Source organism: Lissotriton vulgaris, chromosome 4_1 (assembly GCF_964263255.1).
Source record: "Lissotriton vulgaris chromosome 4_1, aLisVul1.2, whole genome shotgun sequence".
Classification (NCBI taxonomy): Eukaryota; Metazoa; Chordata; class Amphibia; order Caudata; family Salamandridae; genus Lissotriton; species Lissotriton vulgaris.
Window position 1 is genome coordinate 1,484,937,416 of NC_141691.1, and position 72,089 is coordinate 1,485,009,504.

Below are 72,089 nucleotides of genomic sequence, written 5' to 3' on the forward strand. Positions count from 1 at the left end.
TATTGCAGTGGGTTTTCCCACGTAACACTCATGGAATTTGACTCTGCCCTAGATTTCCAAACTGATATAAACCTGGGTAAGAGTCAAATCTGTATGTCTACCGAGGTGAGACATACAGAGGAGAAATATGTTAAGGATTGTTTATATGCAGAAAGGTGCCCCTTCCTGCAAAAAACTATTCTTCCTGCAACCGAGGCACCCTTGGACCACAGTGCAAGGGTGCCTACATTGCCGCTAGGCTGTAAAAATGGAGCGGGCGCATGCAGATAGGACAGTAATTCACAATATTCCTAAAATACAGTGCATTCCGGTCCTTTCACTTTGTCGTAGGGTAGCCCAGCATGGTGCCTTGCTGTGCTGTCCTAAGCCAAATTTGCTATAAATAGAGCCCCAATTTGGGTTGTCTCAGGGACGCAGTATACCAAGGCGCAGAAAGCCGCTGTTGTGTTTTGGTGCTCTCTGTCAGTGAACTAATCTTTTGCCTTTCATGGGGCTTGAAGAATGGACACTGTTGTATCAATTCAATGAACTACTGCCTACCTCTCCTTTGATTGAAGTTTTCAACATGTGCACACAACATTATTCTTTGGCTCCTCACCAATGTTTTGGACAGCTGGGGCTACACTATGCATTAAGTGGCCAGAATGGAAAGCATATTTTTTTAATTACATAAAAAGCGTGGATGTACAAGGCAAGATGTCTACTGCTCAGATGGAATTGTTTTACATTCTGTGGGCCCGGACAGACTTAAAGCATTCTATCAGATGTCTAAGGATGATCGGGAGGGGGAAAGAAATGTGTTTGAGAGGGCCATTTCTGATTTTGAATGTTATTTCTCACCTAAAGTGTGTATAGGGATTACAAAATATACGTTTCGTAAGAGGAAATAGAATAAGGATGAACTGGTAGATAATTAGCTTGCAGCTCCTAGAACCTTATAATCGGAATATAATTTTGAAGCGTTTCAAGAGGATTTGATCAGAGCCCAGGTGGTTATGCATGTGAAAGACCCTTCCATACAAAAAAGGTTGTGGGTGAATGGAAATGTTTATCTTGAATTTATCTTAGCCATTGTGGGGAAAACTGAAATGTCAAGTAGGAGTGCGAAGGAGATACAAGCTGATGTCAAGTTAAAAATTTGATGAAATAGTAAGTAAGAATGGTAACAGGTTTTCTTCCAAGAATGTTGAATTTGAAAACAAATATTCTGGAAGTGTCATAGAAATTTTTTTTGAAGCCAATAAACAGAATTTTAGGTGTTATCATTCTGATAGTAAAACTAATTTTGCTAATGGCAAGTTGTGTGCAGCTATCAATCAAAAATGTGGCACTTGCAGAATGATGAGTAATCGATTTGAAAGTACACAAAAAGAAAAAAAAAACTTCAAGGTCAAGTGTGTTGATGATGACGATGGCAGTGAGGAGGATTGCTCAGGTCATGGGGCACAGGATGATAGTTAATTTGTGTTGAACATTCAGGAGAGTGATTTAGTAATTCTCAATAATGGTAAAGTACAGATTAAGAACAATCCTGCTTGTGATATGATGATTTTGGGGCTTGAGTTACAAATATACACATACTCTGGATCTCCTTATTCTTTAGTCAATGAGAGTGTGTGGATGTCCAAAGTTTCTGACAGTTTAGTGCCCATTTTAGAGAAACCTGATATCAACCCAGAGGGGTATTCTGGTGAGCGAATAGATAGGGTAGGTTTCTGAACCTTGATTCTAAGGTGTAAGATCCAGGAGTAAGTGGCAAAACTATATGTGTCTCAAAAGGTCCTTCAGTTTTGGGCTGGTTTGAACAAGGTAAACTTAACATGATACTTAATCCTAACAGCCCTGAAACTGTTATGGTTGCAGAAGACGATGATGGCATTGGCAAATTTATGTTATAAAAATTTCCCAATGTTTTTAGGGATGAAATTGGCTAATTAGATAATTTCAAACATACGATTGTTTTAAAGATAGATGCATGTTCCAAGATTTACAAGGCAAGGAACATCCCCATCATAGTAAATGGGGAAATGGAAAAAGAACTTAGCAAATTAGTGGAGGGAGATATTATACAAAAAATTGTTTCTACAGAATGTATTTGCCCATTGTGGTCGCTAGACATGCCAATGGTAATATTAGACTTTGCATTGATTTGCTCCACCCTAATAATAACATTTTTGTGGACCTAGCTCTGGTCCCGGTCATGCTGCAGTGCATCACGCATAATCTTTTTGGGGTTTTTCAAAATGTGCATTGTTTCCAAGATGATATCTTAATATTTGGGAAGAACAAGGAAGACCATATTGTACTGTAGAAAATGTGTTGGAGATTTTATGTCAAAAATGTATAACAGTTAAACAATCCAAGTGCAAGTTTTCAGTGACATCTATAACCTATTTAGGACATGTTTATGTGGGGAGGGTCTAGGACCCAAACCTGAGTTAGTTGAGGCCATTCGCTCTGTTCCTAATTCCAAAGATGATGTTAGATCGTTCTTAGGTCTTAGTGAATTTTATTCAAAATATATACAGACTTTTTGGAGCAGAACATATAACATTAGGCAGTTGCTTTAAAACAAACGTAAATGTAGCTGTGTTTTGAGTGTGACAAATAATTTGGTGATGGGAAGTTAGCAATATGTACAACTTTTGCTCTGTGTGGCTTTGATCCCCAACTTACATGCATGGTCACCACTGATGTGGGCCTAAATGGTTAAGGTTCCGTTTTGGCACAGACTTTAGTAGATGGAGGGGAGACTATTATTGCATGTGTGTCTAGAGCACTCTTGCAGGCAGAACAAAGGCACTCTACCATTGAAAGAGAGACTTTGGTCCGCATTTGGCCTGTGGAGCAATTTAGATTTTTTTGTGTGCGGAAAACAATACGAGATTAGAAGTGACCATAAACTATTGGTATGCCGTCTTACCGTGGAAGGGATGATTAAGGCATCAGTGCAGATTGCCAGGATGTCAATGAGACTCCAAGATTTTATATACAAAATAGTATATGTGCCAGTTAAGGATAATGTCCTTGTAGATTTCTTATCCAGAATGCCTTTACCTATCAAAGAGGATGTGTGTGTGGAATGGAACAAGTATGAGATTGCTTTGGTCCATGATGAAGGTACTTTGCCTATAGAAAAAAAAAGTATGGGTAGAAGAATCGGCTTAGGATGAAACTTTGCAGCAGGTTTGGAAATTCATAGCAAAGAATTGGCCTGCAAAAAGTACTATTAATCCTGATTTATGATTTTTTGGGAAGGTTAGAAATGAATTATCACCTGTGAATGGTACAAGTTGGAGAGGAGATAGAGCTGTTTCTCCTTATGGTTTGAGAAAAACTGTAGTTACGCAGAGTCATTGTTAGACATGACACCATTGGCGTGGGTCTCCCCTGCAATTTTTTGCTTTTGCCTCTTGTGTTTTTGCTGTGTGTCAGACTCCGTTTTGCTGATCTAGATGCTCCAGGCACTTTTCCACTGCTGTTCAGTGCCAAAGTGCAAATGCTCCCTCTGTAAATTGTTGTTATGGATTAGTGATTCCATGATTGCCAGATTTGATTTACTTGTCAGACCCTAGAACAGTGCACTGTGTGTGCCCAGGGCCTGTACAGAAAATGCTGCTAGTGGACTGCAGCACTGGTTGTGCCACCCACAGAAGCAGCCAGTAAAATGTAACTCTGACCTGCCATTGCAGAGCCTGTGCGCAGTGTGAGGCTGCCATGTCGACTTGGCAATTGCACACACTTGCCAGTCCCTAAACCTTCCCTTTTCTACATATTAGTCACCCTTAAAGTAGGCCCAATGTACCCCTGTGGGCAGGGTATATTGTATGTGAAAGGAAGGACATGTCCTAATATGTGTGGCATGTCCTGATAGTGAAATACTGCCAATTTTGTTTTTCACTATTGCAAGGCTACCCGTTCCATAGGATAGAATAGGGGTTTTGTTTATAACATCTTATAAACATAACTTGCCCTGGGAACAAGGTAGAAAAATAAAGTTTAGTATGCCTGATCTCAGCATGTTAAAATGCATCTTTCAATGAGGGTAATTTTTACATTCTGTGTTGAAAATACCACTTTTAGAAAGTAGGTATTTTCTTGCCTAACCATCCAGTGTGCCTCTGCTAGGTTTGGGTATTGCATGTCTGGCTTTTGGATGACAGGGGCTGGAGAGGGGCAATGGCTCCAGATGTATGATGAGTCAGGACTGGGCTGAATAGACCAGGGCTGCATTTAGAGTAGAAGGAGGGGGTTTCCTATCATCCGAATAGGCCTGGTCGCCCTTCAACAATACTGTCTCCACCTCCTGCCAGAAAGCTGCTCCAGTGAGGACAGAATTTGTTTTGGCTGGGTACAGACACTCTCTGCATTTAGAGAACAAAGGATTTTTGTGTATAAAAGAGGGGCCCAGACTCCAGACGTTTAGATAATTTCTGGGAAATCAAGAGAAACCTTTGCCAAGGAGAAGAGCAGGAGAAGCTGATGAGGAATACTGCCCCTGTGCTGTTTGCTGTCTGGGGTTGGCCTGCAGTGGCTACTTGCAGCCAAGGAAAGGTGAAAGGAATTTGCTGCTTGCTTTGTCCCTCTGCTTGAAGAGAAGTTCTCCAAGGGCTTGAACTGAGCTTGCCCTCTGTTCTAGATGTCTCAGGAACAGCAAAGAACTCATCATGTTTGTGGACACCGTTTCTGATCTTCTCTACAGAAGAAAAGGGTAATCAACTCTGTCATTAAGTCCGCCACAGGATTCCGTGTCCTGAAAGCACAGCTGAGAGCACCACCTCGCTTTGCAACGCAACCCTGGTCTCACCGACTCCGTCAACAAGCCGCTGCTTGCACCTGGCCAAATGATCACTTATTCCCCGGTAGGACTTAGAGCGCTAGAGCAATTTCAAGCACCCCTAACTCGGGAAGTCCTCAATCGTATTAAATATCACGGGATTCTCCACAATCAAGTGAGTACTCTCAGTCTCACTCCCTTAAAAATGAGGCCTGTTGCTTCCCCCTCTAATCACCTGCCTATAGGCAACTCATCCTCCCTTCGAGTTCTGTATCTTAACACTCGCTCACTGGTGAAGCACCAACTGGATATCATCCTATTGCTATTATCGGACAAGCCGGACGTCATTTTGCTCTCAGAGACCTGGCTCACGCTGGACTCCATGCCAGATATCTTAGCGGCACTCCCCTCTGATTACTACATCTTATCAGCTAACGGGCCTGCAGGGAAGATGGGAGGGGGATTGGCCGCCATCATACATAAAAATCATAGGTTCACCACACTGACATCTCTGACTCTGCCAGTAGTGGAGATTAATGTCATTAATCTCAATGCTAATTCGGGATCTTGGGCCCTGGTACTTATCTACCGGCCTACCCAGTCCATGCAAGCCTTTCCTCTCTCCCTTAGTGAACAGAAGGCGAATCTTAATATGAACCATGCCAGAGTCCTTCTTATTGGGGACTTGAACTACAGGTTCAATGATGTGGGCGGGGGGCCTCAGTCGCCTGAGCTCACTGAACTACTTTCTAACATCAATCTGGTTCAACAACTCACCGCCTCCACCCACATCAAGGGCCACATTCTTGACCAATTTTGGACTTATAATTTGGAACTCTCACCCCCTATCATCTCTCCCTGTATATGGTCTGATCACCATCTGAATGAATTTACAATCACTCTCAGTGGCAGAGCAAAGACCCCTAAGGCGGAGGGAGGCCTGACCAGAAAGTGGAAAGCACTTGATACCCAGGAGTTCATTAACACACTAGCTAGCTCCTCTCCCACTATTAATCCCAACTCCATTGTTGACGCCATGGAGAAAGAGATCACGGACTGGCTAATGGCGGCCAGCGATATCCATGCTCCGCTCATTAAATTCTATCGGGCCAGACAATGTGAAGCCCATAAATGGTTCACTAGTGAACTGAAAATCCAAACATTATTGCTTCGTCAGCTGGAAAGAAAATGGAGGCATGATTATGACAGTATGGATAGACAGCTCTATCTGTCAGCCTGTAGGGACTATAAGAAAATTATATTGGCAACCAGACCTCGTACTTCACCACTAGGATTCTCGCTGCCTCTAATAAACCCAAAGAAATGTTAAGGATCGTGAATAAACTCTGAAGCGATGATAGAATCTCACCCTGTCAGGCTCCCACTCAAAAGCAGTGTAACCTGCTGAAAAACTTCTTTGTGGAAAAAATTGAAACAATCAGGGCCAGTATTCCTATCACTTCTCAGGCGAAGCCTCCGGACAACAATCCTGATAACCCCTTGACTATGAATTATTTTACAGCTCTATGTCCCGACACCTTACTAGAACTAATGTCTCGAGTAAAATGAGGATCTCCTAAGGATTGCTGCCCTCCTTCTGTCCTAAATGATACCTTTGCAGCTCTACCTCATAGTATTCTCCCTTTCCTGTATGAATCTCTAAGAAGGGAGAAGTACCTAGAACCTTAAAAAATGCCACATTAGTTCCGCTCCTTAAGAAACCCGGAGCAGACCCCTCAAACTTTTCTAATTATCGCCCTATTTCCCTTCTCCCATTTTTTGCAAAAATCCTGGAGGCCCACGTGGCTAGTTGCCTTTCAAAGTTTATTGAAGAAACGGACTACCTGGAGCCTAATCAAGCCGGCTTTAGGCCGGGTCATTCCATCGAGCCAGTCATCCTGGCGGTGATGGCTACCTTGAGGGCTAACGCTGACTTAGGAATTCCACAAGCACTTGTGCTCCTGGATTTATCGGCAGCGTTTGACACGGTCAACCATACCATCCTGTTGAACCGCGTCGAATAAGCTGGTATACGGGATGCCACCTTCCAGTGGATAAACTCCTTTCTTACGGATAGAATTCAGGCAGTGTGTCTTGGGAGTTATACTGCTCCGAACCAATCCACGTCCTGTGGGGTTCCACAGGGCTCCTCCCTCTCCCCACTACTGTTCAACCTTTACATTAGGCTCCTGATTCACTCTCTTAAAGCCAAGGGAACCACTGTCTTCAATTATGCTGATGATCTTCAGCTTGTGTTCCCGCTGGAGTCTCCTAGTGCTGCTGCTGAATTCCAATCCACAATGCGTCACATCCAGCATTGGATGGATGTGAATCAGTTGAACCCTGGCAAGACAAAGCTGGTGCTACCTGGGAAGAGCTCCACACACTGGGGATCTCATTTTTGGCCTCCCGTATTAGGCTCACCCCCAGTCTCTTCACTATCTGTGAAAAGCCTTGGGGTAACTATAAACTCCGATCTCACTCTGAGAGGACAGGTGGGTACCGTGGTTTCAACCAGCTTTTTCCAGCTGCGTAAAATTGGGGAAATGTCACACTTGTTATCCTACTCAGCTCTGGTTCAAGTGATCATTGCCCTGGTACTTTCATGCCTAGACTTCTCTAATTCCCTGTACACTGGCCTCCCTCAGGGCCTGCTTAACCGCCTCCAAATGGTCCAGAATCAGGAGGCAAGACTGATCTACAAAAAGCCGAAATGGCAATCGTCCAGGCCTTTACTGCTCAAACTACACTTGCTGCCCATAGTAGATTGTGCCACCTTTAAGACAGGCTGCATAGTCTTCAAAACACTGCACAGTACGAGCCCAAAATTTCTTAATAGCCGGATCACCAAATAAGCCCCCATACATAACCTTCGATCTGCCCACCTTCATCTTCGTACCACCCCCACCATCAAATTAAAAAGGCAGGGTGGTCGTAGGTTTTCCTACTTGGCACCTAGGCTCTTGAATTCATTCCCATTCCCAGTCAGGAACTGCAACAACTTACTGGGCTTCACAAAGGCCTTGAAGACATGGCTCTTCGTGCAACCCTATTAATTCTGGCCCGTGGCATCAACATTCATTCGATTAGCGCCATGAAAACTTTGGTGACCGTGCGCTTATAAATTCTTCCTAACATAACATAACATAACATAACCGTGTCCTGAAGGCACGGCACTCCGCAACGCTTCATTACACGCTGCAAGGATGTCACTGACTCCGTCGCTGCTCGACCCAAACATTGACAGGCTCTGTCGCAACACCGTGACCTGCCAGCACTGCAGTGAGCACCGTCTTACCCTTCAAGCAAGCCCTGGTCTCACCGACTCCATCAACGAGCCGCTGCCTGCATCACATTGTGAGGACACCGCCCGCCGCACTGCTTCGCTTCACAGCACGACCACAACGTTTGCCCCGACCGACCAGCACTGACATGTTGGTCGCAACAAGAAAGATAATGTGTCTGAGTCTGTTGATGCTTTAGCTGACCCATATCAATGCGGTCGGCTGGAATTGTTAGACTCTGTCCTACTCAGTATCGTTGTAGCCCCAGGAGAGCTACTGAGTCGGAAGAACTGTGTTTTATTGATTTCCCTATAATTAAAGGTTATTTTGCACAAGTACTATTTTTCAAGAGTATTGTATGTTGGATTTTTTTAGTATTTGGTCTTGTTGGTTTAGATAAAGATTTACTATTTTTCTATACTGGTGTGGTGTCCATTTGTAATGTTTTCACTGTATCACTGTAGGTGTTCACAAATGCTTAACAAAACTGCCTCTGAGATAAGCCTGCCTGCTCATGCCAAGCTAACAAGGGGGTGAGCAGGGGTTATTTTAGGAGTGTATCTCTCTTACCCTGATTAGAAGCAAGGGTCCCTATTTGGACAAAGGTACCTACCTCTGCCAACTAGAGACCCCCATGTCTAACAGTCATGAAGGACATGGAGGAATAGTAAGAACAAAACAAGCTTGAAAGAAAGGCCTGGGTGCAACATTTTTATTGAGCGGTTAGTTAGGAATTGTATTACATGTGTCAATGCATACAAAGCCTTAAAAAAAGGCATTAAGGCCCAACATGAGTGAACACACTCTACCCAAAAAACATGGGATTCCATTGCTGTAGATATTATGGGTCCCATTGGGTCCAAATCTTAATATATTGTGGCAGCCATTGATGAATTTTCACGATGGCCTATCATAAAATTGGCGGAGAAAGTGGGCACGGACCATGTATTATCCTTTCTTGGTCGTATTTTCATTGAAGAGGTACTTCCTGTACAGATTGTCCCAGGCAATGGGGTACAGTTTCTTTCCAATAAAGCAAATGGAATTTTTCAGAGTGTGGGCATCAGATATCTCAGCACGTCTCTCTATAATCCTGGTAGGAATGGTATTATACAAAGATTTAAAACATAGTCCTCAAAAGTGCTGTACAGATTGCAGGTGCAGACAGTGATGCTTGGAAAGATCAAGAATACATATAGTGTGGATGTATTGGACTACCACTAATGATATGACTGGGTGCTCCCCTTTTGAAATCATGAGGGGTAGGTGACCCAGAACAAAGAGAAACTCATAACGGCTGGTAGCTTCCCCTCCACCAGGGTGGATATGGATGTGGTGAGACATACAATAGAAGAGAAGTATGTAACTAACAGATCTAAGTATGATTTAAAAAGAGGATCCTTTGAGAGACCAATTGGCAAAATTGGAATGTTGGTTACGGTGAAAAAACCTTGAGAATCAAAAAAGGCGAAAGTCAATTCATGGGTCAAACAGAAAGTGTTAAAGAATGCGATTAAACTCAATGGGGCTTATTACAAGTCTGTCAGTCCACAGACTGCCAGACTCATGAAGGCGCAGCAGTGGCAGTCCCCTCCACCACCCTATTATGAGATGGGCAGTGGGACTGCCACAGCTACACCCCAGCCACCAGGGAACCACCATTCCCTATCTTTGCTGTGACAGTCAGGAGGCATCCATATGCTTGGCGGGACCATAGCAGTCCTGCCAAGCATATTAGGAGTTTTCTCTCTGCCATGGTTTAGATTGTGGTTCCTATTCCATGTAAACCCAGGCAGGGTGAAGGGTGCCCTTTGGATGCACATTGGAGGGCACAACATGTGCCCTCCTAAGTGCATGCACACCAGATTCTGCACGGTATGGACTGAAAAGTCCAAGCCATGCAGGAACTGTTTTTGGCATTCCCAATGCGGTGAGTGTTTTTAAAGGCCCCACGATTGGAAAGCCTATAAAAGCCTGCCAGACAAGAAGAAACTCCTAATCTGACAAGTGGATTCACCACGGGTTTGGTGGGGCAGCAGAGAGCAGACCAGTCACTGCCAAACTCGTAGTTGAGCCCAATGATGGAAGAGTATGGAATTTAAGCAGAATTGCAGTTCTCAAAGCGGATAGTTATGTTTGCAACAAGGAGGGGTCTAGGCCTTTTGAGAATCTGGAATTTGAAGAAGATGCAAAATTTCATGTTATACCCCAAGATCAGGAGAAAGATGTAGTAACACAGTGAAGAAGTGGTCAGGGTAATGGGAATATCCAAGAAAAGATAGCTAACAATAGGGGGCCTATTACGATGTCAGCCAGAAAGGCTCCAAACAGGATTTGGATTCTCCAAATCCGATTCGGAACCTATGTTTCCGACCAAATCGAATACGTTTCCAAACAACCGATTACAATGCCGAGAAACCATTCAGCTTGTCCAATTCGGTTCTGATCACCATTTAGACATCCTGAGTCATTCAAAACGGAATAGTATAGCTCTATGAACACGGTTCTGACCGGGCAATTACAATGGCCGACTCTGACAGCTGTTCTGAAATGGCTTGCCCAACATAAAACAGCTGTTGGAAACGAACTTTGGTGGCCCATAATAAGAAGGCCTCTGGTTTTGGCCAGTGGGGGTACCCAAGGGACCCCTCTTTCCAACCATGCACATTTGGCAGGCACCATGAGGTGCCTGCCACAGGGTGCAAGGATTTCCCCAACCAACTCTTTTTCAATAGGAGCCTGTGTTCTCGTTCGGAACACAGGCTTCCATTGAAGTCAATGTTGGGAAAGACTCGCAGAACCCGATTCAGTCAGAAACCATTCTGAAACTGATTTGGTCGGAAGAATTTCTGACTGACATCATAATTGGCCCCTAAGTTGGAGAACAAAAGAGTTTGCAATAAACCTGTGTGCATGTCTGATATTGTTTGCACTCAGAGGGACTGACAGTGTATTCTTAGATTTTCTTAATCAATGCATTTTAGAGTCAAATTTGGTAAGCCTTTTTTGTTGTTTTTGTTTTGTTAATAAAGGAGGAATATGTGTTGTGTGTTTACTTTTACATTTTGCTTTATGTTTGCATTTGCGCAGTGTGCTGAATTTACCACGCAAACAACGACATCTAATCCTTCAAGACCGTATTCATGTTATTTGCGGCACCCGTGTGCGCTGCAATTAACATGAATACTACCTTAAAGGGTTCACAATCAGCCCAGCAGATTGCACTGTTAAGAAAGGAAAAACAGAGTCTCCAACACGACGTGTGCTTTAGCACACACTGTGTTGGAGACTCTGCTTTTCTTTTCTTAATTGTACAGCTATGGGGCCAATTGTGACCCTTTGTGTTAGTATTCAAGTTAATATCGGCGCCCCTGTGTGCTGCAATTAACATGAATACTACCTCAAAGAGTTCAAAATCAGCCCCTCAGCTTGCACTGTTAAGACAAGGCTGCCAAAGTTCTTTCTGCACCTGTTAATGATAACCCGTAAGAACAGTTTCCCCACAGTAGTTCTGAAATTAGTGAAATTGCATACCCTTTGTCTCTGCTGACACTAATCTCAGAAGGCGATCACGAGTCTGAAAGGCGCTCCCATTGTTTGAGGATTTTGTTAAACAAATGCAATGTTAACAGGGTTTCCCCGCTCCACTCATTGCATTCCAGTTGGTTTTACGCACACCAATTATTGTTTTTTTTTGTCTTAAAAGAAAGCAAGATGATTTGTCTTCACTTGCTCGAAGTGGCAGCCATGAGCGCGTAACAATTCTCTTGTACTAAGGATTCTTTCTCTGCTTAAACCTGACATGTGTCTCCTGTTACAGACCCTGCTTGTGGAGGGGCACTGACTCTGTTTATCCCACTTCAGGCGCATGACATTCCTTTCCATTGCCAGAACAGAGGTTCTCTGTACTTCAGTCAGCCTGTTATTAATGCTGGCTATTAATACCTGGCAATGCCTGACTTCTGTTAACAAGCTCGGGTTGGAAGAGAAGAGAATGTACCATTGCAGCACAGACCAAAGCCAGCCAGCATTTCTAAAAGTCAGAAAGTTAGGAAATTCTCAGAGGGCAGATGAGATTCCATAAAGTTATTACTTGGTGAAACCCGCTGAGGACATGCAGATAAGGTCCTCCTTGCCCATCCAGGCTGCGCTTGTCCATGCATCTTGTATGACCAAAACCTGCCATGCACAGTTCTTTTCCGCTCAGTTGCCCACCTGTAGCTGTGTGTTCAGCTCTATCTTGTGTTCTTTCATGCTCCTAGGACCGTCCATATTTGTTTGAAAGCTGCATTTACTGTCTGAAAATATATAAATATACCCTGGATCCTTCACTCCCCCAACCCCCTCCAACAAAACTCCCAATCCCCAGTAGGTGGCATGTTTTATTTTAGAGTTTTAGTACAGACCTAGAACATGTTGCTTTGTAGCTACTTCGGAGCACTGGCTGGAGTGCAGCAGGTGCTGCAGCATCAAAGGGCATAGAAGAGACTAATTGTTAGGGGACACTGACAGCGTTGGGAAAAGCTGAACCTGGGTCTGGCCTGACTCTAAGAGCCAGATCGCGAGCCGAGCCATAAAAGATGTAACTCGGGTAACAAATGTGAGAAAAATGGTGGACCAGAAAATAGAAAAACATGGATATTTCTGCATATTAAAGTGTTTCAATGGCGAGTAAACAATTATTTCATGGAACTGAATGATGTTTATTGAAAGTAATATTTATTTGAACATGAAACATTCATGAATACCGTCGTAGCCGTATGATTTTGTCACAAATTATCCAAAACTTCGGGTGAAGTCCTGCATAAATTGAACCACAGCCTGGCCCAATTGCTTTGTACTAGTCATCTTCAATTGAATTCAGTGATCCCAAGCCCAGCAGCACTAATTTCTAGGGACCGTTACAAATTTTTCCTCAACAAACTTTCATCCAGAGCCACAGACAGAAAACAATGCACATCCTCTGAGCACTTATTGTTTTACAAAGTTAGCACTGTTTGCTGCAGTATTCGGCATTTGTTGAAGTTGCCAAATGAAGATGAACGCTGCAGTCTACAGCAAGAAGACTCCATCTTTTCACAAAAATGAACTTTGAGAGGTTGACACAGCTGCACATGACCAGCTTTCGTGGGTGGCACCCAGTGCAAGATTCTTTTTTTTGGTGCCCTCCTCTCATAGCTCTCTTTTCGACAAGTTCACCCACTGCCACTCTCCAGGAGTGCCCCTCATCTCTCCATAGACCCTTTCTCATATATATTTCATTTATTTTATAGTGCTTCACGTGCCAGTGTAGGATGTCGGATCACTTTACATCACACATATATTACACAGACATGAAGGCTTATACGTGTGTAAATCCGAGTACAGGAAATGTTACATAAAACAACGAGGATTACAAGGTGTAGGAATACCATGTCATTCATGCTAGCAGAATGTATGTTTTTAGAGAGTTTTGTCCAGAGAAGCACAAACTCAGGATTCTCAGTCAGTCATATTCACTTTATTTGGTTAATAAAAACCATAAAAGTACACTCCAAACATCTCCTACAACAATATTAAAACATATACAAGGGTCATATTAGAGTAATATTAGGCACCATAAAAATTCAGCAAGAAAAAGGTCGTCAGCCTTTTGGTTGTTTGAAAACTCAGGATTTTGAAAGCACACCTGGTGTTTGAGACTCTGCATTTCTTTTGTTAATAGCACGCAGCTGCAGGGCTGATTGTGTGCCTTAGGAAAGTATTCATGTGCAGCACCTTGTAGATGCATAACTGCTGCAGCGAATAGCATAAATACTTTCAAAAAGGCTCACAATCTGCCCCGCAGCCATGCTCCTATTAACAGTGATGGCACTTGACTTGTGTGAAGGGCCCTCTTCCACACTACATGTTTTCCTGGATGTCACACATTTCACAAACTATCTCTGACTGGATATCCACACATTACTCGATAGCTTGCACATCAAATTATAAATGTGTTATGTTAATGTGTATATATGCAATCTTGTATAGGCTCCTAACATTTCCCCACCCTATGAACAGTGCTCGAGTTGAGGATCTTTAGTAAAATCATATCACGGTACCACCATTGGAGTCCTGTACTTTTCTGAACCCGAAGTGTACTTGCCTGTGTAACTATTTCATGTCTTGACATGTGTATCTAAATTGATAACCTGCTTTAAGACCATTCATGTTGTGCTGCATGTGTGGAAATGCACTGTCTTTTCACTTTTTTAAGGAAACGTTTGCAGTAATATTTGGCGCTGCACCCCCACGCATGGTCTGGTTCCTGGCGCACATAGTCTTGGTTGCAGCGCTCAGAGACCTTACACTGCCGCTCACAGGGGAAAAGAATTAGAGGGAACATTGGCTGTAATTATCTTCAATAGGGTCCTTGGGGGCTTATTTACAAGCCCCTTAGGCCACTGGTGCGTCACCTTTAACATGGGAAAAAATGACGCACTGGCAGAGCAAGAGGGTTATAAATAAGCCCCCATAAATCAGGAAATGCGTCTGAATGCTATGCCTCCCCAAGGGAGGGGTAGGGAGGTGCAACGAGGAGAACTGTATTCATTTATCATCATTTGTTTCTTCTTTCTATGGGGACTGCATACTGCAGCACACGTAGAACAAGGAATTAACCCTTTCCGTGCTGATGACGGAACCGCTCCGTCATCAGCCGCAGTGGCGCTATGCTGATGACGGAGCGGTTCCGTCATGGCCCGCCCGACGCGCCTGCACGGCGCTGATTTTGCGCCTGCGCCGCACGTTCTAGTAAGCGGGCGGGCCATCATGGAACCTCTCCGTCATGAGCACAGCTCGACCGCGGCTGGTGACGGAGCGGTTCCGTCACTAGCATGGGCGCGCTGCGCGGCCCCCCGCCCCCTTAGCACGGATTACCCGCCGCAGCGATGCGGTTACCCTATGATGATTGTTAATGTGCTAATGCAGCCCACATAGAAGTTGTAAAAAGCCATTTCTGATTGTTTATATGCAGGAAGGGAAGCCTACCTGCATATAAACAATCATCCCCGTTACACAGGCATCATTGCACCATGGTGCAAGGGTGCCTGCGTTGGTGCATGGCAGCAGTTTGTGCGCCAACACAGGGAGAAGCACAGAGATGTGACTAATTGTTGTAAATACGTTGCATCCCTGTGCTCCTGAACGAATGCAGCGCAGTGCAGCAAAATGACTTGCCGCACCACGCTGTGTTAGTTTGTTGTAAATCTGCCACTAAGTGTCTAAATGTATTCATAGTTCAAACGCCATGTTTTTGTTTGGAATGGTTTTTCTGCAAGCTCTTTTGTTTCTTCTACTATTTTTGTGTTCCGTTCACCTCATGTCAATCAGAGGCATATTTAAGGAAAAAATGTGCCTAGAGTAGCACAACCTTAATGGCATATGGTATTTGTATCCAAAACTTACTTGGGATGACTGAGATTTGCAATGGCTGATGAAAGGTGAACAAAAATAATCAATTTTCACTGGCTTGTTTACATTTCAATTTTCCCTATGAAGTCCAATCATTGTAGTTTCCTGAAGGTGATGCAATACAACTCAGCCTCTGCTGATTTGAGAGCAAGCCTCTGGAAATGCATATTTAATGTTCCCTATTTACAGTACTGATACCACATGCCTATGGTATAGAAAGCAAATCGTAAAATCTGTTTCATCCACAGTGCTTCAAATATTCTGGTAAATTTTCACTTTTGGTTGCAAATCAATATATTACAAGGCAGCGTTAAGCCACCTAACGTGGCTTAACACTGCCTTGTGTATAAGGCCCCATTTCACGCTGTTTAGCGTGAAAGGGACATGCAGGGGTGTTCTGGTGGGCCTTCCACCGCAACACCCATTGATATTGACGCTGCCCCCTATTCACAAGGGCAACATAAATAGGAGCTAATGCCAAACTTAAGACCAGGAAAACCCTGGTCTTAAGTTGGCGATATGAGGAGAAATGCTTTATTTCTCTTCGTTTTTGCATTTTCCATGTGTGCTGACTTGTGCAACAAACATGGGAAATGCAAAATGCCATGGTTTGTTTATGTGCAGGAAGGTGCCCCTTCCTGCACATAAACAAATCTTTTTTTTTTAAATGCTGTTTTGCTACTTACATGTGTGCAGCATGGAGCTACAAACTGGCATTGCAGGTTTGTTCATGTGCAGGAAGGGACACCTTCCTGTACATAAACAATCCTCCCTGCTTGCAATTTCTTCTTTAACTGATTGATTGATAGGCTTTATTTCAATATAAAAATATCATAAAAGCTTGTACAACAAGTATAAAACTCAACATTAAGACCAATCAATTCCTAAATATACAAAGGGAGTAACGGGGAAGAAATTGTTAAAAACAATTTAAGACAAAAAATTAAATCGACAAAGAAAGCCTTCTTGCACGAATCAACCATGACCATTTTAAAAATTTTGAAACAGCACAAACAATCAAAGTGGATGTGTCCGACATTAAAATACGTAATGCCAATTTGTGCTGGCGGGTACCTAAGAGTCTGCATAAGGGTTTAAGCCAGCGCCTCCTCGGTGCACAACAGTCTGGACATTCGAAGAGAATGTGGGCTACCGACTCTACTCGAGTAGGACAACTTGCACAGAAGAGGGAACACTGGAAAGAAGATTTTCCAGCGGACAGCGGACAACTAGTTTGCCTACTGGTAGGGTCCCCACTCTGAATTTGAAATACAAGGCTCGGTGGAAAGGGATAGAAATCATATCTAGGTAAGGTTCATATGCCACCACATCCTTAATCCTTACAAAGGCTACAGTGGAGTTACAATTATGTAGATCTAAATTTAATCTAGAAGAGACTCAATTCCAATACAATTTCTTAATCGTGGCTTTAGGTGGGGCAGTTCTCTGGACCCACGCATCACCCAGCCCTAACTCCACTAATAACCATTTTACATCCCTCAGCCATTTAATCCTGGACCAGCCTTCCATGGCCATGACCTCTGATAGTGCCTCTGCATAGGAGGCTAGTTCGGGCACCCGCCACAACTGCGCCCACAGGAGCAAGGGGCGGAGTAGCGCTCGCTCCTTAATCGATCTGCAGCCTAGATCTATAAATACGGGTACTGTAGGAGTACTTAACGGGAGAGCCATCAGGTCTTTCAAAAATTTGCTCTCTGATTTTACTAATGGATCCAGGTTGCAAGTACCCCACAACGCCGCCCCGTAGAGGGCAGCGCTAACCCCTCTAGCTTTATATACCTCAATGAATGGGTCAATGGGTTTACTTGTGGACAAGCATTGTTCCTTTAGTAATACTCCCCCCACCCTTTTATGACACAAAAGCATTTTTTGGATATGTGGGTTCCAATTAAATGTGTTCATTAAGGCGGATACCCAAATAATCGAACTCGGATACCCTCTCTAGTGGGACAGAACTCAATACCGGAGGTCGCCCAGGTTTCTTAGGAGGATTCATAATCAAATACTTGGTTTTCTCTGTATTGATTACCAATCCTCTCAGTAAACACAACTCCTGAAAACTATTCAAAAGGCTTTGGAGACCCATAGGGGACTTTGAAATAAGAAGGGTATCGTCTGCAAAAAGCAGTGTTGGAATCCGTTTGCCCGCCAGGGAAGGAGCATCCGAGGGATTCCTTGACAAATGCTCAACCACTCCGTTCACATACAGAGAGAACAGAGTGGGAGCTAGCACACATCTCTGACGGACACCCCATCCCACAGGGATCCTATCAGTCTTTAACATGTTTGAAGACTTCCCCACACTCCCTAGACCAGTCAAAGCACACACCTTTCTTGAGTTGGAGGCTTCTAGGTTGGTTCGCATTGGCAAAGCTTGGGATAATCTTGGAGTAGTACCCTGCCAGGGCCAAAAATGATAGAAACTGATCCTTATGGATAAGAAGAGGTGCCGCAATGATGGAATTGGTCAAATCTAACTTGGGACCTATTGCATCACCTGATATCATATGCTCCAAGTACAAAACTGAACCTATTGCCAACTTGCATTTTTCTTTTTTAAGCGTAAGCGCTTTCTCCCTAAGTCTTGCCAAAACTTGTCTCAAGGTAATGCCATGACTTTACTTACACTAATATGTAACCCTGAAAGAACATTACTGGATTAATCCCCTTCAGCACACCCTTTATAAGCCATTGGAAGCACTCTGCCACCAAGGCCAAACCAAATGGTAATCTCAAGAATCAAAATGCACTCAGAGGAGTGACAAATGATGTGAAGGCCCTTGAATCTTCACACAACAACATCAGATGAAACACAGCTGAAGGATCCATCACACTGAACAAACAAGCATCCTAAAGCATAGACAAGGCTTCAGAGATATTATGGAGGGGTTGGTGATTGACCCAAATGAATTGATTTAGGTCCCTGAGATCAACAAACATCATCAGTTTATTGCCACTGTTCTCAGGAGGTAGAAATCCCAAAGCCAGGGCACATAGAGGATTCTGTTCCCTTGAAGACTCCACTGTGTTTCAATTTGCCTAATGCAACCTGGAGCAGTTTTAACGTGAAGTTGGGTACTCTCCTCACTTTATGTGCAACTTTTTTTGGATTCTTCCTCAAAATATTCATGTGTTTGAAATCCATTACTTTCTGAATAAATCATGAGACTCTCCCACATCTCCAGATCTTTACTTGCATTTGATATCAATTTGAGCTGATCGAAAGAATAAGGTTTTAGGGTAAACCCTTGGTCACTCAGGTGCCGTCACCCAAGTAAGCTGTCACCCCTCTTTGCTTTATGGAATTTTCCTAAGGGCTTTCTCCCCTTGAAGTCAATACTCATGACAGTGTAACCAATTAAATCAGTCTTCAAACCACCATCACTCATTATTTCAGACAGTTACAATGCAATGCTTTCTTTTTCATATGTCCTTTCCCAATTCTTATCACCCACCAGTGTGAAGGGGGAACTAAAATCTGCCAAAACTATGAGTTGTTTTCCACCAATCTCAATTTCACATTCAAGCATTTTGATCCAACCACCATCAACTATTCCTCCCACCTGATAACCCCCTCAGAGGAAGGCCATTCTTGTGAAATGGGTTTTGGACTTATTTCAGGCATCTCCAGCATCTTGACATTTTTGCACATATGAACACAATTTCCTCTTTTACCACAAGTCTGACAGACAGCATTACAAGTATAACAATTTGGGACATTCAACAAATTATCAAAACTGCCAAAATTGAAACTTTTGAATTTATGGTCCTTTCCCACATTAAAATTACCCCTGGCTGGCCCGTCATACATTGTTTTCTGAATGGCTCCTTTGTTGCTATCAGCCACGTCCTTTTTCACTGCAGAGCTAGCGACCCTCTTCACATAGTGCAGCCTAGTGCCTCACATCTCTCTAACTAACCTAGAGGTGTGTTCCATACTTTAAACAATATCCACAGCTTCCTTCAACATGGGATTTTTAGCCAAAAGCTTCTCCTGCACTCTGTATTGCTAGTGCATCATACTCACTGATCCCTAATGAAAGAATCAGTCAATTCACCAAATTCACATGTTCAGCCCAGACTTCTTAGAGAATCAACATATTTTCCCATGCTTCCCTCTAAGACTAGGCTCTTGTGATGAACTATCATCTCTCCATAACAATATTTATCCGTGGGCCAAAACATTTCTCCACCATTAATACCGCCATCTCGTATAAGTCTCTAGGCTCACCCTAACCATTGTCAATAGTCATTTCATCCAGACTTTCATATATATTCCGCACTTCTATTCCTAAATTGTGAAGCAAAGCTCCTTGTTTCCTTGCTGGAGAACACCTCTCCCCCCAAAGTAGCCATGAGGTAGGAATCAAAAAGGCTTTTCAATTTTTTCTATGGCAAATAGAGGATCACAGAACATAGATCTCAAATAAAATAAGTTAAAATAATACCTTATATTAGTAAACTAACATAATTGGTTAAAACAACAGCAATAAGGTATAGTTCAAATAAACACATTTTGAATAATACCAACAGCTAGCAGGTTCTATCTGTGCTACTGAATCCAAGTTTCTTTCATGAAGCAAACAGTCTTTACAAATGCAGCCAAGGAACCAGACCTGCATGGGAAAAATATTATGTAATGTACATCCTGAAGGCATGGCACATCTAAGTCCCAAATGGAGCATGATCTTATTATTGAGGCTGTGATGAAATTATCTGACCTTGCATTATAAATTTCCAGTCTAGACGTTGGAAAACATGAGTGCGTGACGTGACACATGAATTTGTGAGCCACTATAAAATCCTCTGACACTCCAGAATAGCATCACTATTCAGTCGCATGCCGTTATGAAGGATTCCATGGCCTACACACCTCAGTACAAAGTAATGCACTGGGAGCCCATAATCTTACAGAATACGCAGGCTCACCGTACCAGACATAGCGCAACCAACAACTATGGGGTGCAAAGTCTGCTAATGACCGTTACGTGTTAGAATTAATTTGTGTTACAAAAGTCAACATCAGCCGAGGTGGTAAGGCAAAACCAGTGAAAAGTAAGAGCTACTCACAGTTTCAGTTGTCCCATGCAGAAGTCCAGGTAGGTCCTCCGAAAAAATGTAGTATCACAGACAAAGATCCAATAAAACAAAACTCACTGTTAGGATCAGTCAAGCTGGGTTATTACCGGATTCCATAGTGGTGTTTGTAAATAACCGGCCCCGTATGGATAACTTGTCGCTAATGTTAAGACCAAAGATAACAAGCCTTGTGGTATTACACGTCTTTATTTCCATCAACAAATATCACACAACCACCTTCAATGGTTGGCTGCCTTCACATCCTCTCTGTATTCTCTCCTCAGAATGGTACCTTTACCATGAGTACTTGTCAGAATAAAAGACAACAGAGACAAATGGTGTGCAGGTTACAACAGATTCCTCACTGTCTCATAAATGACTGCACACTGTTTCTCCATCAATGTACTGCTGCTTCTGATTAGATTATGTGAGGACAGAGGCACAGTTTTATGTTCGATAAATATAACAAACAATAACAATCAACACTTGTAGGAGTTTGGCTTAGTATATGGTGCACACTTATTGAAGTGAAGCACCTTGCACTAATCCAGAAGATCTAATCCAGAACAACCCAGATGGTGATTTTAGTGGCCTTAGACAACCTTACAAAGCTCTCTAAATGGTAGCTGTGGAGAGCAGCCTTGAGGCTTATCCAGGAGGAGTGTTAAGCAGCTTGTTTTACAAGATCTAATCATGTAGTGTAGGGCAAACAAAAAAGTACCACACAGTGTAGTTATAAAAATATGTCTATTTATTACTAAGGGCTGGCGTAGATTTGCTCACTCCCCCTGCTAAATAGGAACACTGCCTCCACCCTCTAATACAAAATATTTAATGATTAATTAAAAAGAAATAAATGCACTTGCCTGTACTGCCCTGTCCCCGGGCGGCCCTCCTCATCCTCGCCGCTTCTCTCCTGCATCTTGCGAGAACTGCGCATGTGCATTTCTAAGACAAAATGCACACGCTCTTAAGATGCAGGAGAGAGACGGCAAAGAGCAGGAGGGCAGCCCGGGGACGACACAGTACAGGTAAGTTTATTGATTCATTTTTTTAATTAATCGTTAAATATTTTTATTAGGGGGGTGGAGGCAGGTGGCGGAGTGGAGTTTTTTCCCAACTCCGTGGATCTCCGCATAGTGTTACTACACCAGCTCCGCACTGGGTTATTTATTACACAACACTCACTAACACATTGGTGTATCTCTTACGGGAAGATATAAACACAAATGCACACACTACTTCAATTGCAAACTGGTATGTAAGCACAATACATAGTCATCTCCAGGAAAAGACCAAACCATATACTAAAAAAGTGGAAGGCGAACTGCAACTAAAGTCAGGACTTGGGCAAGGAGAATCCGAAGAGCTGGGGACCCAAAAAACCACACAAGGTAAGTACCCAGGAACCCCACGGAGGCTGTGTGCAAATTGGAAACATAGCAGCGTACTCAGTAGAAGTCAACGGGGAAAGTCATGATTGCAGTTATAAAGAAGAAGGACCCTTCCCAGGGGACCCTGAAAAAAACTTTTTGGAAGACAGAAGGTTGGAGTGCCACATCACCCCTGGATACTTCAGGAACCAGAATACCTGCACCAGGGAAGCCGGTTGCATAGGTGCGACGTGACTTCAGAAACCGTCGCGGATCACAATGGAGTACTTCAGTACAGATGCTGCTGGTGAAAACTGAGCTAGAGTCCAGTGGAATCTAAGGGTTGATTCTTGAAGAGAAGAACACAGGAGTCTATGCCACTGGTAGATGAACAGGAGGCACGAAAGAGCAATGCTCACCAATGTCAGATGATGCAGGTGTGATGACGGTGACCTTATCGCTGCAGCTTGAGAACCAGGTGATGCTGAGGAAAACCTGGAGCTGTGCTCGAGCTGTCCCACATCGGAATTCAGTAATCACGGGTCGGTGTCCGGTAGTCACACTGCTATGTACAAAATGAGATAACATCTGCAAAATCTATAATTCGGGTATGTGTAGTAATTGGACGGGCTACTCATAATGGCAGCCATGATCCTATAAAACATCTCTGTTCTGCTGTCATTCATGGTTCTAATATATGCTATTTCACAATTTCTTGTACCCTCGTATTGATTTTTTTATGTATACATAAAAGCAGGCAGGAGAAATGACAGGGTTAAGGTGCAAAAAAAAATATTTTAAAGCTTATAAGCTGTTTCTATGGTGATTACATATTGAAAGAAACTCTCTGGCCAGGGACTGGTTATTAATATCTTTATCTACTGGCAACCAAAAGGGAGAGTTTATTTCAGGGAATCTTTTGCAGCTGCAACAAAAGGAAGCAGGTAATTGTAGAGAAATAACATTTCTAACAACTTCAGTTACTAGGACATTCCTTTGATGAAGGAGAGGAAAGTAAGACTATATGAATATATGTGCGCTTGTCAATTTGAATTTAGGTTTGCAAGATGGATGTAATACTTTTACTTTCCATGTGACTATTGTACAATATAGTACATGATTTAACAAACGTATCTGCATTTGGTTATGTATAATGTCGAAGTGAAAATAACATGCCCAACTAAGTTCAAGTTCAAGTTTAAAATTTGTATATTGCACTACTCACCCAGAGGGTCTCAAGGCGCTTGAGGAAGGGGGGTACTTTACTTATCGAATATCCAAGTTTTTAGTTGTTTTCTGAAGGAGAAGTGGTTCTGTGTAAGGCGGAGGTGGGTGGGGAGAGAGTTCCAGGTCTTGGCCGCTAAGTACGAGAATGATCTTCCGCCCATGGTGGATCTTTGGATGCGTGGGATTGCGGCGAGGGCTTGATTGGATGATCGTAGTTGGCGGGTGGGGGTGTAAAAGGACAGGCGCGTGTTGAGGAATTCGGGTCCTAGGTCATAGAGGGCTTTGTGTGCGTGGGTGAGGAGACAGAACATTATTCTCTTGTTGACGGGGAGCCAGTGGAGGTCTTTCAGGTGACCAGTGCATGAGTGACCGTCTTTCATGTTTCGGTGGGGATCCAACTGAAGATATTTTTCAGCATACGTAGGATGTTGAAGCATGATGATGAGACCGCGTTGACTTGTCTGGTCATCGAGAAGGAGGAGTCCAGGATGAAGCCCAGGTTACGTGCGTGGTCCGTTGGTATGGGTGCGTTTCCCAGGGCCGGTGGCCATCCTGAGTCGTCCCAGGTGGAGGGGGATGATCCTAAGATGAGGACTTCCGTTTTGTCCGAGTTCAGCTTTAAACAGCTGTTCTTCATCCACTCAGCTACTTCTTTCATCCCTTCGTGTAGGTTGGTTTTGGCGGTGTTTGGGTCTTTGGTGAGGGAGAGGATCAACTGGGTGTCGTCTGCGTAGGAGATGATGTTGAGGTTGTGTTGGCGAGCGATGGATGCGAGGGGACTCATGTATACGTTGAAGAGGGTGGGACTGAGTGATGATCCTTGTGGTACGCCGCAGATGACTTCGGTGGCCTCTGATCTAAAAGAGGGGAGGCGGAGTCTCTGGGTTCTTCCGGCGAGGAATGAGACGATCCAGGTCACTGCTTTTCCTTGTATTCTGATGTTGCTGAGGCGTTGTATAAGGGTGCTATGACAGACTGTGTAGAAGGCTGCGGAGAGGTCAAGTAGGATGAGGACGACTGTTTCTCTGTTGTCCAGTAGGGTTCGAATGTCGTCTGTTGCTGCGATGAGGGCGGTCTCGGTGCTGTGTTTGGCTCGGAAGCCGGACTGTGAAGGGTCGAGGGATTTGTTGGATTCGAGGAAGGTGGCAAACTGACTGTTGACGGCTTTCTCAATGACTTTGGCAGGGAATGAAAGGAGCGAAATGGGGCAGTAGTTTTTAAGTTCGGTGGGGTCTGCAGTGGGTTTTTTCAGGAGGGCGCTGAGTTCGGCATGGTTCCAGCTTTCCGGGAAGATAGTCGAGTTGAGGGAGCAGTTGATGACGTCTCGGAGATAGGGTGCGATAGTGGAGTCTGCTTTGTTGAAAATGTGGTGGGGACATGGGTCGGTTGGCGATCCTGAGTGGATGGAGGTCAGGTGGATGGTGTCTTCAGTGGTGATTGAGTTCCAGGCGCAAAGGTTGTTGGAGGGGGGGTTTTAGTTTGGAGGTGGGTGGGGTGGACTGGTCACCAAAGCTATTATGTATATCAGCGATTTTGTTGTGGAAGAACGAGGCAAGAGAGTTGCAGAGGTCTTGGGAGGGAGTGATGTCGTTGGTGCCGGCGGTGGGGCTGGTGAATTCTTTGACGATGTTGAATAGTTCTTTGCTGTTGTGGGCGTTGTTGTCGAGTCGATCCTTGAATGCTGATTTTTTTGTGGAACGGATCAGTTGGTGGTGTTTGCGGGTGGCGTTCTTGAAGGTAGCCATGTTGTCAGTGGTTGGGTTTTTTCGCCAGGCTTTCTCGAGGGTGCGACAGATCTTCTTGGATTTCTTGAGGTCATCATTGAACCAGGGGGCTTTTTTGCTACCTTGCTTGATTTGATGGTTTTTCAAGGGTGCTAATTCATCAGCGCTGTGGGTGATCCATTGTGTGAGGTTGGTGGCTGCTTGGTTTGGGTCCGATAATTTGGCAGGAGGGTTTTGGTGAAGGGATGTGAAGAGCTGGTCGGTGGTAATTTTGTTCCAGTTTCTGCGGGGAATTGGTTGTGGGTGGTTGTGGGTCATAGTCTTTTTGTAGTTGAAGTGAACGCAGCTGTGGTCCGTCCAATGGAGAGCTGTGGTGTGATTGAAGGAGATGTGCTTGCTGGAGGTGAAGATTGGGTCGAGCCTGTGACCGGCGTAGTGGGTAGGGGTGTTTACCAATTGTTTAAGTCCAAAATTGGCGAGGTTGTCCAGAAGGGTGGTGGTGTTTCTGTCATTGTTCTTTTCCAGGTGGAAGTTGAGGTCTCCCAGTAGAATGTAGTCCTCGGAGGGGAGGGCGTGAGGGCTGATGAAGTCAGTGATGTCTTTGCTGAATTGTGTGCGGGGTCCTGGTGGCTTGTAGATGAGGGTGCCTCTGAGTGTGGTCTTGGGGTCGGTGTGGATCTGGAAGTGGAGGTGTTCGGCGGTTGCAAGAGTATCGTCGGAGCTGGTCGTGATGCGGATGGTGTTCCTATTGACGATGGCGATGCCGCCTCCTGTTTGTTTGATGCGGTCCTTTCAGATGATCTTGTAGGCGTCTGGGATGGCTATGGCGATGTCGGGCGCTGATGAGGCGTTCATCCAGGTCTCTGTAAGAAATGCGACGTCCGGCGATGTGGTGTCCAGTAGGTTCCAAAGTTCAATGGCGTGTCTGTGGACCGAGCGGGTGTTGAGAAGGATGCACTTCAGGTGGTTAGGGTCGGAGCTCTGTTTGGAGTTTGTTGATTTGGTGTGGGTTCTAGTGCAGTCGAGCTTGCAGGAATGGCAGGTGAAGGGTCCATGGGTGTGTCCTGGGGCGGCTTGGTAGCAGTTTGGGAGTCGGCCGGGGTTAAGTGCTGAGAGGGTCGCGGCGTCGTACGATATGCGGGTGGAGTGGATTTTGCGGGGGCCAGGGGGTTTGTCGCTGGGCGTGGTCCAGGCGCGAACAGGCATAGACGGGCTTACCTTTGGCGCACCTTCTGCACGCATGGGGCGCGTCCGCTGCGCGTGAACGCTGCGCGCAAGCTGCTCTGACATAATTGGATATTGGGGGGGCAGAGCGAGGGAGGGTCAGCTGGGAGGCGGGAGCGGGGTGGAGAGCCTGGCAGGGAGGCACAACAACAAAATGTCCGCAAAACAAAAACGAAACAGGATGTGGGCAGAGGCACCGGCACAATCGGGTACAGTCTTCCCAATATAGCGCGATAACAGACTTCCAATAAAGCGTTATTATATCACACAGGCAGCAAAGATATAAGCGCAATGTGGGCTATGTGATCAAAGCGCTATGATAAATATTCAGGCAGTCAATGCAGTATTTGGCAATGCGAGCAAGCGCTATAACATACAATCAGGCAAAATGCAATTTAGTCAAAATGCAGCAATGAGCAGTCAGGCGCTACGATACCACAAGAGCAGGAAGCGAGGTGAGCGACCACTCTCTAATTCACACTCGCTCATCCACTTAGTGTGGTTAGGTAACCTCATTACAATCACCACACTTGAAAAGCTGGTGACCTGTGTATGGTGTCATTAGCTGAGGGGGTATATTAGTCAGAGGCAGGAAGGTAAGGAGTTCAGGTCCACGTTACACTCACATTGGATTTTGGCTCTATTAGCTTGTACCTAGACCCAGTTACACCCATTGCATCTTCTATAGTGATTTAATGGGATACAGGGGCCATGCTGAAAACAAAGCAAATTCAATTTCACTGATTGCCAGCAGAAAAAAATCTATTAGTAACTGCCATGTGAAGGTGGGAGGTGGGCACAGCTCCTACCCCTTGCGCAGACAATGATTCAATTCAACTGCCTAAGCAGGTCCAGCATGCTTGCGTCTTACCAACAAATTGCTGGGGTTACACCCAATAGATTTCCTATGACCCAAAACCTGTTCAGAGAAAAGGAAAACTGGCAAGTATCTCTCACTTCTCTCTTTATATGGATTAGAGTGTTAGGAATCACACTAGAGCTCAGCAATGATCCCCCAAATCAGGACGCAAACACACACAATGGCATTTTACAGGATGCAGATATTCAAGGTTCACTATCTATCTACACATTACAGGGATGAGATTAATTGTACATTGTATGACCAGCAAGATTAGATATGCCCCAAACTTATTTGATCACACATACATAATCAGTTATTTTCATCATTGGCACAGTTATTTGTAGCTGAATAACAGCTTGGTTAGATCAGCTTCTATTATTATGACAGGAGGGGAGAGGGAGCTCGCTGCCTATCATACCAGCTCACCATTCGCCCAGATGCACTGTGGCAAGTGCTCCGTAACACTCCTGTGTTTCAGGATATTTGTCCTTCTTCAGTAGGATAACACCTTAAATTTGAGGGAGGTTTTTGTACCACTCTAAGAGCACAGGTACATCCCAGAGCTCGTCACCTCAACAAGTCAACAAGGAATCAATTACAAAAGGGGGCATTCTGCCTGGCAGGCCAGCATTCAATTTGCCCAATGCATTGTGGTGAATGCAGTTTTGGTAACATGCACTTGAGTAGAAAGTGTTTAGTATTCACCATTGTAGCTGCAGTCAGTGCTGGGAATTTCTAAATCACTTGTTTCGGGATATTTGTCCTTCTTCAGTAGAAAGTAACACCTTCAATTTGGAGGTGCTGGCAATGCTGCTCACAGTCTTCTCAGGCTTCTGTACCACTCCCAGAGAGCAGGCGATTCCCACAGCTGATCAGCTCAACAACTCAACAAGGAACCAATCATAGCAGTGGGAGGGAACACATTGCCTGGAATTCCAGTAGACAAATTACCCAGATGCATTGTGCAAAATACATGGCTTGATAACACTCACTGAAATGAAATGAAATGAAATGAAATGAAATGAAAAGGGGTTTTATTAGGCGCAACTGCTGCCCTGAGGAATCCAGGCGCTAGAGAACTAGGTTAGTACCCTCCATTGTGATCGGCCCAGGGGTTAGCCTGATTTATTGAAAAGAAAAGTTTTGAGCTGTTTGCGGAAGGTCATCAAGTTAGGATTAGATCTTAAATGGAGAGGCAGTGAGTTCCATAACTTGGCTGCGTTGTAGGAAAATGACCGACCTCCAGCTCTGGATCTCCGGATCCGGGGAACTGCTGCCAAATATGCGTGGGAGGACGAAGCTGTTTGTTGGGCCGATGAGGGGTAATCAGAGAGTGACTGATTGCTGTGCCAGAATTCCAGTATGCTTGATGGGAGATGCACATGGACTTGAACTCAATTCTCTCCCTGTCACTTGAGCTGAAACTCTTTATTATTCACCACTACAGGTACAGTCAGTGCTGAGGATATCTCGACACATGTTTCAGGAAATTTGTCCTTCAGTAGAGAGTGACACCTTAAGTTTTGGTATGCGGGCATGGGTGCTCAAAATGTTCTCAGGTTTCTGTACCACTCCTAGAGTACAGATGCATTCTAGAGCTCATCAGTTCAAAAAACTCAACATGGAACTAATCACAGAAAGTGGACTGGAGCATTGAGCATTTACATTTACATTTACAAGCCAGGACACACTTTGCTCAAAATTATGCAACTAACAGTGCAGACAGATTGTTGTGTGCAAAGTGTATGTTCAGTCAAACTCACTTTATTTATTGAGTCCAATCAAAGGGTCTGCACATGCATGGTGGACGTACACACACTGAATGGGAAGTCAAAATGACAACGCAGGGCGAGCTCAGACTTTACTTCATCTGGAACATCACTTTTCACCAGCAGTCCCATGTCAGTAGTCAGTATCTCACCCACGATTTGCTTACATTCTAGTAGATACAGTTTTGTTTTTCACATACATAACAGCAGTACTAGGAAAAGACAAGCATATGCCCCATCACCCACCCCCATCCTAAGTGCTCCAAGATTGCTCCCAGCGCCTGGATGTAATGTCTGTTTTGGACATCTTCAGTCAGAGGCCAATATGAATCACATATTGATTCCTAGAAGGGGGGGCTTCTGGAAAGGTGTCAGAGAAGGTGATTTAAATAGACTGGACTACTTAGTGCCATTTCCATTGGAGTTTGCCTAAGAGTTTTTACCAATGATGATGTAAGTGGCAAAACCATCATAGCTAACAAAAATGCCTTTCCCCGACCTCTAAATGAGGCAGGTGAACATACCGGAGAGGATATGCAGTAAAATCATTATTTAGCACATATGCCATGTATGGCTTTCTTTAAACAATAAACCAGTTACAGTATTAAAAACAAGACATTGACTGTTCCACAAGTCAAGCAGGAGTATCAGGTATCATTTTCTATCCCTAGCAAGTCCCTTGATATCTATGGTAAATGTACATCAGAATATCATAAACAGAAATGTAATTTGACAAAAATAGTGTGTTCTAAATATAATTTGGAAAAATATCACCCCATTGGATATGGATTTTTCTTTCTTAAGACTTTTGGTGAGATGTATTGTAGACAATATTTAAAACATAATATTTATGTCAGACTGTTTTCTGGCACTGTTCTTGCAAACCCTGGCTTCAGGGTCTTGAAGTGTGTGGCGGGAACAGAAAATAAACCAGGTTTTAGAGCAGAATTTCCTGCTTACCTCTAGAACAGCAGTTTTGAATATTAGGCAGCTGAGTGAAGAGAGACAGACACAACAAGGGGTTAACCTTGTTATGTCATTGTGGGTCAAAGTGTTTGTGATGGCGTTTTTCTACTCTGGACATTTTTGTAGATTAACGTCCAGGAGGTGTATTTCTTTGATGGTCTAAAACATTGAAATGCATGTTCCCTTCTTACAATTTTCTTTACCAAAGAAAGGGTGCTAGTTTGTCTCTTGAGTTTTTAATTTTAAGATGGGTGCTGATGCAGCTGAAAAGCTGTAAGAATCTTTATGTGATACATAAACTGATTTTGAGACATTTTCTAGTAATTATTGAGTGTACTCTTGCACAACCGGTTTGATAATGGTTTTGAATTTGTTGTGTGCTTCTTGGGTGTGCACTCCATATGCACCTTATGTTATACTTGAATAAAGCATTCCCTCCAATTGGGGAGTGTCAGGTAAATACAGTATCCCCAGGTGGGGTTCAATTGTTCACTCTTAAGTTTCGCTGAAATAGTTTAAAAAATCTTCCACTATTCCATTTGTTTTAGATCAGATAGTTTTATTTTTTTCGATTTTCATAATTCGAGTTGTAATTCACTCTATAGTAGATGAATGTTTACTAATAATGTGAGAGGCCTCATTTATGAGGTTTTGCTGTAGGACAGCACCACAGGCCTTCCAGTTGTGCTGCCCTATGGCAAAAGAAAAGGGCAGGAATGCACCATATCTATCAGATGCAGTGAATCCCTGTCCTTTTCCACTGCCCTGGTGCACAGTTGGCTGCTGTGAGCCAAACGCAGGCACCATTGCAGCATGGTGCAAGGGTGCCTGCTTATGGGGATCATTATTTTTGTGCAGGAACGGAAACCTTCCTGCACAGAATCAATCACAAGGGGCTTTTTCCTCTTTCTATGTGTGCTGCAAATTGTGCCTCCATTACACCTTGGTGCTACCTCAGATTTATGATTGCTCTTAAATCTGGGGCAGTGTCAAAAAGCCATGGATGATGTTGGGAATGCCCCCAGCAGCCCCCAGCAACACCCATTGCACGCCCCTTCAAAACAGAAAACTGCATTTAAGGTAACAATATTTATGACGCAGCATTAAACCAAAACAAGTGGCTTAGTGCTGCCTCGTATGTTTGGAGCAGGCTGCTGCGCCACAAAACCTCACAAAAAGTGACCTTCTGGCTGCACAAGGGACCTGATGACTTTTATTTGAATTCTTTGACAAACTAAACTTTAACTAGAAACCGGAGTCTACAGTTTATCATGACTTGTCTTCTTGAATTGATTGTGCGTTCTAATTTAATTTGTTAATGCCAAGAAGAGATTAGCTTAGTGAATTCTCTGAGCATCAGATACTAATGTTATTGTTTTGTATTGCTCTAGCAGAATTATTGGTTTAGATGGTTTTAGAATGACTTACAGCCTGATTCATCATACTCCCGTTTTGCGAGCCCCTAATAGCGATTCATAGCGAATCGCTATTAAGGACTCGCAAAACGGGATTCATGTAGGAATATGCAAAAAAAATGCGATTCCTTACAATTCCTTATTTGCGATTAGCTAATTGCTAATCGCAAATAAGGAATAACTCCCCATTCATTCCTATTGGCCAAAAGGCCCATAGGAATGAATGGGGAGTATTCCTTATTTGCGATTAGCAATTTGCTAATCGCAAATAAGATAGCGATTTGAAGGGTGCCAGGGGTGTCCACAGGACTCCCTGTAGCACCTCTTAAATGCAAATTTTACACAGGTGTTGCACACACACATGTCCAAAGGACATGTGTGTGTGTAACATGCAACTCAGAAAAATGCATTTAAATGCATTTTTCTGAGTTTTCGCAATTTACCACGAGGTCTGACCTCGCGGTAAATTGCGCCTAGAAATTGCGAATTCGCAAAAAAAAATAGGATGATGAATTGCATTTAAGGAATCTCAAATAGAGATTCCTTAAATGTAATTCCTCGCAAAATTGCGGGATCGCAATTAGCGATTTTTACATTTGGGATGCTGAATCCCAAATGCAAAAATCGCTCTCGCAAAGGGCCAGATTCTCAGAATCTGGCCCTTTGCGAGCGCAAAAAAGCTTGATGAATCAGGCGATAAGTCATGAAAATAAATCAGATAAGGAAAAAAGGGCCCGCATCCGCAGGAACAGTGCTTTGGCTGTTATTTGCATGTTTCCTCATATTTCACTCTCTGCTATGTTGCTTCGTCACTATCTTACCTTTATTCTAATCTGCAAATGGACAAATCTAGTTTGCTGCATTATATTGAGCCTGGATTCAACTTTATTAGGTTTTTGTTTTGCGATAAGGAGGGCAATCTGCATTAGTTCCACGTTGATTCCAACTTTCCTGAGTCACCATTTTGCACTGTGACAGGCCAATTAGCAGTAAATGGAATGGGCTCCCTCTTTAGCACAGTCATGAACGGAGATAATGGGCTTTTTGACCTAATAAGCTGTCCTTTTTAGGAGCATAGATTTTCCAACTAAACCACGACTTTTCAAATGCTGGTCCTTTCACCAGACTTACCGGCTTATATTCACTGCGGATGCACAATATAAACATGCGAGTGAATAACGCAAAAACAAAAACATTTAATAAAAGCTTTTGTGTTAATAGTGCATGTTAGGGGAATTGTAGATTCTCAGCAGTGGGTGGGCAGGGCTGGCAGGGGAAAGGAAATACATTATGAAATACAAATGATCTCTTCTGATATTGCACTTGCTGCTGCTGATCACATTAAGCATTAAAAGCAGTGTCTCAGATAACTTAATAAAGTGTCAAAATATAAAAAAGTAATTTGTGTGCTAGCTCCCTGTTCCCAAAAGAAGTCATTGAAGCTGCAGCGTCCTCATTGCTGGATGGATGCAGGTGGCTGTGGGTACTTTAAATGATACCTGTGTTTCACTTGATCAGCCCAGCTATCATTCACAATACATAATTCCTTCCACATATCTATTTTTGTTCTCTTCATCAATAATGTTAGTATTGTAGTGCTGAGGTAGGGCCTTTCTATGATTAAAGTAATAAGTACACATAAATATTCATGTGTACAGTCCTCGCTGAACTCCAGCTGGAAAGCATGGTTTGGAATTTTAATTCGTGCTGTCATGGAGGGCTGCTGGCAAGCACTGCAGTTTCCCAGGCTCTAACGAGGCGCGAGCAGTGTTGCCGCTGCTAACTACCACCCACCACCCACCACCCTGGAATCGCTGCGACATTTCCAAGTTAGGGCCAGTTCATGCCGTAGGTTGGTAAAGGATACATTGGATCCCTGGTGGCCAAAAGGGAATGGGGTCTTCGATGTTTGCTCACTGTGCACATTCTCATTTGATAAATGTATTGCCATTGTCATAGTATTCTGCAAAGCTATTTGGTTGCAGTTTTATATATGTTCCGATTGTTATATAACATCATGATTCATTCGTGGTTTATGATGTCATTTTGCTCTCAGTTAAGAATTTAATTACCACTCTATAAATATTTCCGTGACATAAAATGAACCAAGGCTCCAACTGAATACCTTTTTAAAAACCACTATTTGATCATCACTAATATACAAGAAAATCAAATAACCAGAAGATAAAAAAAGAAAAAGCAATAGAAAAAAATGGAGGAAAAAGCAGGCGGTTTAGGCGAGACAGATAATGTTAAAGAACCGCACACGCGCAAGTTAAGTCCAAATTAAATATATGTAGTAAGTTCTCACACAGGAAGCCTCGACCACAAATCCTGCGAGCTCCTCTTCTCGCACAGTCACCGACTACCAGGTTTGACCTGATGGTAACTGCCCTGTGCCCTTGCTAAACGTGAACAGTGATGATATAAGGCTTTGAAAGTAGGTGCAAAACTCATGCATGCACCCTCATTTTGTTAATTCACACCAACGCAACAATTTTGTGCACAAATACATCTCACGCCTGGAGTGAAATTTATTTATGTTGATGTACTTTACATTTAATACTTCATGTGTTCCAGAAAGAGTTCTGCGTATGACAAGGGGAGCGCTAGACTCTTAGGCAGGGGTGTTCAGGGTAGTTGAGTATGTTGTGACCTGCATCCATTTATACAGTGTTATGCGAGGCTTACTGCACGTTTCACAGAACTTACTGTTGGCAAACAAAGACTTTGTACAAAATGCACAGGGAAACATTATACACGATGCACAGAAATGCTCTGAATTGCACATAAGTGGCTGATGTGTGTGCATATTGTACACAACACATTTGCACGTAATTCACATGTCCCCACAGGGTCCAGTACTAACCTGCATGCCTACTTGTAGGACCACTCAGTAAATTCCTGTGGCCTCTTGGCCTTTCATACCATCAAAATAGTCAAGTCAAAGAATTTATATAGCGCGCTACATACCCAGAGGGTCTCAAGGCGCTTGAGAAGGGGTGGGGAGTTACTTGTCAAATATCCACGTTTTAAGTTGCTTTCTGAATGCTAGGTGGTTCTGGGTGAGGCGAAGGTAAGTGGGAAGTGAGTCCAGGTTTTGGCTGCCAGATAGGAGAAGGATCTGCCTCCCATGGTGGTTTTGTTGATGCGAGGTATCGTGGCGAGGGCTTGGTTGGATGATCGTAGCTGGCGGGAGGGGGTATAGAAGGACAGTCGTGTGTTGAGGCATTCTGGTCCGATTTCGTAGAGTGCTTTGTGTGCGTGGGTTAGGAGCCGGAAAGTGATCCTCCTATTGACGGGAAGCCAGTGGAGGTTTTTAGGGTGACCAGAGATATGTTCTTTACGTGGGATGTCTAATATGAGCCTGGCTGAGGCGTTTTGGATTCGTTGGAGTTTTTTCTGGAGTTTAGCGGTAGTACCGGCGTAGAGGGTGTTTCCATACTCCAGTCGGCTCGTGACCAGAGCGTGGGTGACCGTTTTCCTAGTTTCGGTGGGGATCCAGCAAAATGTTTTTTTGAGCAAGCGAAGAATGTTGAAGCAGGATGAAGAGACGGCGTTGACTTGTCTGTTCATTGAAAGTGAGGAATCCAGGATGACGCCCAGGTTCCGTGCGTGGTCTGTCGGGATGGGTGCTTTTCCAAGGGCTTCTGGCCACCACGAGTCGTCCCATGCCGAGGGGGAGGTGCCTAAGATGAGGACTTCTGTTTTATCTGAGTTCAGTTTCAGACGGCTGTATTTCATCCATTCGGCTACTTCTTTCATTCCTTGGTGTAGGTTAGTTTTGGCGGTGCTAGGGTCATTGGTGAGTGATAGGATCAGTTGAGTGTCGTCCGCGTAGGAGATGATGTTGAGGTTGTGTTGGCGTGCGATGGCCGCGAGGGGGCTCATGTATACGTTGAAAAGGGTGGGGCTGAGTGAAGATCCTTGTGGTACGCCGCAGATGACTTCAGTGGCCTCTGACTTGAATGGTGGAAGGCGGACTCTCTGGGGTCTTCCGGTGAGGAACGAGGTGATCCATTCTAGTGCTTTTCCTTGGATTCCGATGTTTCTGAGGCGCTGTAGAAGGGTGCTGTGGCAGACTGTGTCGAAGGCTGCGGAGAGGTCGAGGAGGATGAGGGCGTCTGTGTCTCCTTTATCCAGTAGAGTTCGAATGTCGTCTGTTGCTGCGATGAGGGCGGTCTCCGTGCTGTGTTTTGCTCGGAAGCCAGACTGTGAGGAGTCGAGGGATTTGTTGGCTTCGAGGAAGGCGGCGAGTTGGTGGTTGACAGCTTTCTCGATGACTTTGGCCGGGAATGGAAGGAGCGAGATGGGACGGTAGTTTTTGAGTTCAGTGGGGTCCGCTGTGGGTTTTTTCAGAAGGGCGCTGAGTTCAGCGTGTTTCCAGCTTTCCGGGAAGGTGGCGGAGTTGAGGGAGCAGTTGATGGCGTCTCGGAGGTGCGGTGCTATGATGGAGTCTGCTTTGTTGAAGATGTGGTGAGGGCATGGGTCTGTGGGGGATCCTGAGTGGATGGAGTTCATCAGGCGGATGGTGTCCTCAGTGGAGATTGGGTTCCAGTCGTTAAGGATGTTCGAGGGGGGTGAAGGTCCAGCATGTGGATGGGTGGGTTGGTTGTCGAAGCTGTTGTGGATGTCTGCAATTTTGTTGTGGAAGAATGAGGCTAGGGAGTCGCAGAGGGCTTGAGAGGGGGTGATGTCATTAGAGTTGGCCGAGGGGTTGGTAAATTCCTTGACGATGTTGAAAAGTTCCTTGCTGTTGTGGGCGTTGCTATCTAGTCGGTCCTTGAAGGCGGTTTTCTTGGCGTTTCGGATCAGTTGGTGGTGTATGCGGGTGGCGTTTTTGAAGGCGTTCTTGGTGCTGGTGGATGGATCTTTTTTCCAGGCCTTCTCTAGGGAGCGGCAGAGTTTCTTGGATTTCTTAAGATCATCTTTGAACCAGGAGGCCTTCTTGCTGCCAAGTTTGATTTGTCGTTTTTTCAGTGGTGCTAGGACGTCGGCGCTGTTGGATAGCCATAGTGTGAGGTTAGTGGCGGCTTGGTCGGCGTTGGAGGAGTGGGCTGGGGGGTTTAGAAGAAGCGTTGAGGAGATCTGGTCGATGGTGATTTTGTTCCAGTTTCTTTGCAGAGTTGGTTGGGGGTGGTTGTTGGGTTTGGGCTTGTTGTAGGTGAAGTGAACGCAGCTGTGGTCGGTCCAGAGGAGAGCCGTAGTGTGTCTGAAGGAGACATGATTGCTGGAGGTGAAGATTGGGTCGAGTGTGTGACCTGCGATGTGGGTGGGGGAAGTGACCAGTTGTTTAAGTCCGAGGTTGGCGAGGTTGTCCAGGATGGTGGTGGAGTTGTGGTCGTTGTGCTTTTCAAGGTGGAAATTGAGGTCTCCCAGAAGGATGTAGTCTTTGGAGGGGAGCGCGTGTGGGGTGATGAAGTCAGTGATGTCCTCACTGAATTGTGCCCGGGGTCCTGATGGCCTGTAGAGGAGGGTGCCTCTGAGTGTGGTCTTGGGGTTGATGTGGATCTGGAAGTGAAGGTGTTCAGAGTTGCCGAGATTGACGTCAGAGCTGGTTGAGATGTGGATGGATTTCTTGTGGACGATAGCGATTCCTCCTCCTGTGTGGCCGGTGCGGTCCTTGCGTATGATCTTATAATCTTCTGGGATGGCAATGGTGATGTCTGGGGCGGATGAGGCGTTCATCCATGTTTCTTTTAGGAAGGCGACGTCCGGAGAGATGGTGTCTAGTAGATTCCAGAGGTCAATGGCGTGTCTGTGGACCGATCGGGTGTTGAGCAAGATGCATTGTAGGTGGTTGGGGTCGGGAATCTGTGGTGTGGTCGTATCGGAGTTGTTGTTGGTGCCGATGAATTTGCAGGAGTAGCATGAGAAAGGTCCATGGGTGTGTCCAGGAGCGGCTAGGACGCAGTTGGGGGAGCGGCCGGGGTTAAGAGCTAGGAGGGTGGTGGCATCGTAGGTAACGCAGGAGGGCTGGGTAAAGCGAGGACCAGGGGCTATGGCGCTGGGCCGGAGAGATGGCGCGGACGGGGGTAGACGGGCTTACCTTTGGCGCACCTTCGGCGCGGATAGGGCGCGAACGCTGCGCGTCAACGCTGCGCGCGGGAGCAACTGTCATATATAGATGGAGGAGGGGGAGGGGCGAGGGCGGCTCAGCTGGGAGGCGGGATGGGCTACCGAGGACAACAACAACAATCAAAATGGAGGCGGAGGGGGGAGAACAGACGAGCGCTTGGGGCAAATGCGCAAACAGAGTCAAAGCAACAGTTTAAAATTAGCAAAGTACAAATAAGGCAAAGCGGCAATCAGGCAGACAGCAGGCAATAATGATTAGGCACTTTAGGATCGCAAAGCAGCACAACGATACCGAATGTCTCAAGGGACACTGGGGAGCGACCACTCAGCCCGTGAGAGAGGAGCGAGTCACGGCGCTTTCAGCTAGGGGAGCGCTGTTTCTAGTCAGTGGGAGGGCGGCTCAGCTGGGAGGCGGGGCGGGCTACCGAGGACAACAACAACAATCAAAATGGAGGCGGAGGGGGGAGAACAGATGAGCGCTTGGGGCAAATGCGCAAACAGAGTCAAAGCAACAGTTTAAAATTAGCAAAGTACAAATAAGGCAAAGCGGCAATCAGGCAGACAGCAGGCAATAATGATTAGGCACTTTAGGATCGCAAAGCAGCACAACAATACCGAATGTCTCAAGGGACACTGGGGAGCGACCACTCAGCCCGTGAGAGAGGAGCGAGTCACGGCGCTTTCAGCTAGGGGAGCGCTGTTTCTAGTCAGCGTGTTTATTCTTAAGCCAGCCAGACCAGTAGTTCTTATCCTTTGGTTCATGGATGATACCTTCTCAGTGAGTTTGAAATTGTGGTTAGCAACTGTTTAAAATTTAAAGCACATATATTGAAAACGGGGAAGAACAGCTGAATTAGACAATCTCTGAGTGCCATACTTTTTTATAAGTGTTGTTCATTAGCAAAATATTTTTTTCCATCAAACTGAGTGTCACTTTAGAAAAGAATGTGTATCTGGGATGCTGTGTCTCATATTTATAATTTATTCAGGCAGCGCAATGCAACAAGTCAACTTGCTGCATTAAGGGAAAGGGCATGAATGCGCAGCATTTAACTTACGACACATTCCTGTCCTTTACTAGCGCTGGTGCACCATTGGCTTCCTGCGCCAACTCAGACACCTTTGCGTCATGGTGCAAGGGTGCCAGCATTGTAGGCAGAAATGTATTATCCTCAGAGGCATTTTCCCCTTCCCCTGTGATGCAGTGCGAAATTGCACACCCTTTATACATCACAAATACTGAAAAGATACATGCTATAAATGTGCACTTAGCAAGTTTCTTGTGTGGTTTTAAGATTAAGTGTTACACTTCACATCATTAATAAAGAGTGCGTTCACTGTAGCATTAGAGAACACTCATATTGTGTTTTTTTACCATAACTGATTGATATATTATTTGAAGTCTTGATGAAATAAACCATCCTTACTCAGTAGATAATGTGCTTACCATAAAGATGAAATTCAACTTTCATAATGTGTGCTTTAATAACTTTAATACCTTTTATTGATTAGGAAACTAAATAGAAACCATTCTCATATATGCAGAATTTGATTTCACTTGAAATGATAAGGAGGCTACGTAATGAGTGCACTAAAGTTAAATGTATATTTCATTTAAATGTAGTCCCTAGTCATACTTACACATGATTATTTGAAATATTTACTGTATGTTACATATAACGTGAATCTAATGCACTAGGAACGTATTTACATGTGTGTTTAAATGTGCACACACATATAAAAAGCACACCATTGAGTTAATGCTTTAACTTATCCTGACTAGGCCTGTTTTTTATCATGCTACCTATTTACTGTTTTCTGCTAATGTGACATTTCGTGTAAGTATTCACATGCATTGTTAGTTTGAGAATAGATGCAGGATTGTTCTCGTGATAGAGGAGAGAGACTCAGAAGAAGACCTTGGCAAAAAGAACTTGAGGAGCCAGAAAGTCCACTGACAGGTCTATGCAGCAATGTTAAGATCAAATCTGTGTGTGAAAAGACTTCTGGGAATGTGCACAATCTAAGGGTGGATGCGTGGGAACTCCCATGTTCCACCATTGGAATGCTTCCCTGGGGCGGAAAAACACAACACAGCGATTTGAGCTATTTTGTGTTACTCCGGATTTATCAGCCTTACAAGGCCAAGCAAGGAAGCCTTGCGTGGCTTGATAAATCTCACTTAGGGTTTGCGTCACCCATGTGACTCCTTTGCATGGTGCAGAGGCGACGCACACTCTTGATAAGTCTGGCCCCATGTGAGTAGCTGCAAAAGATAGCTATTTCCCTGTTGGGATTCCTTTGTCCATAGTGGACAGGTTAGCCTGCACATGCATGCGCCAAATATCTCTTCAATGACTAAAAGAAACTCACCCTCACTCGCAGTTTCCTGTGTTGCTGACTTTTGCCTAACATTAGAAGATGTTTGGGCCTTTTGTGGCTACATATGTGCACTGTCTCGGGTTATGACTACCTGAAACAAAAGACAAAGGTCAAGTTTCCCACCTCCATAACTGGCCATTTAGAAAAAAATGACTGAAGCAGAACTTTAGTTTGGCTCGGACTTCCTTCCAGTGCCCCCAAAATGAAAAATTACTAGTGCTCTATAGAAGGTAACGCACATGTTCTGGACACTGCAATGCCATTGATAATATAATCAGCAAATCTGTGTGTTCCCATGGTGAAAACATTTGCTGGTGACTATCACCCCTATGCCCGGGCTAGAACTGGCTTTCCGAAACAACTGGCTCCTGTGACTAGAGTATGAGAGGAGGTCATGGGCTACACAATGGGGAAAAGAGTTGACCGTCGACTATCCTAAATTTCTAAACAGTAACTAGTTGCCTAATAAAATTGAATGGAGGATGATCCAATAAACTCAGATCACCTAGGAACCATGATATCCCTGTAGCCCACCTGGACAAGAAATAAGTCAAACATCAAAGACCAAAGATAAGGTATAGTGTTGGCCGGAGCGATCCAAAGATGCCTACCAGTTTCATTACTGGTAACTCGTACTGTCCCTCATCCGCCCTGGGTACTGTATTTGCCTGTTTTTAGCCCCAGAGGGACCTGACGGTCTCACATCCTGATCCACAGAATTGCTTATGTTCACTGGAGGCCAATTTTCGGCCTTTGGGTCAATTTTAGTAGCGTATTACTCTAGACTACATCGCTACCTAGATAATATAGAATTATTTAAATACATTCTTTGCTTCAAATTCATAAAGTGTTGTTCTCAATTGGATCTGGTCCTGCTTCAGGGTCCAATAGATGCCTCTATTACTCTGGGTGTCACTTGAAAATCATAAGAACAGTAATTATTTCTGAGATATAGGGTTCTAAAATGTATATTCCCTGGAGATTTATTTGTGGATGTTGACTCCTACTCACAATAGGACGCTTAGCATCCTGACATTTTCCGAATATTTGTATTGCCATAGTATGTCAGCGGTATTTTGTGAGAGAAGTAATTTTTTTAAATGAATGGTTGGAAAATTAGCAGCTGTGGCTAAAACACAATGTGATCTGCAGTGTTGAGCCAGGAGTCTTTATACAGAGAGCCAGATGTAGCCTAGCAAACTTGATACCTCCGATTTAATTATTTGGCAGCTCCATTCCGTTGCCTGCGATTCTGTAAACACTGCGATAAAACCCCGGCAAGTTGTAATGCAGCTTGTTGTGTCTTTATCACGTGGCCTGCAAGCCCCTAGGGTTTTTGGAGATACTGGTCTCAGCCTTCCCATTAGGCTTCTGCTTGCCATATACTTAAGATAGAGCTGAAAGGTGAATGGGTAGCAATGTTAAAGTGGCTCCCTTGGCATTCTCTTTTTGCTATGCAAAATGACCCATCAAAGTGCTGATTTTATTGAGCGGACCAAAAATATTGTCGCAGGTGTGCAGGGAGTTTTCTTCCAGCATGTCAGGCACATTTTACTATATTCCTGCCTAGGAGTGCCTATTAAAGAAATATCAGTGGCACTACCACCACTGCTACCTAGCAGCCCTGTAGAGGACAGTCAAAGGTTCCCAATGGGGTAACCAACAGTGTCATGCCATCAGAAACCTGCTGCTTCCACCATCTTTAAGGGGACAGGGCAACTGTAAGTTTGATGGGGTGGACTTCCAAAGGATTGTGAGCACATCCAATGACAGTTCCAATGAATCAATTTAACCACAACACCATTTTAAAGAAATTCAGGGGCCACATGTACGACCGTCAGTGTTTGCGTCTCACAAATTGCGATATCTAGCTACTCGCAAGACCTGATGCGATTCACAAATGGGTCACAAGGGACCTCCCTCATTAATACTTATTAGGCAGGCTGAAATTTGTGACCCGTTGAGAATGGCCGGCTCTAACAACATATAGTGGCTTACTGGGGTCATCAGACCACCTTGTCTGTGACTGCTTTTTAAATAAAGCATTTTTTTTAATGCGTCCCATTTTCCTTAAAAAAAAATGGGATTCATTTCAGAAATGAAAATTAAATGATTTTTTTTCTTTTTTTTTTTGAGTGAGCAATTGTCTGTGGGACCACTGCCTGCTCTGAAAAAATGTTGGCGCCCCATTCACAAAGGGGAAGGTGTCCTTTGGAAACCCCTTCCTGTTTGCGAAGGGCTTACTACCAATTTGAAATTGGTGGTAATCTCCGAATGTTTTGCGGCTGCATTCTTTGTTGCAAAACATTCATACATACCAGTGTGCCTTGCTATTAGGACAGGACACCCTTTACACGCCCCTTCCTAATAGCTACCCAAAAACCCTATTTTTCATAGGTTACCAGCTTGCAAAATTTGGCTGGTACATAGCAAAAGGCAATTTACTGGTCACAAATGGAATGATTGGCCGTTTGCGACCGGTAAAATGCGTTGTACATCTGGGACCCGGTGCCTTGTTGTGAATTGCTCCGAAAAATCGGGGTCATATCTTGGGTTAGATTGTGTAATGTTGGCTACTGTTAAAAGGTGGCTTGGAAAACTTCATGAAGATTGAATTTTTTTTCTATGCCACATTTGTATGAAAATAGTCATTTGTACAGCGTAAATTGTCACATACATCCTTATTTAAAATAACAATATGATTCAGCATCAGATATACCAGGTGTTGGTCAGACTTGATTACTTTCTAATTTCAAATAATCTAATTGCTGAATCAAAAATTGAAAAACAACCCCGAATAATTTCTGATCACAGCCCATTGGTTCTGACGATAAGACTAGGGCATTCCCATAAAACAGAGGTGCAATGGACTTTTGAAAGGGCGCTGCTGCAAGATAATGGATATCTGGTGTATATGACAAAATGGATCAAGGAATTCTGGGATATAAATAGAGGGACAGCACCCCCAGGGATAGTGTGGGACGCCTTTAAGGCTTGTGTTAGAGGGGAGACGTTAAGCTTTGTATTGTCCGCACAAAAAAAAGAGAAACGGAAGACAGAAGAAATACGACAAAATCTATTGAGGGCCGAAGAAGAATTAGCAGTAGCTATTCAACAACAGGTCCCGATAGAACAAAACATCCTTAAGCTAATATCGCTTAGAGCAGATGCCCTGGAAGGAGTTGCCCAAAAGACGGACGAGAAATATATGGCTAACAGGGAGAATGCATATGAGCTCAGTGAAAGGGTGGGACATATTCTAGCTGTGCGGACTAGGCAGATAGTAGCAGCAGCAGATATTAAAGAAATTACCGATACCCAAGGAAATATGTTAACAGAGATAGGACAGGTAAGGGAGGTCTTTAAACAACTCTATACAGATCTCTACGCCTCAGATATATCAGCCAGCACGGAAGAGATAGAAAAATATCTGAGCGAGGCGCCTCCCTCGGTGCTCTCCGCAATTGAAAAGGAGGAGTTAGATGCTGGATTCTGATTAAAGGAACTGATCACTGCTCTTGGCAGTCTTCCCTCGGGGAAGGCAGCGGGGCCGGACCAGATCCCAGTGAAATTCTTTAAAATATTCCAAACAGTGATCATAGGGGACATGTTTAATGTCATGGCAATGGCACAAAAGGGTGAATCCGTCCCTGAGTCCTGGAGTGCAGCCAACATCATCGTAATACCAAGGAAAGGTAAACCCACAACCGAACCAAGCTCGTACCGCCCTATTACGTTGATGTACGCCGATGTCAAGGTCTACTCAAAGATACTAGCTAAAAGATTAGCAGGGGTGGTTGAGGGTTTGGTTAGTCCCTCCCAGAATGGGTTTATCCCAGGAAAAGGAACAACACAGCACATCAGGCAGGTCATTACCATGTTTGATGCAGCAGGTACACTAGGAGGCCCCATGGCAGCGCTGTTTCTAGATGCAGAGAAGGCATTTGATAGGGTCTCCTGGGGATACCTATGGTCAGCCATGTGGTGGAATGGAATTGGGGAGGGCTTCATCAAGGCCATACAGACCCTGTATATCAACCCAATGGCTAAGATTAGGGTCAATAGGGGATACTCGGCAGCAGTCAAGATCTGTAGAGGGACTAGGCAGGGCTGCCCGTGATCCCCCCTCCTGTTTGCACTAAACTTGGATCCCTATCTGCGAAGGCTAGAACAGATCCACAGATTGCCCCGATGAACATTAACGGCTGTGCAATAAAAACTCTTGCGTATGCGGATAACGTTGCCATTTTGACACCTAACCCCTCTGCCGCCATTAGGGAGATTGAAGCAGAGGCGGAATGTTTCGGTCAAATCTCGGGATACAAACTGAACAAATCCAAGATACAGATTGTTGAAAATAGATATTCAGTGTGTAACGACGCTAGAGTAGTTGGTTCAGCCGTGTACTTGGGGGTGGCAATATCAGCACATCTTGCTATGGTGGTAGAGATAAATATGGCTCCACTGATGACAAGAGTAAAAACGGATCTAATAAGGATGAACAACTTACACCTATCGTTGATGGGCTGTACCAACGTTATTAAGATGTTGATTCTCCCCAAATTACTTAATTTTTTTAGATCGATCCCTTTATTCTTTGACAACAGATGGTTTAACACACTAGAGGCAATATGCAACAGATTCATCTGGGCACATGGGAAGATGCGTAGGGCATATAGATACATCACGCTCCCAAGAGAAAGGGGGGGTGGGGAGCACCGGACTTCAGGTTATACTACATGGCAGCTGTCCTGACAGTGGTTCCTGTCTCCGCTTCAGCTCTGTGGCGATTGAAGGTACCCCTGTAGGAAGTAGAAGTCGTAATCACGACAGGTAAGATTTCACAGAATGCCGTAATAGCCGGTTTGTGTTTTTTCAACCTTTCCAGAGCGCCTTCTCTGATTAATTAATGTAAATACTAGGCATGGTGCCATTTTCACTCTGGCGAGAGCTTTAACATCAACTATTGTTTTTAAAACAAAGAATACAAATGAATGAAAGGGTAACTTTGTTGAGTGTGAATGATCTGCACTAAAAAATGACATACGATGCGAGGCTGAGAGAGCATTTTGACTATCTGTGATCTCCCAGTTGAGCCACAAAATTGATCAGCGCCTGCACCAAAAAATGTAAAAGCATCTATAGCGATAGCCACTTTCCCATTACCATAGTTCACGAGCGACTTTCAGTGGAAAGTAATCATTTCCCGAAATTTTAAACGCTCACCTTCATGAAAAAACTTCCATGAATTACACTAGTGTCACTATTAATCACTATCTATGTTACTGCACTCACCCCCCTTTAAGGATTCACTGCTCACAGCTTAACATAGCTTTATATGTATATTCTTTCATAGATCCAGAAGAATACAATACTCAAATCAATGTATTGAGTTGTGGGATTACCGCACAATTTGTGTGAGTACCATCTTATATGTTTGTTTGTACCAACCCCTTTGTAAGTCCTGATGAAAGCTCTACAGACCGCCTGGCCCAATAGAGCTGAAACATGTCGACAATATCACCTTAGTAATACTATATAGTCCCGTAACTTGGCTTATCAATGAGTATTCAAAATTTTTAATAATGTAAGTTTGCCCAATATTAAAAATTTTTCGGGCACTCTTTTTCATTTTTATCCAATCCTTTTGGGAAAATCCTTTTTGTCTCTGGACACTGCACTGGAGACTGGAGGTGCCTCTGGATGAGGCTAGCAGTACACACCAAGAGGAAAAACCCGATGATAACTGCATGAATGTCAGTGTGGGGCGGATGAAGCCAATATACCGCTAACCTCAAATATACATTGACTTCTATGAGGGTTTCCTTATTTGCACTGAACCAAAAGTCAAATAGTGTAACAAGTGTCCATTTTTGTTGATTGCAAACAGCCCTACAATATATGCAAGGGTTAATAGGAGGAACAGATCTGGATCAAAGAGTTAATAACCTGTCTACGAAAGTATATGCTACGGTGTTAGGGACAGATGCGGGAAATTGCTTTTTAAATTGTATCGATTTTGACTACTTTAAAAGAACTAAGTTTAAGACACTTTCCGCTGCTGTTAAGATTTGGATTACCTTCTTGAAAAGAAGTAAATTGGGGAAATACAATAGATATATTAGACTCAATAAAAACAGGTCATTTCCTCAAGCAATCTTTGCAGATGAAGTGATGTTAGAATGGGTAAACAACGGTATTGTCCAGATTGGCGACTTATTTGAGGCAGAGGGGATGGTACAGTTCGCAGATCTACGAACTAAGCATGGTATCGATAACAGAGGCTTTTTCAATTATCTCCAGGTCAGGAGTTTTTTGAATAATATAACAGGGGGGACAGTTGGAGCGAGTAGGAATGAGATACTGGAAAAAATTAGACTTTTTGGGGGATCGCACCATTAGGTCTTTTTATGCCTGTTCGGTTAAAGGGAAAACTGATCACTTCGGAAAAGTGGGTAATAAATGGGCGGAAAAACTTAACGTGGAAGTAGGGTGGTTCAAGAAATCACTGGACCTAGGCTGTACTATATTGTGTTCATCCTCAATGCAGTCACAACATTATAAAACTCTGTATTCACTATATCATACCCCCGCTAAGATAGCTAAATGGGGCGGGACCATGGGTACAAACTGTCCCTGATGCAACGCTAGCGAAGCTGATATTATTCACATATTTGCTACCTTCCCTCAACTACATACGCTAGTTAGAGACATCGAGGGTTTTCTAGACAGATCATTGGGGATTCAAATCAAACTTAGCCCAGCTCGGATAATCTTAGGTCTGGGTATAGAAGGAGCAGATACACAGCAGGAATTCCTGTTCATGGCAATGTCAGTATACAGATTGACCTTAGCAAGGGCATGGCTTGACAAAAATCCACTGGCACTACAAACCTGGCTGGCTAATCTGTTGAATGCATATAATATGGAGAAGAATATTTATGCACGAAAAGGGAAAAGGGGAAGGACATTAGGGTTAAGCATGGGCGAATTTTGCGAATTCGCGATCCGCAAATTTGCGGATTTGCGAATTCGCGATCCGCAAAATTCGCGAATTTGTGCGAATTTGCGGATTTTTGTTTTTTTGCGTGTTTGCGGGGTTTTTTGCGTGTTCGCTGGGTTTTATGCGTGTTCGCGGGGATTTTTGCGTCTTCGCGAGCCGCTTGCATAGCGAAGTTACCCATGCAGTCGTTTATGAGAGAGGGAGAGAGAGATAGATAGATAGATAGATAGATAGATAGATAGATAGATAGATAGATAGATAGATAGATAGAAAGAGAGAGAAAGAGAGGGAAAGAGAGAGGGAGAGAGAGAACAAGAGAAAGAAAGAGAGGCCGGATCTCTGAAGGGCCAGATTCCTGAGTTGCCCCTACAGAACATACTGCTTTTTATTTTTAGCATTATGCATATGAAAATTGTGCTGTAAAGGTCTCTTTTAGTTTAACCCCTCCTGACAACTCAAAATGGGTGTATTTGCCATCCTCTCCCTTCTTCCTGTTTTTTATATCTGTAAGTGCTTCCTGATGAGGTTTAATTCCTTGGACAGGTGCCTCGTTGCCTACTTGTAACTATTCTCTGACCCTGCTTCAAGGGTCAGAGGAGGGTCAGAGAATAGTTGCAAGTAGGCAACGAGGCGCCAGGAAGCAATTAGCAGCAGGTGTCCAAGTTGAAGTTAATTTGTTTGTAACCCTTTTGTAAAAGGTTACAAAGAAATTAGGTTCAACTTTTGCAACTGCTGCTGTAACCCTTGCTTGGCTGAAAATTCGTCCCCGCTGATTCGCGGATTTTACCGCGATTTCGCGAGATTCGTGGATCGCGAAATCGCGGAAAATCCGTAAATTCACCCGCGAAACGGATTTTACGCCCACCCTTAATTAGGGTTAAGAATATGGCAACCTATAAGTAGGTGGAAGGAAGGATTTGGGCCGCATGTAGACCCAAGAAGGGCTTAATGTTTATTGGTGGTAAAGTAAGAAATATAAATAATGTTTGTGGAAATGTGTAATGAAATGTTTGTATATCTTGTAATAGAGCTTATTTAGCTATGAAGCATGAAGTATTAATGCTGAACAATGTATATTGTATAAAGTGTGTGCAACATGGAAAATAATAAATATATTAAAATAACATTTTAAAAAAAGATATACCAGTCAGAAATGAGTTAGGGGGTCATTTAGATGTCAGCAGACTGGCCACCAAGCTGCTGAGCAGCAAAGGTTCCACTCCAAAACCAGTGGTGGGAGGTGACCCATAACATTGAAGGGAAATTGAGGGTACCGAGAGCTGAAAACAGTGGTGGCCAAAAAGATTTTTTATATAGTAAAAATGCATTACTTGTGTTTCACTCTCCTCTGCTTTTTATTCTTTCATTTTCTATGCCGTCAGTGTGAGGGCACCTTGTGGAGCCTCATGCAACCCCCATCTGCAAATCCAGATGCTGCAGATGAGCAGCATGAGAGCACTGCCAGGATTGGCTTCATCGGGCTGCCTCAACGCTTCAGCACGAACAGAAGGCCTGTTTCTGATCTCCAGCCAGCTGTGTGAGACATCTAGGTGGAGAGGTTTACACTGCACAAGACAGCATGGCCGTCACAATACAGCCAGCCTAATTGAGTTGTACAGTGTGAACTGGTAGAATGAGCACCACTCCCTTGCTGCGAGTCAGCAGCAATGCCCTGCCCCCAAACACTGCTGGGTTGGAATCAGTGAAAAATAAATTGTCAATTCATGTTATTACTGTTTTATTTTCCACTTTTGCTGCATTGTCAGCCCCAATGGGAAGGGGGGAGGAGGGGTGGTGTAATCTGCATTGGCTAGCCTGTCATATCTAGAGTTCAAAGTAATTGCGACAGGAAATCTTTGCCAACAGTTCTCTCAATGCCAGGATGGGAGGAGCTTTGTCAAGAATGTGAATGTGTACCAGTCTGCTATATCATAGCAGCATGTTGAGCCTGTGTCGCTCTTTTATTGTTTTTGTAAAATACCCGCTTGAGGCATGAGTTCATTTCCTGCATAAAAAGCAGTGTAGGTTAAGTTTCCATTTGCATCGGTAACATTTAGCTTTTTTGTCCTTTATAGAAATGTCCTTTTTTGTATATTTTGAAACCCTAAAAACTGCACCAGAACTGTCTGTCCGGTGAGGAGGACTTCTAACGGGATCCCTGATATAATATCGACAGACACAATATCGACATACTATACTTACTTAAAAAAATACACAAATATTGACAAGAAAATATAGTCATACATGTACATCAATATAAGTAAAATCGTTCAAATAATATCAAACATGTTAAAAAAACATACAGTGTAAATAATATCGACAACAACACCAATATTATTGTAAAAAAATATATCGACATGTTACAAATATTTATAACCATACAAAACGCACCACAAAATATATAAAATTATTATTTAACACACACCATCAAATAAATCGGTTAACACATGTTTTAAAAACATTTAAAAATATTAGCATAAAATTTATTGAATATACACAATTATTTACTATCTTAAGTTTTATACCTAAATAAAAAAAACATAGGGGCTTATTAGAAGGTAGAGCGGATCGCCACCGCCTGCATGGTGGTAGCGATCCGCCCTACATTCTTCCCTACCCTCCACCCATTTCCCCCACCATATTAGTATGGCAGGAGTTACCACGGTGGACAGTAAGACAGTCCGCCGCTTTTCCGCCCGGTCGACAAGTCGACCGGGCAGAAAAGGGTTTCATATTGTGGCGGTGTCTAATAGACACCGACATGCCTATCAGGATGCAGGCGGGAGGCAGCCTTTCCAAGAAGGAATTTTGAAAATGCAGGATGTGCCCACCAGTGCGGCGGGCGCATCTTACTCACCCCCACCGGACCACCACACTTATGGTGGGCGGTCCCTTTTTACGTCGCCGCCACCCATCCTAATGATGCCCATAGTATTTAACATCTAAAACAATATAAATCACATATAATCTACTAAACTACTTTAAAAATGGAAAACAACTACCAAATCAATGAAAACAATAAATAACAACCAATGAAATACTCATGCAATTAAAATAAACCAATGAAATTAAAACAACAATGAATTAAACACTACATAAACACACAACAATTAAACATTATTTTACATTTCAAACAAAAAAGAAAGAATAAGGCGAAACTTGCCAAATTGCTGCCAGAACATTGGACTACATTTGAGAAAACTCTGTTTCCAACTCCTCAAAGTAAGTAAAATATCATTTAGAAACTAATGCTACTGCATATCTTCTAAAAGCACTATTTATAAGAACAAAATAATTAATATATATTTATTTAATTTATATCTCCTTCACAGATAATTCTGAAGACACTCCAACACCTACAGAACACTGTGAAAAATCTACTTGCAAATAAAGTAAGTATTAAACTGAAATACATTTTTAAAAAATCCAAAAGCGCCACACAAAAGTCTAACTTAATCCCAACTCCTCCCCATCAAAAACACAGTTAAATACAATTATTAAAATTACTATATTTATAACAGCAATCTCAACAACAAAACTCAAGGCAAACAGTTTAGAAAAACCATCAGCAATAAGAACAACTTCCAATTCAATGTTGTAAGTATAAAATAGAAAATGTATATATTTCAGACAATAAAACCGTACAGAAATATTTTTTATACATTTTTATACACATTTTCTCAGCATTTGAAACATCACAATGACTGAAGGGGCCCAATTCATAACTTCACAAAAAGGAAAAATGATATAGTGTTATATGGGGTATGTGTACACAAAAGAAAAGCAAAGTGGAGACAAAGTCAACTGGAAATGTAGTAAATATTATTCTAACAAATGTTATGTGAGGGATGCAACAAAGGAAACAACTGCAAATATGTTAGGGAGCATAACCACCCCTAACATTGCCGAAATTTAAGTTAGAAATGCTTTAGATGATATAAAAGAAGCTAGCACTAGATCAGAGAAGTTGTCAACAGAAATACTTAAAGACATATTCTTCAGAAACCCACAACATGCAACTGCCCAAATGCCTTCAATATTGTCACTAAAAAGAACAATAGCTAGAACTAAAAAAGCTACTGCTACCATCACACCTGTCTCCGAAACCTTTGCTGAAGTAGAAATACCACGAGAACTCACAGTTACCCATAATGAAGAATAATTTCTTCTTTACGATAACAAATCAACTGACAAAATAATAATAATATTTGGAACTGCCACTAAGTTACTAAAACTACAAAACTGTGAGACATGGATGATGGACTTTTAAAATATGTCCTAAACTATTTTGTCAGTTATATACAATACAAGCACTTTATCAAAATATAAATATCCCCTTTCTATATGCTTTATTACCAAGCAAGCAAAGCTCCACCTATATTGAACTTTTAACTGAAATCAAACAAGGAAGCAATTATTACTTTCCCCAAAAAATAGTAATTGACTTTGAACAGTCAATGATACAAGCCATACTAAAAACCTACCCTCACACAGCAATTCAAGGTTGCTATTATCATTTCAATCAATGTATTTGGAGACACCTCCAAAAATTTACACTAAGGGCCTATTCTAATGTGGGCAGGTAGGGCTCCGACCGTTGGTCGGAGCCCTGCTGCCTGCATTTGAATGTGCCGTTCGGATTCCTTTCCAAGCGAGCCATTCTGATTGGCTAGGTCAGAAACAAATCCGACTCTGTTTTCTGGATGGCTTACGACGGGCTCAGAGAGCCCATCCGCCATCCAGAAACCCTTCAGTACTCCCGCAGCCACCTCTTTTTGGCTGAGAGAGTACAATGGCAGTTTCCCACTGCCTTTTTGCACCAGTCTTTCTGGCACAAAAAGGCAGTGGGAAACTGTCTTTGGGGGCCCCCAGTAAGGTACCCATGGGTGTGAGGCTGCCAAATGGCGGCCTAGGTGCCCCCTGTTGATCCCAGCACCTTCAGGTGCCTGCCGCCAGATGCAGCGATGAACTGCACCTCTGCACTTAACAATGCGAGCATGCATTCCAGTCGGAATGCATGCTCCCATTGTTAAGTATAGGATTGCGACCCTACTTGCAGGTCTGTAGCCGTTGACCGTAGGTCAGTCGGTTACAGTTCTTGACCGATGTCGGATGGACTCCGGTCCGTCCGACATTGGAATTGGGCCCTATGTATTGAATATGCAACAAATAGCTCTTTTGCATATCAATTTAATAAACGAATTGCACTGGCATACGTCCCAATTACTGACGTAGCTGAACACTACAATTTATTAATTGAAAGTGAATACTACCAACAAAATGAGCAGAAACTAAGTCCTCTACTTGACTATTTTGAGAATACCTGGGTGAGAAGGTTACACAGAATGGACACAGAAGGCAACCTAAATACCGCATTCCATGGTGGAATGTATATACCAGTACCCTGAACAAAGAAGCTAAAACTAATAATGCTGTAGAAGGATGGCACAACGCCTTCCAAGCAACAACAGGCAGAACTCCACCAACTCTACATAAATTATTAATATCTATACAAAAAGAACAAAGCTACAAACAACTAAAAATGGAGCAGTCTGTAACACAAATAGGCCCAAAACTTACCAAAAAACTAAACAAATGTTTGAGTACTTACAATGCAAAGTAAGACTATACCCAACAACTAAAGGGCTAGAATACCTTGAAACAATAGCCAAATCCCTACTTTAACTAAAAATACCTCAAAATACCTAAAAATTCATAACCAAAAACTAAACAGAGAAATAAATAAAGGGGCAGATTTTGTTGGGAATGCGCCACGTTTGCGTCACGCAACTGCGGCGTCAAAGTGGCGCATCCCTACGACCCATTTACAACGTGACGCATCTAGGCAGATGCGTCACGTTGTAAAGCCCTGCGCCACTTGTGGGTGTTCCGGCTCAGGGTGGGCGTTCCAGGGCAGGTGCGCCTCGCAAAAGTGGCTGAGTGAAATCTATAAGATTTCACTCAGTCACTTTCAGGCCAATGCTGCGTCAAAACCCTGCGCCTGCTTGAAGCAGGCGTAGGTCTTGACGCAGCATTGTAAAGATGGGGCACCCCCGAGCCTTGCTGGAGCTGCAACTCCAGCAATGTGCCACTTTTACAGCACAGATGCGTCACGCATCTGTGCCGTTTTTTCCCCATGGTGCGCCGCATTGTAAATGCGGCGCACCATGGGTGGCGGAGCAGCGGCGCAAAATAACTGGCGCATCCCTGGGGATGCCCCAGTTATCATAAATCTGCCCCAAAATCCTTATAATTCCAAAAATATCATTATTTTGTCAATTATATCAATTAATATACAAAAAAATATATTGACATAATAAATATATTTTATAAAATATGAATCACAAGAACAATATCTTTTTTAACATTTCCCTCCCACAAAAAATAATTTAACAAAACGTACTATTTCCGTAGCTGAAAAAACGAAATCCCAACTGCCATATATAAATCCGCATTTTTTAAAAATTCAACTGTTTGAAAAGTAATCCACCGGCAAAACCTCCATAAACTATAAACCATAAAAATCCCGAAAATGTAATGTAAAATTATAATAATAAATATTATTAAACATTTAATCATTATTATTATAATTCTAAAAATACACATTTCATTTCCAATGTACATTTAAAATATGGACTATGTTGAATGAATGTTAAAAACATGTATAAATGTCATAAAAAATATTTGTATTAAAATGTACATGTACTAATTAATATTATTTATATTTCAAATATAAATATTATTACTTAAAATATAACATTATATGTTATAAAAATATGAAAGAATTGTAATAACTGTTTGTAATAAAAATGTGTTAAAACATATATGTTAATAATAAATCACACTATATGTAATAATGTAATCATTGTTTAGAATACAAATTAATAATGTATCATTGCTATTGAAAAATACTAATCATGGGCGAATTTTGCGAATTTGCGGTTCGCGAATTTGCGTATTCACGAACACGCAATCCTCAAAATCCGCGAACTCTCGTGAATTTGTGGATTTTTTCTTTTTTTTGTGTTCGCAAGGGTTTCTGCCAGTTCGCAAGGGTTTTGTACCAGTTCGCAAACGCGAACTTACTTGTCGGGTCACAACGGTCGCAACTATGTTGTTTCTACGTCTGGCTCATCACAGCACCCTCTGTTTCACCACTGCCACCCTCTAGTTCACCCATGCCACCCTCTGGTACATCACTGCCACCCTCTGGTTCATCACTGTACATTATGGGGGAAAAGCACACCTGCCCTGCTTCAACTAACATGAATTAATTTGGGGTTGAATAATGTGTCACTGAATTTGAACTTCCAGTCTGGCACCTGCTTCCTTCTCTGTGATTGCTTTCTGTTGCAGTGCAATTTTTTTTCACAGGACCTTTTTGGCCTACTTGTAGCTATTCTCTGAGCATGCTGTGTGGATCAAAGCAGGGTCATAGAATAGTTGCAAGTAGACAACTGAACTCTAGAGAGGGCCCTCAGGAAGCACTACAGGGAATGGTTACTAATGATGAGCTTGAACATTTGCACCTGCTGAGTGCTTTCAGTTTTGCAAAAATCATTTTTCTGCAATTTCGGGGGATTCGTGGGGCGCGAATTTGCGCGAGATCGAATTCGGAAGCCGCAAATTCGTGCGAAGATGCGATTTGTTTTTTTGCGGCGTGTTAGTTCGCGTAGTTTTGTGCGTTTTAGCGAGCCGCTGGTAGCGCAACGAGGCGGAGTTATCCTCGCGGTCGTACATGGGCGCAGCCATCTTGTTTGCATGACGTATTTCCGTTTCCAGGCGCTATGTGTAATCTCGCAAAGTGTGCGGCTCGCTAGTACAAGTTCGCGTGTGACCGCAAGGGAAATCTCGCGCAAACTTACCCACGGGGTCGTGAACGGGCACGGCCATCTTGTTTTTCATTAATTGCTATGGTTCTGGGCATGCTTTCTGTATCCTCTGTCAATCTCTGCCATCCTTTGCTTGTTTGAAGTTTTTTTTAATCTATTTTACTTATTATCTATCCCTCTATTTTTCTAGCTCTATATTTTTGTGTTTTCTGATACTTTTGGTTAATTTTAAACTACTTTTTTAACCTCTTTTCTTTTCTTCTTCCCTAGGACCATCATGGCAGGCGGCAAGATCGCTTGCGGCTACGGGATACGGGAGTGCCGGAAGCGGTGGGAGAAGGTGTGCCGGGCCATGTATCAACTCTCTCGGGTCCAGCGCACCTACAACCAGGCCACCCACCATTGGACGGATCTCCTGGACCGGGAACGCGACTTGGTTGACCTGCTCGGCCTCGAGATCCCCGGGCTTGGTGAGTAGTAGTAGCTATTTCTTCACTACTCCGTTTTCTCCTGCTCTATGTGTTATTATGTTGCAAATTATTTTATTTTTACCAGGAGCAATAATGCTGCCGATTACATTGTAGGTAAATTATATTTCAAAATCTTCTGTGCATTTCAGGTGCACTCCTCTCCTACTCAGTAGTGTTGCTACTATGCTTATTTGTTTTCGATTTTGTGTTCATTTTTTTGGCCTGAGAAATTATGTATGAGTGTAGTTTAAAGAACTGCGTAATGCTAGACACTAAGGGTCAGATTTTCAATTACCGGCGCATCCCTGTAAAGTAGCAGGGATGCGCCAGTAATTGCGTGCCATGCCACCACCACCCCTGGTGCGCCGTATTTACAATGCGGCACACCATGTGCCCAAAACGTCACCGAAGCATTACGCATCTGTGCCGTAAAGGCGGCGCATTGCTGGAGTTGCGTTGCAATGATGGCGCAGCTCCAGCAATGCTCTGGGGTGCCCTAACTCCCCAATGCACCGTCAAGCCATACGTCTGCTTCAAGCAGGCGCAGGATTTGAGTCACGCATCATTGTCCTAAAAGTGACTGATTGAAATTTTGTGGATTTCCCTCAGCCACTTTTAGGATGCGTTCCTGCGCATGAACGCACTCCATTGCGCCGGAACGCCCCCTGATGGCGCAGGGCTTTACAACGTGATGCATCTCCCATATGCGTCACGTTGTTAATATACGCCGCACCATGGCGCCTCTTTTGTTCTGCCGCTGCATCACAAAAGTCACGCAACAATGGAGCAAAAGAGCCGCAAGGGGCTTGTAAATCTGCCCCTACAGACTCAAGTCCAGTCCTTCCTTTGTACACCTGGCAATAGGAAGAAATAGTGGTGGTGGATTGATGGTTTGAGTATTTTAATGACTGGTTAATGTAGTAGGAAACTTTTTAGTGTTGTCGCTGATCTGCAATCACAATGGAGTTTGTTTGTCACTTCGCGTGCTGCGGACTGCTGCCTGCCAGTCCTAGGCGAAACTTTTTAGTAGTTTGTTTAGTGAGTTACATAACTTTCCAAGTCGACAGTCCGCAAATCAAGCAATACTAATATCGTAGTAGACCACATGAGATAGGTAAATATATGCCGTGGAATAGTTGTCTATTTGCTATTTCGCCAAAATATTTTGTTATTGTTCTTTTGAAATGTTTGATTTGGTTGACGACAATCATCCATGTTTTCGGGTCTTTCTTTCTTTCATGTTGTACATCAGCTCCCCCCAGGGGCAAGAGGACAGAGGAGGAGGCTGCTGCTGCTGAACAAAGCCAGGATCGGTCAGGCGAGGGCTCCTTTGCTGGCCCCGGTAAGTTTTAATTTTAATATAGAGTACCTATTTTTTCCTAGCGTTCCTCATTCGATTTTTTCTAAATCGTCTTTGATCTTCTTGTAGACTGTATCTAAATTCTTATCCTGCCTCTACTATGACTCTCTGTGGTATAACTAGATTATTCTTATTAGTCTTTCTGTGTAGCTAACTAAGATTGCACATTTGGCAAAAGGTGTTAAACGAAACTCCCATTCTAGTCAGCAATAGCTCTATGCACTGAGTGCAGTCCTCTGGGATTGTCCATAATGTCTTTTCAAGTCTTCTAAATGTTTATGCTTTGACAATTACCAACAATAAAAAGGTGAATGACCACCAAGAAAGAATAAGATACTACTTTACTTTTGGTTTGGATAGGAGGACAATCCATACTACTACTGTTGCAGGGACAAATCTGTACAAACAGAAATATGGACACTAAATAGTGCATTGTTTATCAATTATAATAGGCGCAGGTAGACTTTCCACATACCTCAGTGATATCAGACTTTGAAGAACCCCCAATCTTCTTGCTGACTAGATAGTGTGGCAGAGTCATTTAGCTCCCGAATTCATTGATGATTGATCCCCAATGATGATTATCCAATGCAGGACAAGAGTACGGAGTCAGAGTCCAGAAGTGTCAGAGGCACGGACTCATGCTTGCAAATTGCAAAACCTTTTGCTCATTCACTCTTGACCAAAAACCACAGAGTCTATTTAAGTTTTAAATCTTTATTAAAAGTAAAAATATTTATTAAAATCAAGCTTGTCATAAAACATAAACGGTTGCTTAAAAATGGAAAAGTGCTTAGTGATTTATTTCACACATTTATTGTGGGCGAGCCGAGCCCTCACCTGGTTTGAACTTTAATTTTTCTTTTTGGTGCTGAATCGTTGGTCCCTCCGTCCTAGTGATGATGATTTGTTCTTAGAAGTGAAGCTTCTGTCTGTTATGAGAAAAATGGTACGTGTTAAAAAGCAAGCATTCATCAGTTGTGCCAAAAAGTGCAGCAAGACAACACCCTTCCCTGGAAAAAGGGACATTTTTACTTTAGAGTAGACAGTCACAAATTATTAGATTGGTTTCTGTATTCACATTTCTTTATTCCTAGACAAAATACTAGTGAGTGGTGTATGTCTATGACATCTAACATTCTTAAATGTACTTTGTAGGTGGAACATCTGGTGCTGGGCCCTGCGCGGAGGTGGAGGAGGACAGTTCTGGGGAGGAGGCGGTGCAAGTGCCGGACCAAACTGCTGTGCGGGTTGCCACGGTAGTGGTGGGCAGTGGTAAGCTCTTATATTCCTTACTTATTGAGATTGCAGACTGCATAGTGTGCTCCCTGTGAGAAAACGTACGGTTTGTCCAGATGAGAGACATGAAGAAGAATGATTGACATATAGTTTGAATGGATGGATGCCTGGATCATGGTACTATCTGACTCTTAGATAGCATATGTGTATCTAGAGAGAGTAGACAGTCACTGGATGAACTAAGTGTTACTTTGAAGAGCATGTAACACCGCACCCGCACGTCCGTCCCAGTGTAGGAAAGGCAAGGAAAAGAAGTTGTAATTTTGTCCGAATACTTCCATGAATAGTAGCAGTAGTTTGTATTGCAAGCACAGCATATATCCGGCTATTACGATGGCCACTCACTACCTCTGTTAATAAGTTTAGTAGAACTCGGTCATTCATGTGTGGATGTATCAATGTTCACTGAATAAAAAGCAAAGCACCTAAAGTCATCCCATATGTAAGCAAATACATACCATGTGCAGTGATAGATAATCAGATTATTTATCTTCTTCATTTTCCTTTTCTAGTATTCATTGGCACAGTAGGGTGAAAGTTAAATTAATTAAGCAGTAGCCCTTGTAACAGAGTATTCTCAGTGCCACCCGTAATAGAAAAGTAAGAGCATAACCACCTGCATGTACTGGACTGGTACAGTAACGCAAGTCTGTCTCACTCATCATGGCAGGCGTCTGTTTTTCTCGGGTGCAAGTTGACTGCACCGGCATTATGCCGGCTTGCAGAAGTTAACATACCAATTTTGCTAAACAAGAGAGAAGAAGCAGACTAAGACTGGTGTACTGTCATAGTCGACTCTAATGGAGTGAGTCCATAGTGCTCGTAGAATTGATTACTTAAACTCCCACTAATGTTAGAGCAAGGATGAAGAAGTGGGAGGTTAGATAGATACTGGCCACAATAGTTATGTACTGCGCTTGCAAGTTGCTAGTTCTACTGTGACACAACTTTCTTCTGAATCATTTTGTGCTAATCTTAAAGAGCATTGGTTACAGACTATGTCTTTCTTTCTTCATATAGATGCTCCTTCCAAACCAACACGGAAGGAGCTGGCTAAAAGAGCCCGGCAACGGAGGCTGGAGGCCACTGTCGCCGAATATCGGCGGCTGGTGGCCCAGGAGGAGGAGGACATGCAGAGTACGTCGACAACATTCACGGCGTCACCTGCATCCTCCTCCACGCACCCTGGGTCAGCCAGTCAGCGCAGCAGGTCTCCAGCGGTACGGAGCTGGGGTACCGCAGCCACCCACCACCGCCGAGCAGCAAAGAAATCAGCTGCCCCCCACAGCAGTTGCAAAAAAAGGATGCACCGCCTTTCCCTCAGGATGTCCTACCTCGAGCAGGAGCTCCTCAACACCAAAACCCTGCTCGAGACCCTCTGCAAGGAGCATGCCGACCTGGCCCGAAAAGTGAACAGCAGCCAGCAGTAGGAGGAGACTGTCCCTTGCCCCTTTTTTAAAGACTTCTGGGGGGTGGGAATTGGGAGTTGGGTTTTCTACTTTTTTGGACTTAGTTTTCACGGACATTCGTTGGGGTTCGGGAGGGGGGGTGGGTTGGGACTTGCGGGAGATTATTTATGTTAGGGATATATAAATATACTTTAAACTTTATCTTAGCATACGTGTTTTTTACTGCTTTTGAGGCTGGTGGGTGGGGGTTTAACAGTAAGTTTGTTTTCCTGAGACTTAAGAGGCATCTTGATTCAAGTTGTGTAAGTACTTGTAAGTAATTGCCCAAATGTTTTCAAAACTAAGTGCCTGTCACAGAGTAAATGAATTCAATAGTCCTAGGACTGTCAGTCTCTCGTCTATCCTAATACTCCACTATACTACCTCCCCCCAAACGCTTATCTTACCTGTAATTGGTGTTTGGAAATAGGGCTAGGCACAGGGCTGGCTGCACGGGAAATGGCGATTAAAGTTGGCAATCCTGGGCGGATGAAATGTCATCATTGCAGTGGTACTTGTGGTGTTACACAGTGGCAGTTGCAGCATCTGAAAAAAAAGAAAATGAAACCTTGTTTGTCCTTACCGTAGCATTAGAACGGTACGATAGAGAATATAGCAAGTGACAGTACAATAGAACAGTGCCACAATGTAGCCTAACAAATGATAAAGTATTGAAAGTATAACTAGTACTTGCGTTGAATTTCTTTGACATTGGCTACTACTACAAGAAATAGTACTGAAGGTGAAGGACATAACAGCGTAATAATTTGCCACGTCTAGGAGGAGGATGATCTTGATGACCAATCAAGTTGATGGTGCACATGAAAATCTGCTTTCATTTGCCAATAGTGACTCAGTGTCAAGCTGAGTAAGAATATATCCTCAGATTCTTTCACCAGCCTGTTGCTATGACCTTATCCTCCCCAGCAAGTGTGTGGAATTATTGCTGTCATTTAGTCACACAACAATCAAAACCACACAGCCCGGGGGAAGAGGGTTAGGGTTTGGAAAATGGATGGGAATGGGGGTTTTTGGGAAAGTTTTGTTGAGAGAAGAAAAATAAAGCACAGCATGGACAAACAATAATTGAAGATAAACAAATCTTTGGGTACAAAGCTAACCATAAATCTTTTAAGTGACAAAAAGGAAGTGCATGCACTACTGCATGCATGGGTACTGAAAAGTAAGTAGTACTTTCGACAACCGTGAATGAAAGAATGCGACAGTACAGGGCTGCAGTAATAATTATGCGTTTTCACTTGCCTATCTCTGCACTCAGAGAAACACTTCTTACATTAAATTAGGCTTAAAAAATAACAGAAGTAAAACCTATAGAATGGCTGTATGGATGAATTTAGAAGCAGAGATCAAAGAAATGCAGAGTCACACTCATAGAAGTTCACAGCAATAACATTACTTAAAAGATAATTAGAAAAGAACTGATACTGTATCTGTATGTTGTTTTAGTTGTCCTGTTGAATTTGGTAAGTTGCATGCATCCAACCATTCCTCTTATTAGCAGGACTCCTCCATTCCATCTGACGCTCCATCCATCAATGTTGGTGACCAGAAAACACCCTGTCCACTGCCTGCCTGGCAGATGCTGAATTGCGGCTCGCTAATGTGAAGCCTGACTTCATCCTTTTTTTCCCATTGCACAGGCTGAAACCCGGCCTGTAATTATTGATGGAAAAATAGGAAGTGATATTAGAACACCACTGACAAATAAATATAAGGTATGTACGCTGTGTAGTGCAAAAGTCACACTTTGAGCTTCCTAATAGACAGTACAATAATTTTGAAAGTGTGTACTCTGTCTGAGTCTCCTTTTGAAGGATAAATAAGTATGGGCGAATTAATTTAGCAGATCTTTCCCCTCAAGCTAGGTGTACTGTAAACTGTGTTTTAGAACAAAATTAGACCTTCCCAGCAGTGCTTCCAGACCCTTACTAAACCCAGTCGCAAAAATGTAGAAGACCCCCAGTCAGATCTCCAAAAACGAGGCCTAGTAGGAAATGGTGACAAAACGTACTTTGAAAGTAAAGTAGGCACAAATCCCCCCTTACCCACCATGGATTGTATTCAAACCACTTGCAAGCAAGCAAAAGTATCCATACCCAGCATCGCTCAAAGACTCGCAAACCCCCCCACAAACAGCACCCCACCCAAATACATGCAATACAATACTGCTAAGCCTAACAAGCCCTAAGTTAAGAATAGTGGCAAACGCTTTCTTTAACTAGGCCAAATCCCCCCTTTCCCACCATGGATTTTCTTCAAACCACTTGCAACCAAAATTACACATTCCCACGAGTGCTCTAAGACCCCAGAACTCAGTTGCAAAAATCTAGAACACCCCGAAACACATGCAATCCTGCTGCTAGTGCTAACCCTAACGAGCCCTAAGTTAATGTGCCAAAACGCTTTTCAGCATGGATTTTCCCCAAACCACTTTTATCCGGTATTAGTCCTTCCCAGCAATGCCCCAAGACCTGCCAACCCACCCACAAAAAAGCAGAACACCCCCATACAGGCAAAAAGCAAAAATGGAAAATCTCATACTTAGAATAGTTTCGGCCTTCTTTCAATTCTGTCCAAACACGCTGTGCAGCTAGGCCCTAACTCCCATTTTCCACCATGGATTTCCTGAAAAACAAATGCAATCAACATTAGACTGTGCCATCCGTGCTCCCAGACCCCAAAACCCACCCACAACAACCTAAAAGCCCGCCAAACAGCACCCCAAAGAGAGGCGAGTGATCAAAAGCGCAAAATCTTTTTCTGCTCCGATTTTCTCCAAACCACTTTTATCCGGTATTAGACCTTCCCAGCAATGGCCCCAGACCCGTCAACCCAGGCGGAAACAAGTAGAAGACCCCCAAACAGCCAAAAATCAAAACTACAAAAATGGGGAATTTGAAATTTTCAGGCAAATTTCCAAAATCACTCCGCGCGCACTCTACAGCTAGGCCCTAACTCCCCTTTGCCACCATGGATTTGCTTCAAACCTCTTGCAATCAAAAGTATCCATACCCAGCAGTGCTCCCAGACCCCAAAACCCACCCACAAAGACCCGCAACCCCCCAAACAGCACCTCAAAGACAAGCAAGTCAGCAAAAACGCAAAAGAATTTTCACCTCCGATTTTGTCCAAACAACTTTGATTCCGTATTAGACATTCCCAGCAATGGCCCCAGACACCTGCAGCCACCCGCAAAAATGCAGAACACCCCTAAACTGGCAAAAAGCAAAAATGGGCCTACTACCTGGAATTCAGTCCAAATACGCTGTGCAGCTAGGCCCTATCTCCCCTTTTTCACCATGGATTTCCTGAAAAACAAATGCAATCAACATTAGACTGTGTCAGCAGTGCTCCCAGACCCCAAAACCCACCCACAACAACCTAAAAGCCCGCCAAACAGCACCCCAAAGACAGACAAGTGATCAAAAGCGCAAAATCTTTTTCTGCTCCGATTTTCTCCAAACTACTTTTATCCGGTATTAGACCTTCCCAGCCATGGCCCCAGACCCGTCAACCCGGGCGGAAACAAGTAGAAGACCCCCAAACAGCCAAAAAGCAAAACTACATAAATGGGGACTTTGAAATTTTCAGGCAAATTTCCAAAAAATCACTCCGCGCGCGCTCTGCAGCTAGGCCCTAACTCCCCTTTGCCACCATGGATTTGCTGCAAACCTCTTGCAATCAAATGTATCCATACCCAGCAGTGCCCCCAGACCCCAAAACCCACCCACAAACACCCGCAACCCCCCCAAACAGCACCTCAAAGACAAGCAACTCATAAAAAACGCAAAAAAAAATTCACCTCCCATTTTGTCCAAACCACTTTGATCCGGTATTAGACATTCCCAGCAATGGCCCCAGACCCCTGCAGCCACCCGAAAAAAAGCAGAACACCCCCAAACTGGCAAAAAGCAAAAATAGGCCTTCTACCTGGAATACAGTGCAAAAACGCTGCGCAGCTAGGCCCTAACTCCCTTTTTCCACCATGGATTTCCTGAAAAACAAATGCAATCAACATTTTACTATGCCAGCAGTGCTCCCAGACCCCAAAACCCACCCACAACAACCTAAAAGCCCACCAAACAGCACCCCAAAGACAGGCAAGTGATCAAAAGCGCAAAATCTTTTTCCGCGCCGATTTTCTCCAAACCACTTTTATCCGGTATTAGACCTTCCCAGCAATGGCCCCAGACCCGTCAACTCACCCGCAAAGAAGTAGAACACCCCCACAAATGCAGAGTCTTTCTTCATTGGGCGTAATCCAGCCATCTGCTTTGAGGGAAATAGGAGTCTGGAGGAGGAGGATAGAGGAGCATGTTCTTGTGAACTTGTGAACCTGAGGAATGCAGACTGCGGCACCTTCAAATCAATAAGCAAATAAGTGAAGACAGTTCTGCTGATGGGCTTGTTTTTATGATTAGGTGATTAAAGTTTTTTTATATAGATTTTGCAAAACAAAGAAAGACAGACACACAGGAATAAAAGTGAATAAGGAAGAAAAAGAAAGTTATGGATTCATTGACTCATTTTCAGGGCTCGGTGTCAGGGAAGAAGAGCTCGTCCTCATACTCTGCGAATTCAGGCGGGAGAAGGTCACCTAACAGAGAAGAACTTCCCTCATCTAAGTTGGTGTCCTCCTCATCTTCTTCCTGCGTGTATTCTCGTATTTTGTAATCTGGTGGTATGAGGTGCTGATTCATCTTGATCATTGTTAACCTCTCCACATTTTTGGGTGAGAAGGCGGGTCCTTTTGCAAGTTACAATGCCACCAGCAGCACTGAAAACACATTCAGAAGACACGCTTGCGAGTGGGCAAGGCAAGTAATTTATAGCCAGGTTGGTGATCTTTGGCCACAATTCTCTTTTCCCATGCCAATACGCCAATGGGTCATCATGAACATAGACCTCTGTTGAGTCATTCAGATAGTCCTGCACCATTGACTCAAGGTGCTCCACGGTTCCTCCTCTTTGCTTACTTTTTGCTGGGACCTTTTGAGAAGCAAACCCAAGCCGAGTTAGCCAATCCTCTTCTTCACACAATGTTACTGTTGTGTCTGTGCAGATGATCCGGTTGCTAGTGTCTTTAACAGCTGAGAGGGAAAATCACTCACATCTGCCACAGCCACAGATGCAGAAGTGGATTCTTTCGACTCCGGATTGCCTGCTGATGCTGATGTACTGTCTTTTCCTTCAATTTCCTGCCGTTCTTTTTCAAACCTCCTGGCTGCCACAGCTAGCCAATGTTTGCACTTTGTAACTTCTGCGTCATCAAAAGGAAAGAATACTCTGTCTGCCAGTGCCTTTTTGTACCGTGGATCCAGAATAGTAGCACAAATGTAATGCTGTTCTGTGTGGATCTTTTGAAGACGTTCATCGCAAAGTAGGCGCTCTAATAACTTCTCCGCCAAGTCAAAGGCTTCTTGCTTTTTTCATCTTTTTGAAATGTAGAAGACACCGCCTTCAGTTGGTGCTCTAGCATGCGCAACAATGGGATAGCTTTTCCCAAATTACAGTCCTCCCTGCTGACTGCACGCGTGAAGACCTCAAAAGGACGAAGCATGTCTGTCAGGCTTTTAACTAGCTTCCATTGCTCCACATCTATCCTCAGGTCCTTCATAGCTGCACCCTGTGTAAAGACATACTGATCGACTACCGCACACTGCTCAAACAGACGCTCAAGCATGTAGAAGGTTGAGTTCCAACGTGTTGCCACCTCCTGGAGGAGTGCTTTCACTGGCAGTTTACGTTCATGTTGCAGGCACCTCAGCTGCTTCCGGGCCTTAAAAGAATGGTTGAAATGTGTGCACATTCTTCGGCAGGTGGTCAGTAACTCGCACACTGGACTTTCTTCACTCAAGAATTTTTTAACAACCAGGTTTATACAGTGCGCCAAACACGGCACTCTGAAATAGTTACCCGTATCCATGGCCTTAACTACATTGGCACCATTATCCGTGGAAACATAACCAATCATGCGTTTTCTTGGGGACAGCCATTGAAAGACCTTTGTGTTAAACTCCTGCAAAATGTTTTATCCTGTATGACTTTTCACCATGCCAAACATGGCTAGTGTTGCATGTTTCCGAGCAGCTTTAAAAATGTTGTTCGGGTCAACACCTGCGTTTAGCTTTGCTTTAACCCCTGAAAAAGAGACCCAGTGTGCAGTGATGCACATGTAATCAACGGCTTGGCAACTGGTCCACATGTCTGTTGTCAGATGTATAGTGTGAACAGCACTCTTCTGCAAAGCTGCCCCAATCACCTCCAGCACATCTTCATGTAGTGCTGGGACCGCAACTCTGGCAAAATAGAACCGGCTAGGAACCTTCCAGTTAGGGCAGAGCGTTGCCACTAATTCAAGAAAACCCACCCCTTCCACAAAAGAAAAAGGGAGAAGGTCCAGCGCTAGCATTTTAGCCAGCTTAGTGTTATACAGACGCGCTGTTGGGTGGTTGCGTTCAAATGGCACTTCTGAAACCAATATGGTTCTAATGGTGGGCTGGACCATTTTACGGGATGATGATGACTTCTTCGACCCAGTTACGCTCAGTGATGATGAACTTTTTCACATTGGTGTCTCACTCTCTCCCACACTCTTAGTGTGGCTCATATATCTTGCAGGGGGTGTGCTGCTGGCAGGGGTACTGGGTGTAACTGAAGGAATGTTTGATGCTACTTCCTCCTCGTCATCATCAGATGAAACATCAACGGATACAGTTTGTTGACTTGCAATTCGGGCTTCCTTGATCTCCTTTAGGTGCGCATGCCATTTGACAGTGTGCTGTCTCTCAAGATGACCTCTCTGGCCTCCGGTACCATAGTTGGTACCAAGCTTACCACGACTAACTCCAAGCTTACAAATGGTACAAATGGCTATGTTTTCCCTTGTTGGGCTAACACTAAAGAAGTCCCAAACTGAGGACTTCAAATGTCTGTAGGGGGCGGAGGAGGCGATACTAGGAATGCTAATGCCAGATGAAGTGGAGGATGTGTGTTGCCGAACTTTACTACGTTGTGCACTTGCAGCACCACTAATTGAGGAAATGGAGGTCGAGGTGGATGGAGGTCCCTTCTGGCGAGAAAATATGGAAGCGGTAGGTGGTGGTGTACTAATTAACTGAATTGATGGTGGTCCCATTGCCACGTCGACAACATCACGCTCAGCAGCATTTCGGGCTAGGGTAAAAATGTCTGTTTGCTGCATGCCCGCTGAGGCTGGAGTGGCATTTATGATGACTGCGTCGTCGTCGTGAGAGTCTTCATCAGCAGGAGTATACGCCACTTCTTGTTCAGCGTCATCATCACACTCCATAAGTACGAGAGTTTCGGGGACCTTCCTTTTACGCTTAGCTACCTTTGTCAGATCATGGTGTGCCTCACTCTCAGACGGCTGTGGTGGTTCCCAATTTTCATCCATATCATCAGAAGGAAGGGGGCTTGAAGAAGATGTAGACACCATCCTTGATCTTTTCCTTGCTAGGGATCCTGAAGACAAAGAAGGATCAGGAGGAGTGGCTTCCTCAAATGATACCTCGGCTTCAATGTCGATTTCCTGATGTGCCCCTACTTCGGGAGGAACAACTATTGTGGGCACTTGTGCCGCTCCATGCACCTCTGCTTGCGCAACTCCTTGCGCTGCCTCTCCTTCCACATGTACTTGGGCTTGTACTTGCACATGTGGTTGTTGTTGCGGCTGTGGTGGTTGAACACTCGTCAGATGAGTTACAACAACCTGTGTTGATTGAGGGATGCTTCTACTTTCTTGCGATGAGCCAACATCGCTGGTTGATGGTGATTGAACAACTAGACTGGCTGCCTCTGCAGCACTCAAGGGCTTGGGCTTAAGTTGGTGTGGTGGTGGTGGCACTGAGCCCAATGGAGTGGGGGTGCTGCTCCCAGCTTGGTCCCCAGCAGACTCCGCTGCTGCTGAAGGCTAGAGGAGCTACGGGCAACTTTTTTTGGGGCCATCTTCTTCAGATGTCAGAATAGCAGGCCGCAGTTGCACAAGTTGCAGAGTTGTCTGCGGCCACACGAGACGTTGTGCTGCACACACCGCAGCAGGACTTGTTCCTGGCACTGATGAGGAATGATGAGGCTGATGATTCGTCTTTCTGCACCTAAAAGCAAACAAAGCCAGAGGAACATCAGTTAAATAAATGTTGCATATGTAGCGCTTCAATTAATAGTTTGCAAGTAAGCATTTTTATTATACCCACTCGCCAAAATGGAAAGACCAATAAAATGCACCACTGACAGAGTACCCTTGGGCATAATGGATGAAAGCATGGCAGACTGGGTGCAGGCCTATGGCACAACAAAGCACACTGCCGGGCTTTAAAATGGCCCCTAGTCTCCCACCACATGGCCAGGCCCTGCCTGTACCAGTCCTCAATATGGCCCCCACCGACATGGACAGGCCCCATCACCACCCCCAAAAATCGAAAAACACACAAAAATCACCACAATCCAATGCCATCCATGCCCTCAATCATGTTCAAATTCAAGACACCCCACAAAAAGACTAGGCCCATGCACCACAGAGTACCCCTGGGCATAAAGGATGAAAGCATGGCAGTCTGGGTGCAGGCCTATGGCACAACAAAGCACATTGCCTGGCTTCAAGATGGCCCCTAGACCCCCACCACATAGCCAGGCCCTGCCTGTACCAGTCCTCAAAATGGCCCCCACCCACATGGACAGGCCCCATCACCACCCCAAAATACGAAAAACACACAAAAATCACCACAATCCAATGCCATCCATGCCCTCAATCATGTTCAAATTCAAGACACCCCACAGAAAGACTAGGCCCATGCACCACAGAGTACCCCTGGGCATAATGGATGAAAGCATGGCAGACTGGGTGCAGGCCTATGGCACAACAAAGCACACTGCCTGGCTTCAAGATGGCCCCTAGACCCCCACCACATGGCCAGGCCCTGCCTGTACCAGTCCTGAAAATGGCCACCACCCACATGGACAGGCCCCATCACCACCCCCAAAAATCGAAAAACACACAAAAATCACCACAATCCAATGCCATCCATGCCCTCAATCATGTTCAAATTCAAGACACCCCACAGAAAGACTTGGCCCATGCACCACAGAGTACCCCTGGGCAAAAGGCCCCAACAACAGCCCAAAAATCGAAAAACACACAAACATCACTACAATCCAATGCCATCCATGCCCTCAATCATGTTCAAATTCAAGACACCCCACAGAAAGACTAGGCCCATGCACCACAGAGTACCCCCTGGGCAAAAGGCCCCAACAACAGCCAAAAAATCGAAAAACACACAAAAATCACCACAATCCAATGCCATCCATGCCCTCCATGATGTTTACATTAAAGAGACCCCACAGAAAGACTCAGTCCATGCACCACTGAGTACCCCTGGGCAAAAGGCCCCAACAACAGCCTAAAAATCGAAAATTCAGAAATTGTAGTTGCAGCAACTGTAATGCCCCAAACAAACTTACTTGTAAAATTTCTAATCCAAAAGTGATCCAAAGAAAGTCAAAAAGGCCTCAAATCCAAATATCCAGCAGCATCCACAAAAAGTAATCCTTCCAGGTCAAGATCCAAATCAAAGTGACCAGGATATGAACAAAGCACTGGGAGGAGCCTGCTGGACAGGATGAGGAAGTTGGAGACTGTGGGGCACTTCCTTCCTCCCACCCCCCCCCCCCAAATGGACTCCTTTCAAAAAATATTGCAGGCAAATGTCAACCTGAGGAGTTATTCTGATAAAAATCATCATTTTCAGAAGGTTTATGCTGCTTGCTGGTGGATTTCTTGTGCAGAATTGCAAATTTTGCAATTTCGCGAGTGCGAGATTGTTGCTGCCCGCTTCATCTACGTGTTCGCAATTGCGAACTCCCGCGATGCGTGATCACGGGGTACTCGCGTTGACAAACTCTCGATGTGCAAGGTGGCAAGCCGCGATTACGTAATCGCGGTCGCCAAACTCCCGCGGGATCCCGCAGCAAGATCCAAATTGCACATGCAAAACATCGAGAAAAACAACTCTGCAAACGCTGAATGATGGTAAGTGAACGCCACGCGCCGCAATATTGTATCACCAAGCAAAAAAATTCGGTGCGTGCGAATATTCGAATTTTCGGCAAATTCGCGAGAGTTCGCGGATTGCGAATTTGCCGAAAATCCGCAAATTCCGCGAGCGGAACGGATTTTACTCCCATGGAAACTTTTTTTAAAAAACAATGTAAAAAGACATCATTCTATTTAAAAAATGTACATAACTTTAATAAAAGTGTAATAATGTTTAAAAAGGGCTCATTACAATGACAGACGGAAGCCCATCCGCACTGGTTACGTGGCGGAAAACGTTCATCTTCCCGCTCCAGGTGCGGTCATTGCGACCACGGATTTACAATGGTCCAACAGAGGCCATTTTCTGTCCACCTAGGTCTTTCAGGCTTCACATGTCTTTTTGCGTATGCGAGGGTGGTGGATAGAGCCAACAGAGCAACAGCGGTGTGCGGAAACACGTCCCGTCAGCCAACCAGATCACAATGGTGTAAACATCCCTTCCCACCGCCGGGTAAAAATTAACCCTGGGCGGAGTTCGCGGAGTGGGGCTTCGCGGAGCTACGCGAAGTGGGCGAGAAACTACGCCCACCTCCGCACTCCGCGTAGCCCCACTCCGCAAAACCACTGGCCACCAGCCCCGCCACCCGCCTCCCTCCCGCCCTCCCTAAATACTTTAAAATAAAGGAACGCAATAATTTTAAAAGCACTTACCTTGCCGCCGCTGGCCGCCGCGTTCCCCGGGGCTCATTATCTTCCGTCTTCCGTATTTTTCAATAATGCGCATGCGCGGGCGGCCGCGCATGCGCATTTTCTCGTGAAAATGCGCATGCGCGGCCGTCCGCGCATGCGCATTACTGCAAAATACGGAAGACGGAAGATAACGAGCCCCGGGGAACGCGGCGGCCAGCGGCGGCAAGGTAAGTGCTTTTAAAATTATTGCGTTCCTTTATTTTAAAGTATTTAGGGAGGGCGGGAGGGAGGCGGGTGGCGGCCAGCTACGCTCCGTCTGCGGAGCGTGCGTAGTGCCGCCTGGCTCCGCCAGCTCCGCAAAATGCGGAGTGGGCGGCACTACGCACACTCCGCAGACGGAGCGTAGCTGGCCGCCCACCGTTAGTAAAAATCTCTCCGTTGTGAATGGGGGAAACACAACAACGGAGAGGAAGAGCCGATACAGAACCCATCTAAACCACTGGAGCCACCATGGATTCTGTGCTACAGGCCTACCTGCTGCTCCTCCGGCAGATAAGACACGCTGCCATGCTCAACAGCAGATGTACGTACCAAACATCTCCACGCATGCAACCCCTGAACAACTCCAACTCCCATTAAGCGTGGCGGCATCACGATGAATGTGCCAACCTGCCACCCAATTCCCATGAATGACCCTCGGAACCCCTGAAGGTAATTGGGGCTGATGCTGAGCCCTGCAGTTGCAGAGCGCGCACACCGCAACATCAAAAATTGATGCCAAAGGCTCCCATTGGCTGATGGATCATTCGCATAGTGGTTGCCACACTGCGGCGGCCTGGAAGCTGCAACTGAAACCATGCATCCTTCAATTGGGGCCAATGCGTGTCATCGCTGCTAATGCCAGCTACTGCACATGCAAATACACACTGCATTTGCATTGGTGCCATATGAATTGCATCACACATCACAACTCATTTGCCTAAAGTGATTGCTGCACCTCATGTGTAATGTTGTGGGGCATGAGGCGCCCATGTATCTAAAGTAACCACACAGACACGTACATCTATAGGAGAACTGGCCCAGGGCACATGCGACCGGCCCGTGTGTTGGCAGGGTCACATGTCCAGTGACACCTGGGCTGGGTGGCTGTGGGCTGGGTGGGTAAGCCAGCCCTTGGTGAGTGGCTGGTACATAAGAACACCTAGAACAGTGACCAGCTGGTCACTACACTGTGAAGGTATGAGAGAGCGTGACCTTTGAGTCAACTCTTCACACACATGTCCGAGAAAAGGAGAGTGAATTTACATACATAGGCATGCCTTGTGTCCAGCATGGACTGAAACAAGGGAAGGAGTCCAAAAGGACAAAAGTTTCTCGCACTAGACCAATGTTGTGTAATGAAACATCCAACCTGTGAACATCGCTTGTATATTCCTTGACATCTGACTGGCGTCTCTTGGCCAGGGGTCGTCTTGTGAAGGGCCAGTGATGTAGGCAGACATTCAGAGGTGCCCATTGTCTGCAAATCAGACATACATGTAATCCCTAGCACTTCCAAAACACATACTGGTGTGGCGTGCAGTATGCCTAGCTGCCATTGCCTGTAAATGTTCTCACACAAGTCATAGGACTGCACATGTGAAACAAACAAACAAAGGTCTGACCGATATCATCGGTCATTGTCAGCCATGTGGGCATATATACACAATCCATGTGCATTTGTGCCTCATTCACCTGAACATACAATGTCTGTTATGCAAATTTCTCACACACTCACACAGGTCTGACCCCATAGGTCCACATGTGTTTGTCCACCGTGCTGAATATCCATGTTGCATTGTCCAGATGACACTCACTGCCCTCATCTTTTTTGTTTAAATCTGCTTTTATTGAATTTTATAGGTACATGAAAGGCATCACATTCTGTGCACTGTCTATGCATGGTGGGTCTTAATAGCAATAGAAACATGCTTTCAGTACATAAAGGCTGAGCCTTATAATCATACATGACTCGTATGCTGCACCGGATTACATATAATGCCCTGTGTACAATGAACAGCTGAATCTGTCGGAGCCGCATATTTCTGGACCCTTCCCATTCCCATTCCCATTCCCTGTCTTCTAATGGTCTCAGCAGGTCAGCTTCCCATTTGTGTCAGAGAGGTTCCAGTGTAATAGCCGCGTGGGTATGCAATGATGCCGCAAACCAGCGGACCAGATGCCTGCCTCACCCCATAACGTGGAGGTATTGTATGGTAAGGTGCTGGTTGGGTTCTATGGACATGTCCCCCCAT